This window comes from Rattus rattus, chromosome 6 (assembly GCF_011064425.1).
Source record: "Rattus rattus isolate New Zealand chromosome 6, Rrattus_CSIRO_v1, whole genome shotgun sequence".
Taxonomy (NCBI): domain Eukaryota; kingdom Metazoa; phylum Chordata; class Mammalia; order Rodentia; family Muridae; genus Rattus; species Rattus rattus.
The window spans coordinates 90,321,736-90,393,824 of record NC_046159.1 but is presented as its reverse complement, the minus strand read 5'-3'; the positions used below and the strand labels follow the sequence as shown (position 1 = coordinate 90,393,824).

The 72,089-nt window shown below is 43.7% G+C and overlaps 1 pseudogene; it reads right to left on the bottom strand.

Annotated features, from left to right (window-relative positions):
* Nucleotides 1-31,269: 31,269 nt before the first annotated feature.
* On the bottom strand, nt 31,270-35,033 carry LOC116904377 (annotated as a pseudogene).
* Nucleotides 35,034-72,089: the final 37,056 nt, after the last annotated feature.

Here is a 72,089-nt window from a genome sequence, read left to right as displayed (position 1 = left end):
TTGTCTCTTTTGCTGTCTTTCCTCGGTATGTATGGGAAAACATACTTAAAGGGGCTTAAAGTACTTCTTTCCGCTGGTGGTTTTGGTTCAGGGACAGTATAAAGGTGAGGACGAAACGAAGCTCACACTTACACTAGCCACACTTCCTGTAAGAACGCCCTAGGGTAACTTAGACATTCACTCTGGAAGATTTCATGTTGGACTGGTTCTCAAACTACTGAGTCGGGTGAGAGCGCACCTAAAGATACTTCTGCTTTTTTCAAAGATCATGTGGGTTAAAAAAGTATCTTCTTTAAGTTTTCCACCAAGAGCCTATGATAAAGATTGTATGGTCAGGAAAGTCTCCGATAAATACAATTAAACAGTGGAAACAGCATTCATGGTGCATTACCCATCCTAAAGTTTCTGCTGGTTTCCATGCACACACTCCCAGGACAGACTGCCATCGCAGGCTTGGCCACACTGAGGGATCAGAAAGGAGTCGAACCACCTAAGACTGTCAAGAGTTTACTGTTGTGTTGCGTGTTTGAGGCGCACAGCCATGTCTAGTGCTTTGGACATTTATCATGGCTGTGAACATCTGCCAGTGATGAAAGGTTTATTATGCAGCCTACACGTGTTATTGTTATAAATATGAAAATTTTGCAATAAGCTTTATAAGTGTAAATCACTGCAGAAAAGAGAGCCTTAAAAGTCAGCTCATTGCTGTGTCCCAGGCTTTCCGTCTTCCTCCTTTAGTGGAGATCTCCTGAGTGCTGGGACTTTTGGAGCTCGGAGAGTCTCTGCTTTGTAACTCTGGCTGTGTCAATTTGTCTTGTCTTTCGTTCTAGGGAGAGTTTTAGCACTTTTGCGACAAACAGCAAGCAAGTGGTTCATTAAAAATTCAAAGTACATGTGTGAGGCACATTTTATACTTCATGCAAACCGCTGTCTGAATTTCTGAAGGACTCTTAACACTTTAAATATTCATGCGCATGAAGAAGTTCAGAGCGCTGAAACGTCTTTGAAGTGTGATTTTTTCTGCACTCGATGTCTTTCTTACCTATCCGGCTGTCGCCTTCAGAATACCAAATGACAAGTCTTGCTTTCTACGAAGGGAAGAATTTGCTTGATTGTGTTTTGGCCATGAGGGAATTTGGCATTTACTAATAACTAAGTTTATGTTTCATATGATTTTGGTTGTGAGCCTAACCTTTAACAGCCGAGCCATCTCTCCGGAAGTGAAGTTAATTTTCTATAGATCACGTTAAAAATTTAATACCAATAATTAAAACACGATGCTGGGTAAAAACCATACGAAGTCAGAGCTCTAGGGACTAGCTGGTAGGACTGTACCTCTTCGACCTCTGGTTTTAATAGTCACAGTGTCATAATGACACTTCCACGTGAAGTCCCTGAAGTCTGTGGTCAAAGCTGTTATTAGATTGAGCACCAGCTTCTCCTTAGGACACCTTTCTTGCCTTAGATTAATAAAGCAGAGCAACCAGCCTTCTGAGGCGACTCGCTGTCTGTGTGCAAAGTCTCCGCTTTCATTAGTAAACCAAAGAGCAAGTCTGGACTCCAAGGAGAGCGTACAGGACTGGACCTCAGGGGGAGTTAGGACACCAGGACTTTGTCCTAACCTCAGCAGGACCACAGCTGTTCTTTAGGCAAATAAACTTTCTACAGAAATAAAACTGGTCTCGAGTCATCATCTCTCTCCCCACCTTCTAGTTATGAGCTGTTTAAATTTATTCCTTTCGATTCATTTTTACAAGAGCGAAGGGTTCAAAGCGAGCAGCATTATTTCCCAAACGAGGCACCCAGCCACCCCAGAAGAAATTAATCAATGCAGAAACAATCGGGCAGCTCTGAGACTACCGAGTGACAGTGACGGCAAGGAAGCAGCAGCATAAAGCGAATCAGAGAGTTTGCCGACAGATTGTACATCAAGACCAAAGGAAGCGCTTTATATAAAAAATTGCTAGAAGACCCTTAGACTTTAAAAAGTATATCGAAGCAGTTGACGTATGCTCCACATGTCACCCCCACCCCTTGATTTTTGGCATTGCCGTGTCCTTTTAAAATTCTTGGTATCCAAAAAGGAAAAACAAGACAACAACAACCCCCCCAAACAACAACAACAACAACAATACCTATAAACAGAATAGATTTATGGTAATGAGAAGCCCACTGTAAATTATGCTTTTTAACTTGCTTACATATTTATTCAGGTGGTCAACTTCTGGTCAAACCCATTTGTAACATATCTATCTACCTAAAAACATTATCTGTCTGTCTGTCTGTCTGTCTATCTATCTATCTATCTGTCTATCTATCTATCTATCTATCTACCATTTCTCTATTGTCCTGTAAGAGAATTGTTTGGTTGAATAAATCAACTTTTTTATTTGCATGTATATAGGCTGGCCTGGGTAAGAGTCTGCTCTAATAATATCAAACACATTGACTCTTTGATTCACCAGTTGTGACACAGGCCACCAACTCTGAGCAGCAGATCTCTTGTGGGAAGAGGAGCACACCAGAACCACTTCTGTGGCTTCTTAGTTTCCTGCCTCTATTCCCCTCTTTCCAGAGAAAACCATACAATATCTCAAAAGGGGCCCAGAACGTCTGGAAGGTAAGGTGGGGATGGGTCAGGAGAGGCAGTGGAAATGCTCATCTATATAAAATGCACACTGACTACAGAGCTCAGTTTTTAAACCACAAGCTTAACTATAAAACGACCATTTCCTTTCCCATCCCCTCTCTTATTTCCATTAGTACCAAATTATACAAATAGGTTTAGTAATGAAAAGTTAATCTAATTAATTGAGAAACTACTATTTCAAGAACATCCTAAAATTAAGGCCATGAAATAGGAAAACCTTTTATGTTTTCTATGAACACCTAGGTACACAAAACAGAACTTTCCAGAAACATTATTTTTATTATCACGGACTAATAAATCCAATTGGGTATTTTATTCGCTGTCTGTTTTCATAGCTGCTGTAGTGACTCTCATCTGTTACAAAGTGAACCTGTCCAGCATTCAGAGTGAGATAAATCTTTGGAACTTCACACCAGCTTGGTGTCAAAAGCTTTTGAAGATAATCCCCAAATATCTTTTGATCTTTTTCTATAGCTACAGAGCTACAGATGGATTTTGTTTTACTTAGATTCTTTCTTCTTTGTAAAGAAATAAAACCTTTTATTTATGTCTAGGCGTCCATTTGTCAGTGCATTACCACATGTATCTGGTGTCCATGAAGGCCGGAAGATAGTTTTGGGACTTTTGGAGCGAGAGTTACAGGCAGTTGTGAGCCACTTGACATGGGTGCTGGGAACCAAATCCAGGTCTACTGCAAGAGCAGCCAGTGTCTCAATCCTGAGCAATTTGTCCAGTTCTTTACTTACATTTAATTCACGAAGAATTGTTCATAAGCTTGAATTTGTTTATTCTTTTATAGCTTCACCATAGGAATAAGAAAGAAATTCATATAACAATATATCATGCGGTCTTATAGATTCATGCTTATAGTTTTTTTTGTTTTTTGTTTTTGTTTAGTTTTGGTTTTTTTTTTGTTTTTGTTTTTGTTTTTTTGAGACAGGGTCTCTCTGTGTAGCTCTGGCTGTCCTGGAACTCACTCTGTAGATCAGGTTGGCCTCAAACCCAGAGATCAGCCTGCCTCTGCCTCCTGACTGCTGGGATGAAAGGTGTGTGCCACCAAGCTCAGCTCATGATGACGGCTTCTACTTCAGCACTTCCTGCGTTGTGCTAATAGTTTATTATTCAACTTGCTTTGTAAGTGCAAAACACAACATGTTTTATTATCCGTTGTTTCTAATTATAAATTTGATCTTTACTAAGGTTTAACATTCAGTTTAAGTTTTCAGGCACGGTCGTGGAGTTTGGAATAGTAAAATATGTATTCGATGGTAAGACGACACTTGGTAGTTCCATACAGCCTTCTATCTGAAGAGAACATAACATCATTTGGCTATATAAATTGTCAGAACTGTACTGAGCCCTGAGTGTATACCTGACTTGTTATATGGCTTTTGCCTGTCCACGTGGATCTCATTAATAAACCTATGAGATATCGTGTCTGGCTTTTGAATGAACAAACTGAGAATCAGAGAGGTGAAGGTACTCCTTCAAGCTTACAGGGCTTCTAAAGTGGAAATTCTCGACCTACCGTTCTCTTCATTAAGGAGCATTGGCATAGCCACCGTTTACTGAGTGCTTTCTAGATGTCAATGACTCAAGCTTTCTTGCACACAGGCATCTGAGGGAATAGTATCCATATTTTCCCCAAAAGGACATGGACGATCCCCAAGGTTAAGTAAGCTTTTCAGAGTTGAACATCTGGTTATTGACTGCAGAGGCTTTGAGCATTCCAGCATTCTAATGCAACACATTTTTCTTTGTTTGTCTCACAAGGGAGAGCCCAGTGCATTCCCCCAGGGCAAAACTTTTAGAACAACCTAGGAGTTTTCATTACACTCTTGAAGAATAGCATTTTTTTCCTCCCTCTTTCTTCGGTTTTCTCCCTGAACTTGTTAAATTACAATAAATACCAAGGCAAAGTATCTTAAATAGAAACACCTTTTTATGAATGCTGAAATATTGCGTGGGAGGCATGCTTGGTCTGAAGCACCGGGTCTGAAAATGAAATACAGTTCTATATGAGTCTCTGTAAATGATGTTATTTAATGTTCCCTGAGCATTAGGTGTGGAGTTGCATTGTAGACATATTATTTGGGGGTGAGCTCCCCATAGTTAGTTGTTCTCTGCATTTGGGCCAATTGTTCTGTGAAGGTCTTTTCTGAAAAAACAAAAACAAAAAACAAACTTTGGTAAAGGATGGACAATAACTTTATCTATAGGTATGGGCAGGCACGGGTACTTCAATTAGAGGTCACACTGGTTTAGGGAAGAGCAATAGTGTGTCCCTCTCTAGGGTCTGTGGCCTCAGCAGCCAGAAGTAGTTGGTTAGGTCTACACTGCCAGGCATGGATTTCCTTCTGTGGAGAGAGCCTCAAGTCTAATTAGACAGCCGATGGCTACCTCCAGGACCTAAGGCTACCATTGCGTCTTTGGGGATATCTTGCTGTGCTGGCTATCGTGGTTTGTCGGTATCATAGCTGAATAGGACTATCGATGGCTCTTCTTCCTTGGCAGCTTTCGTAGCTCCTTTATGGTACTAGGAGAGCTAGTCCTTGGGGGGAGGATTCCAGGATGGTCCCAGCTCAATTCCTCCAAGCCCTGTGCCTGATAAGGAGTCTGGAGCAATAGAGTCTTACCTTAAGTTTCTGAGAGGTAACCAAAGGGAGAGGTGATAGTCTATAATGTTTTTGGAGGTCTCCTGGAGTCCCCAGACTGGAAGAATTTTCTGAAATTGGGGCCTTTGTTAGATAGTCTGTTTTTTGAGGAGGAACATTCTCTCTTCAAGTGGGGTAACTATAATTTCATATATGTATATGTGTATATATATACACACACATATGTAATTTTAAGTTAAAATAGTATGATTACCTATGGTTTGTTTAAACATCCAACGATTAGCATATCTATAGAAACTCTCATTGCTACAGAACCTTCCTCAGGCTTCTGTAGAAATCTGTATTAATTGGTGACTCAGCAGTGACTGCTTTTCACGGTGATTAAGCATGTGTCTAAGTGAATTTAAAATGAAGGGTTGGCTTTGTTTATCTGCTTTCTTTCCAGTCTAAATACGGAGCCAAAATCAAGACATTGGACATAGGAGTTTATTGAAGTCTGATCCTTCTGTCCAAGCTTTGCTTGGCCAGCCCTTGAAAGCTTGATGCATTTAATATGCATCAGTCAAAACACACCCCGGGAACCCTGGGAAAGGTGGCGCTCTGCCTGCACAGCTGCTCTGCAGAAGCGGGTGGGGTTTGTGTCACATGGCAGGGTTCTCATCCTAGCTGAATGCTGGTTGAGCATGGCCATCCTTCTTCAGGGAGGTTCTTCTGGCCTATGGCAGATATGGGATGTGGGAATACCACATTACTTACATTCCTCTGACTTTTGTTCTGACTTTAATTTTGCTCTGGCTTTGTCCAGGACAAGAGCTGTCAACAGCATCCTTTTTATGTTCATCTTCTTCCCTCGCCAAGGATGAATCATGATGGGTTGAAACTCCCAAGTGCTTATGCTTGGCTGGGAAATAGCGGTAGGCTACGGTTTAGCTACCCCACAGCCTCATTTTAGGGATGCAAGGCAAAACATTCTCTGGGTCCTTCTCTCAGAATTTCCTGGCTCCTAGTGGTTTTGGGTCATGGCCAGAGACTGGCGTCCCATTCAGGCTGTTTTTCTGAATTGGGAAGTGGATGATTTTGCTATCAACACTGTCAGTAATGTAGCATTCTGGATACTCTCCCACTTAAACTTGAAAACATTGAGTTCTCGTCTCTCATGATCTGAATGCTTCTGAGGCGTTGGCTAATACCACATCATCTAAAGACTCGGGGGGAAGGGTCATCTGAATTGGGGAAAGAACCCAGTGGTCTGGACGGAGTCTGTACTTAGCACAGTAATGACACAGCACTTCTGCTTCACAGATCCCAGTGAGCGACACCAGCGTGTGGGAGCTTTATGTTCATCGAATACGGAGCCCACTGCTGACTTGGCAAAGGAGGTCTTTTCATTGTGGAAGAATTAAATATTATACAAGTTCATATAGGGTTTCAGTTAATAGGATTTCCATTAAAATACTTTGTAAGACATCCACTCAGATATACAGACCCTGAGGCAGGTGAACAGCCGTGGTTTCGGAAACAAACTCCAGAAGCATACATCCCGGCTTCACGCCCTGGTCATTCTACTTGCAGCCCTTCAATCTGTGATAAATTTCCTGCTTTAATTTGTCCACTCATGATATGAAAATGAGATGTGTGTTACAAGATCATTTTGAGGAAAAAATAGGAACCTCTTGGCACTCAGAATTCCCTTAGCAACTATTGTCCTTATCCATGGATGCACCACGCCTGTTTGTGAGTTACCAACGCCTAAGGATAGTCCCTCCCTTGCAATAATTAATTAAACACCGAAACAGCAAAAACGCAGACACAAAGGAGCGCATATCAAAGAGATTCCGTGCACAGTGGTGTGGAATCCGTCAGATGTGCTGAGCTTCAGTGACTTTGAGATGCCAATGGGAGTCTTGGGCCATCCTTGGCTCTTTGCTTCTGTAGTCAGGGAGCTTCAGGGAGCAGTGTCTCCTCCCCAACAAATGCTGATTTAACCCCTCCTGCCTCTTCCCCCCCACTGTTCCCCCTAAGTCACATCCTGATCTCCCCTCCCACTGCCCAGGTCCCGGTGAGCTCCTCCTTAAACCACACTCTCTTGCTGGTCTCTGTTTTTGTGCGTATATATCCTTCATCTGTTATTATGTTTAATGTCTCAGTTGGGTAAAAATAGGGTTTTACTTTTCTTCTTCTTCTGAAAGGTGGATCATTTCCCACTAGAATCAGGACCCTCTCACAAGCTTGGTCTAACCTCCTCTTCCTATCTCCTCCTTCACCTCACTTCTGGCCTCTGACTTCATGTCTCATCCCTGCCCTTCATTGTGACTCTTAACTCTGAGAGAGGAGGTTGGTGATACCCAGAGTCTGAGAGTTTGTACTGCGAAATTTAGATTCACAGAATACTATAAATAGACTTGAAACCTAACCCATGGCATTGCATATGGACCTAGCCAAACAAGCTGGGAACAATCAGCATAAACCCCAACAGTGCTTGGCATACATGAAAAAACACTCATGGGGTTAACATATGGAGAAAAAGATAAACACGGTCCACTTTTAGGATGAAATGTGCTGTATCTATCAAATGGAAAAATGCTTATTTTCCCAAACTGTGGGGTTAAAATTGTTTGGGGTATCAGGAAAAAAAAATGTCTGCAAAAGAATAGCACATTCGAATGCCAGAACCTGTGTCATTGCTCCTTGAATAAAATGACCAACAATACTGGTGCTGTTTCTGATGGTACCAGATCCTCCACAGGAGGCACAGAAAGCCAGCTACATCCCATCCATGCAGGCAGCGCTGCTCCAGCCACATGGTAACATTAGGAGGTAAGATGAGGGGGAGGATCTCACACTGCTGTCGGCCATTGTTCCCTGTCTAAAGGCCACCAGTATTATGAGCCATTCGGGTGGTCTCCAACCTTCCCTAGACCCTAAGAGACAGCCCAGATGCTGAGCTTCTCTTGAAAAATGGCCACAGTCTGTGATGCCCGGATAACCCCATTTAACATCTCAGCTTCTCATCTTGTATGGGACGCAGGGAGGCACTAATTAACAGAGTGACCTTGGGGAAGTCACAGTCGCTGGACTGAATGATAGCCAGGCCTCTTTCCAACTCTAGACTGCCTGGGATTTCCCTTCACAAATATTTTCTTGTTACCCCCAAACTCTGCCCTCATTGGCTCTTCTCAGAAAATTCTTCATAGTGTGCCTAACAGACTGTTAAATTACCTTAATTAAAGTGTCAAGGGATAAGAATTGAGGATTACTGAGAGCTGCCACCCAACCCTCCCCCACCCAGCTGGGAGGGCTTCGGTCAGGGAGGGTTAGATATGCAGCACAAGTCCATCGTGGTGTAATAGAGAGCTGATAGATCACAGCGTCCTTAGAGACAGAAAGAGGTTAAAACCAGATGGGCAGTTTTTGACAGACTGTCCAGAAATCTTCATCAAATTCAGAGCTTCATATAGAAGTCTTAACTGTTTTGGGGGAAAACATGGGAGGGGGAGAGTTCTGTCCTGTTCTTCGCCTTCTCCCATATGAGCCATAGGAACTTAGCTCAAAAGTTGGCCTTTGGTCCTGATGTTGGTTCAGAGATGCTTATGCTCCTATTTCTGGGTTACTTCCAGGTTTGGGGGAAAGTATCTTGGATGTGCTTTGTGTGTGTGTGTGTTTGTTTTTGTTTTTGATTTGGATGACATTTTGTGTAAAAAAGCAAATCCTTCAAACATAATTGGGTCTGGGCTTTTATTTTCCTTAGTCAGATGCCTATGGGAATAGCGGGGAAGAAGATCAGTATGAAGATCATGTCTCAGCACATTTGCAAGAATGCATAACACGTCAGGTTGGAATACACAGTGTAGGTGCTGAGATCTACCAAGTGTGGGGTGGATCACTCCCCAAGGTTTTCTGCTCCCCACATCCTTCTAACCTAGGGGAATCCTGTCTGAAAGTATTTGATTTGAGAGGATGCATAGCAGTGCAAATGACCCACTTTGTTAGGCCAACACTGGGCTTAGAACCACATTGTAGTTTTGTTAGTCTTCTCATCAGGAAGTAGCATAGCATAGCAAGTTCCTATTTCACGTAATTCTTACTAATATCGAGCCAGTGAATAGGGCTTTGAATGGGACATGACCTTGGGAAGCCAACTTCAGCTCAGACACTTGGAGCTCTGTTTAAAATGCAAATGACCCTAAGAGAAGTGGGAACAAACATGGTCACTCATTTACATCTTTGCACAGACCAAGTCCCTGTTTTGTTCCGAGGTGCTCTGAACCTACAGATTGTCTAAGGAATGGACACTGGGGTGGGAAAGGGGTAATACAAGCATTTGCTCCCCTCGAGATTTGGCTTCGGGGAAGTTCTGGCTCCTAGTGTATCCATTCTGGCTTCCTTAAAGATTCTGTTTCAGATTCTCAAGCCATCTTTCCTCACACGTTCCTCATCATCCAACCAGTTCTGGCTTTTACGATGACGGTTCATAGAGACTGTTACTTTTCTCATTGATGAGTTGACACCTGACCACAAACAACTTGAGGAAGGAAGGCTTGATTTCCATTTATAATCCAAAGGGACACAACCTACAATGGAAGGAAGGGACAGTGGCTGGTCACATTGTATCCACAGTCAGGATACAGAGACTGGAGGGGAAAAGGGACCAGACAAAGTTTTCCTCTTCCTAATAATCCATTCCTCTAATTGGTCACTATGACCTACTTCCTCTAGCTAAGTCTCATCTCAAAGTCCACCTCTAGCTTGTAACCAACTGCCCAAACACAGAAGGCTATGGGGATTATTTCACATTCCCATCACAACAGAGGCCTTTTTTCTTTGTGAGGTAAAAAAGCACACTTGGTGACCCATGGCCATACAGGGGACTGTGCACCATTAATTCTAATCTGAACACTTCTTGTCCCATCTCCTTCATCTCTACATCCAATTATCAGGCACTCTCGATTATCAAGCTTGTTCTTTAATCATAGCTAACTAGCTTCTCTGATCCAGGGAGTTGGTTGTAAACATTGACACAGTTTTTAGGATGATCCCTTATAGTGAGGGCTCTCACGGCTGAACACACTTGTATATGTGCCCAGAGCGCTGTCAAGGCAGAGGTCTTCTAGCACAGAGCTGGTTTCTGATGATGATTATGGGTCAGAGGCTTGGAATATGAAGTTCTAACAAGTTCCCAGATAGGGTCAAAAGCTGCTGGTTTAGGGACCACACTTGGAGAACGACAGCCTTACAGGGGAGTGTGCACCATTAATTGCACATTGAAGTCACTGGCTCACTTAAACATAGGGTGATTAGTCCCTAGTACTAGGGAGTTTACATGACTTGATGGGGGGGGGGGATAGCTTATTCATTGGTGTGCGGTATACCTCTGTCTCTCACTGTCTCTCTCTGTCTCTCTCTCTCCCTCCCTCTCCCTCTCTCCCTCTCTGCTCTCTGTCATACACACACACACACACACACACACACACACACACACACACACACACACACACAGATATCCTTTTTAGGCATAGAGGGTTATGATTCTGTTTTAATACATGCAAAGAAGGAACATTTCTTGTATGTGTCCAAGATGTTATCTCAAGGGAAGATTGTAAAAAGGAAGGTAAAAATAGGCGCTTTATTTCTTGCCCTCACAACTCCCCACACTATATTCTGGTGAGGATGACTACATCGACTTAATAAGCAAAAAAAAAAAAATTTTTTTTTCTGGGCACCTTTGGGACACCAGGAAGAAAATTGCTGCTGTAGGCGTGAGAGTTCTTTTGCTCACTTAGTCACCGGGTGGTGGGATGGAAAAGTACTCCTCCTGGAGTATAACCCCCATGGCTTTTCCTCTGGCCTTTCAGCATGAGGTGGCAGTGCTCCCATATTTGTAAGACAGAAGTGGGGATGGGGTTCATGCCAGGCTGCTTGTCACAGTAACTACCTGGCAAGAGTTGAGGGTTTTGTCCACACAGGGCAAGGGGCTCTGTCAGGGGGAGGTTGAATCATAAAACTGTGAGCTTATTCTGGGGAAGGTGGGCAACTGTACCTTTTGCCAGACCTTCCCACAGAGGCTATGTGGAGAAGGAAGTTTAACTAGCAGCGGCCTTCACTTTATTTGATAAAGTGTAGTTTGCTTTCTGCTTGAGATTTTTATTGACCATAATAATTCTAATTGAAATAAACATTTTGATTACAGCTCTGTTCCACAACTGCTTAATAGGGAACTAAAATAACTTTCAATAATCATTTTGTCCAAATGGGATTCATTTAGCCTGACAGTTATTCCAGGCATTTATTGGCACGCGGCAGGCTGGGAGTGTTTCCGAGCATAATTACGGGAACATTTTACACTGGGGTTAACCTTACCAAAATGACAGACTGAAAAGTTGTGTAAAGCAGCAAATGAAACCCATAATCTGGCATGCGAACCTCGTAAACGAATCCCCTCTCTCTGCTGCTTCTGATGCCCACGGCTCCAGTTAAAATTAAAAGGAGTTTTCTGTTGAAACCGACAGTCTGGCTAGAGGAGCCCACTTTAATGAGGGTACACTGCAAACCTGGGGCTTGTGAGCGAAGGGGAACTTTATAGCCACTTGGTGTATTTGAAGCCAACTCAAGGAACCTGGGTTCTGGGTGGCCTGATGCCTTGCCAGAGGTTAAGGTCCCATCTGCAGCCACAAGGAGGACCTGTTCTTTTTCCCCTTTAGATTAGTAGTCAGGGGGTTGAGGAGCTCGGCTGCTTGGGGTCTTGATTCTTCTCACTATCCATCTAAAGAAGCATTACCTACTGTCAGAGAAGCGTTCCCTACTGTCGATTGTATCTTCTTCCCTGGAAGCTTTCTCCAACAAGTTGTAAATGTGGAAGGCATTTTGTTAAGGGGTTGGGGTAGGAGAGGTGCATGGAAGGATGTCTCTCAGTTCTTGTTGTCCTAAGGTCAAGAGACAGCAGAAGCAGAAGTCATTTAGCAAAGATAAGTAGGGTAGACTGTCTATAGAGGGCCTGGAATGGGCCATGGAGCAGCCCAAGAAGGCTGTGTGTGTGTGATAAAGGAACTTTTATGAATTTTTATTAAGTGGGTGGCCTACCATGAAGTCTAAGTACTCTTTTTCCCTCTCAAATCACAGTGAAACAGATCTCTCTTTAAATACTCTTCCCATGATTCCCACGCATGAGGGGTGGTGTCAAACCACAGTGCAAGTGACATTATGACAGCATCGGGTCTTTTGAGGATACTCACCGGTCATTAGGACACAGATATAGGAAAACTCCCTGATGTGTTAGTGTCTGATATAGTAGGAAACACACAACTGCAGCTTTGAGGATGTTTAACCACAAAGGACATTTTGACTATTCAGATCCCCAGCTGTAAGACACAGCTGTTGGCTTTCTTGGTTACATCAAAGCTAAGTCCTGGCCTGTCCAGTGCTACTTTGACACCCGAAATTGGAAACCAGCATGTTCATGGATGTGATTCATAGAAACAATATTGAGCATCCCTGTCATGTTCATAAAGAAGTCTCTTTGTGGCCAGCAGAGGTGTGTTCACTTTGGTGCACTTAAGATGCTTCCTCCGGATGAATGTTGACTGGGAGACATCCTGCTAGAAGATGAAGGATAACCTTAAATCCACCACAATTTAAGCAAGTTTTTGCTTAAGACTCGTGCCGCCTTTTCTTACCAAATGTTATCACTGGAATTTGTTTTGAAGCTGGAAACCTTGGCTACCAGGACATGGTTGATTGATTTCAGTGACTTACTAGGGTAGTGATAAAGCTACAGTAGTTTGCTGCAGTTCTGTGTTGGGTTGCTGTTCACGAGCATGCTGGTTTCCAATGTCAGGTATTAGAGTAATACTGACTGGGCGGGACTTAGGTACGAGGTAACCAAGGAAGCCAACAGCTGTGTCTTGCAGACAGCCTCCTGATTGTCAGAGTGTCAGGTTAATCCTTGAAGCTGAAGTTAGGTCACTCCAGCTTCCATTCTCGGCATATCCTGTGCTGTTCTTGCCAAGATGGGGGTTGGGAGTAACATTTTGATAGATATTGGGGCAACAGCTATCACTGTAGCAGTGATTCCCCCCTAATTGATTAAATAATAAAGACTACAAGAAGCCAATCACTAGGCGAGGGGGAGGCGGGCCTTCCGGGTCGAGAGAGGAAGAGGGAAGGCAGGAGGAGAGCACTTCCTTTAGGACGGAGAGGTGGGAGCAAAGTGGAGAAGATGTGGAACGGGTACTGATAATTCTGGTGGATTCGAATTCCGCCACCGGAAGATCTCTAACATAGAATACTTGTTGAATTTCAGATGACAGATTCCGTGCCCAGCGATTGTTTTTCATTTCTTAGAAATTTGGGATTGCTGAGTGGGCTTGGCAGCAGCCAACCACAGGGGATGGAGGACTGGGAACAGCGGTTTCGGGGCAAGTGAACCACGAGAGGTTGGGCAGATGTTGCATGGGGTTAGCGGTGGAGGCGGCGAGACCGCTGGGCCGGAGAGTAACCAGCCATAGCATGGATGGATTGATGTTTTTAGTAATTACTGCAACAACCACTTCCAAGTTGTCCCCACAATCACACACTCCAGGGTAATGCTCTGTCCTGAAGTGCTTGATATTCCTCTGGCACAGGAATCCACATCTATAGACATTTTTCTTCTCAGGACTTTCTATTCACCCAAGCCTCTGTCTGCACTTCTTTGGTCTTTGAGAAGATTTGTCTGGGTTTTTAGCTACTTAAAAGCAACTCAACTAATAATTGGACACTTTTACACTAATGCCCAGGGAAGGGTGAGAAGGAAAATTATCGACCTGGATTGGGAGACTAGAAGGACGTTGTAGCTTGCCTTGCAAGTGATTCCTGTCATCTGGAGCAGGAGCCACTGCAGTCTTGGGGAATACAATGGGTCCCAGTCTTGTTGACAATGTCCTGTATGCAGGTGTTGTTTCCCACACCCACCCAGTGAGAAGTAGGCAAAGAAATGGATCTTCCTGTTGAGTTAGAGCCCTACAGATTTTTTGAAGGCTACAAGTTACTCTGAATCTAATTTCATGTCTGATATAGGCAAGTCAGCTTCACTGTGGTAGGAAATATCTCATTGATCTGTATTATAACTTTTATTTTGCCAAGTATAAGATTTTGCCCAAGGAAAAGATTGATTTAAATGTTATTTATCTCGACCCCCATGTCAATAAAACATGTTGGTGGACATTGCTGAGTTACATATGCATATAAAGGAAGTATTTCCATAGGCACTAGGTCCCCCATTCAAATCAGTCAGAGTTTGCTTGTGATACGCTATAGGTCATCACTCCCCTGCTCAGTGTTAAATTGTCTATCAACGTTCTTGCTTGTGTAAGGGGTATCAACTCTTCTTGTATTACTGCCTTCCCAAGCTGTATTAAAAGCCAACAGGCAGTATATACTAATCTTTTTACAAAAGTCTTCTAAGACTACTTTCAATAACCCTTCTGTATACTCTGGACACCCAGAGCAGGACATCCAGCCCCTCCCTATACTATAGCTGAGGAAGTCAAATAGCAAGTCTCTCCAGGGGAATGGTCAGAGCAGGATTGACGACATTACTTACCATCTGCAAAATCAATGTTCTTTTGCTTGTTCTGTTCTAGTTAGAAATCCTGGGGTTTTGTTGTTGTTGTTGTTTTGTTTTGGAACAATTTTCTTGTTGATGTCTTCGTGAGCATAAGTTTGACAGAATTAGAGCAAACAGAAAATGGAGGAACTTATTACAATTTATATTTATAGGAACATATACATCTCTTACAGGAAGAATGAGCCATCCAAAATTTCCAGATGGCAAAAGTGGCAGGAAAATCTTCTTTCTGTCCTGGAAGGAAAATCTTCTGTTCGTCCTGGGGGATATGAGCCCCTGCGATGAGCCCTGTAGAAGATAATGGGGATCAAAGTTCTCTGGCAAGTGTCCAACTCTCAAGTTTTGGACTGAAGTGACTACTGATGGTTTTGGAAAATGATTGTATAGCGGCCCTTGTTACAATGTTAGTATAGTGGCCCTCTTTACAATGTTAGTATAGCAGCCCTCATTACAATGTTAGTATAGCCACCCTCGTTACATTAGTATAGCAGCTCTTGTTGGTTGCAGGATATGGAACACCTTGACTGTGATTGGTGCAGACAATGACTCCTTTTGCTCAGACCAGGAAGCCAAGGACTCCCCCTGAGTCTCAGACTGCACTCTGAAGGAGGCTGTTTATTAGCTCTGTAGTGTTGCAGTCCGGTGTTTCCTGATTCTTCCTTTCGTTCCTATGCCTCCTCCCTTCCAGGCACTTACTAGGCCGACTCTATCTAACCTCAGATCAGAGCTGGCGTGCCTCAGTGTGGTGTGACCGTAGACTGTTTACCTGCCTTTACTCCTAGAGGTAAGCATCAGTTTCTTTTCCAGATATTTATGCTCTATTCTGCATATCCTTTGCTTTCTCAGAAGGCGTGATGAATGGCAGTCCATTTTTAGTAGCAATGCAGCTACAAAATAAATGGCCACATTACTGTAGCATTCTCACTGAGTGTCTGTGAACCACTTGTGACCTCAGTGTGAATGGCTCTCCTTCCAGAGGTGGCTTTTGGCTTTGACTTGGTTGAACACCATGGCTCTCTTCTTCCTCATGGTCTGCCGGTGCTTTTCCTTATATAGACTCTTCCTGCTTCCTATCCCTGATGTCACAATTATGCATGATTGTGTCCTTTAAATTCATATGTTGAAGTCTGAACACCCACTTCTTCGAGTGTAACTTGACTTTGAGATGGGCTTGCTGCAGACACAGTTAAGATGAGATCATAATGGGATGTGGCAGGTTTACTGGTGTCTTATGAAAAGGAGGGGGTGCTCAGACCTAGGGACAGACTGGGAAGCAGATAGCTAGGTAAAAATTGGAGTTATGCTGCCACAGATGAGGAGGTGTTAAAGTTAGGAGAGTGACCTGGAAAATATTCTTTCCTGGGACCTTGAGAGAAAATGTGGCCCCGTGAACCCTTGGGTTTGAGCTTAAAGATGATAAACTGTGATCCTTTGTTGTGGTGCGCTAAGACAGTCTCATCATTTTTCTCCCTCCTAAAACACACACACACACACACACACACACACATTTACACATGTACACACACATGCACACATACACACCCATACACACATGTACACACACTCACACATGCACACACACTAACTCACACACATGCACACGTACTCACACTAATTCACACACATATGTGCTTGAGCTGGCACACACACACACACACTTACACATGTACACACACATGCACACATACTCACACATCCATACACACATGTACACACACTCACACACACATTTACACATGTACACACACATGCACACATACTCACACACCCATACACACATGCACACACACACATGCACATACACTAACTCACACACATGCACACGTACTCACACTAATTCACACACATATGTGCTTGAGCTGGCGCACACACACACACACACACACACACACACACACACATCCCTTTAGCTTTCCTGCGTTCCACTGTAGGAAGACCTTCATTCATAACAACTTAGTTCAGTGTCAGATGTCTAGGCTGTAAGTGGTCTACCACAAGTGCAGGGTCCTGTATTATATTCCACTTAGTCCACAGCTAGGATATAAACCAAGTGAGCTCTCCCACAGGGCAGCTGCCTCCACCCTGGGCAGTCTGAACTTTGTGGGAGTCAGAGTCCTAGCAAGCAGCCTTGTATTTCTCTTTCTCAAACACATTTGTGTGTCAGCAGGGCCATCAGTGTCCCTACAATGTAGATATTTCTGGTCTGTGACAGGTCAGGGAGCAGGCAGAGAGGAATTTAAGATGGCGTTGGGATGTGGGAGAAAGACAGTTGGCCCTCACGTGTTCAGGAGGAGGCTCACTCTGCTGACATCTTGCCCAGTCTACACTGCTGGCATTGAACTCCAGCCTACTCAGAAAATGATTGGCAGCAGGTACAGCTCTTTATAGCTTCCTGTCCTTTTGTTCTAATGCATTTCCTCAAAATCTGTCTTTTTCTGGAAAAGAACCTCAAACCATTTATGACTGTTTTCACGTTATTCAAACCCAAGAGACGTTGCAGGCCCCTCTGGATGTTCTAGGGGGAAGGATCTCTGCTTAGAGGGCATGCATTTTGTGCACAACAGCACTTTGAAGGACTCGTGCCCAGAGAACGACATTTGTCCCTGAGAGTAAACTCTAAATTACATCACAAATTAACATTTTAAAATTAAAGCTGGCATTTCTGACCTGCCTCCTGGCAGCCATGATCATGCTGAAAAGTGACATCATTTATGACACTAGCAGTTAAGAAGCCCAGTGTTTGAGGTCGTAAAACACTTTCCAGGCCTGATTTAATATCGATTTTGCTGTCAGGCTAACTTTACTTTAATATTTAAACAAATGTTTAATGTTTAAACAGTTTGATTTTCCTCTTTTCATTTTTCTGTGGCTTTAACCCACTGTTATCTATGTTGTAACAATCTCCCCGTGGGCCAACTTCCACACTCTGCTGACCTATGTGAAGCAATATTCTCTGAGTTATTATCTCAATGTATACCCTGTAGCTAAGCCTTTCTCTTTCTTTGAGGTGGGATGAGCGTCACACTGCATGCTGCAACCCCCACTGTACTGTTGTGATATTATGCTGTTACAGTGTGGGTCTGCTGTTAGACTCAAGGGACGAGAGGCTATCCTGTAGGCAACTGTTTTCTCACATGAAGACTTAAACTGATCAGTGCATATGGCCAGTAACTTTGGAGAAATGACATTGAACCAGAAGAAGTGGGAAGGCACATTCACAGTTCTCTGCAGTTTTGAACTAAGGCAGCCTATTTGTTTATAAATAAATTTATCTATTTTCCTCTTCCTTCTTCCTTCCTTCCTTCCCTTCCTTCCTTCCTTCCTTCTTCCTCCTTCTTCCCTTCCTTCCTCCTCCTCCTTCCTTCCTTCCTTCCTTCCTTCCTTTATAGACAGAACCTCATCTAGCCACGGGTAGGCTTCAGCTTTTTATTTTTTTTGGTCTTTATTTATTCATTGAGTATTCCACACAAATATATATATATATATATATATATATATATATATATATATCACATTCTTCCCCTCTTCTACCTCCCCTCATATCCTCCCCCAACTCCCTGCCCACTCAACTTCATGTTCTTCCTCTCTTTTAAAAAAAAGATCCAAAACAAAACAAAGCACAGAAAACAAGCCAACACCCATGGAGTGTGATCCTGTTGACCACTCCTCCTCCTCAGCGTGGAGCTTGCCCTGGAGGGTAGCATTAAACTCTGTCCTCCTCCTTCCACCTCTCAACCGCCTGATTACAGGCGTGTGCCTCCACGCCTGGAATTCTCTTGCTTGCACATGGCGGGGGTGGGGTGGGGTTGTGCTTAATCAGAAGAAGGTGTCCTGGTCAGAGATTGATTTCTATATCTAGGATGGAAGCAGCTCATATTTGGAGACAAAAATGGCGGTGCTAACAGGAATCAAAAACGTAAACGCCAGAAGGAACATCCAATCCAGAGTGTGTTTGAAGCCACTTTCCAGGTGCTCTTTAAACACCCAATTCAGATGAGTAAATCACCACTTCCCACAACCGTCTCACAGGGAGTGAAACACTCAGCAGGCGGGGCAGTGCTTTGTTTGACTAGGGAGCCCCTCCCAGCTTAGGAAGCCCACCACCATCTTTGGAGGTTTGTGGACTTCCTCATCCTCCATCAGTAGTGAAGGAAGGGCAGCCTGGTTGTGCTCTGTATACCATGGGGTTGCAGCATCTCTGGCTAGTGTAGCTTTATTTCCAGCTGGTTGGTTTTCCACAGTATTTTACACACACACACACACACACACACACACACACACACACACACACACACACACACCTACTGCAGTGGATCTTCATTTCCAGCTGCTTGGTTTTCCAAAATAATAGTCTGAATTGCCATTTAAAAATAATACCTGGATGGCCAGCGAGCTTGGAGTTCAGAGGCTCAAATGGTCTTTCTGCTGTCAGGATTCCCAGTCTCCTTCATCTGGTGTTCTCATTCAGGGCCATTGGAAACAGCTAGGCAAACCCTGAATTGCAATTATCTTTCTTTCCGAGAGTTCCACACAGAACCACCAAATCCCAAACCACCAAAGCCAGGGAGGCTCTGTTAGAAAGGCAGAGGATTGCTTTGTGGAGCTAGGTTTGATCTACAGTTCGATTTCTTTTTTTAATGCTACCCTCTAGGGATCCTACAGGTCCCGCTTCTGACGTCGGGGAGTAATTTCTACATGTTTGTGGAAGCAAAAGCAACATGTTTAGCCTAGTATGACAGTCTTCTTAAAAATGTTTCATTTCCTAAGACAATGATGAAGCAATAGCCTTGCTTCTTTAGGCACAGCTGTGGCTACAAGAAGGGAGAGGGGGAGGGGTGAGGAGGGGGAGGGGGACAGAGCTGATTATTCTAACTAGACAAACAGCAGCATACCTTTTTTCATGTCACTCTTAGAAAGTCATTTCACAGAGAGGAGTTCCAAACAACCCAGAGTACTGCCTTGTGGGAGTGGTTGGGAGGTCTCAGTAAACTGCAGACCCTTAGATCCTTCTCTTCCCAGGACTGATGGGTGAAATTCCTGGGTGTGAGGTCTTCGGTTCTTAAAGGTCAAACCACTGCAGTAGGGGTGTGTGTGTGTGTGTGTGTGTGTGTGTGTGTGTGTGTGTGTGTGTGTGTGTGTGTGTGTACAAGTGTACTTGCTTCTGTACTATACCCATGTCTGCATGTTTGAGGACCAGATATCAATGTCACATGCCTTTTTGATGGGAGGACTGGGGAGGTTCAAGACAGAGTTCTCTGTGTGGCCTTGGCTGTCCTGGAACTCTCTCTGAGGGTAGACCAGGCTGGCCTTGAACCCAGAGATCCACCTGCTTCTGCTTCCCAAGTGCTGGGATTAAAGGTCCCTGCTACCACTGCAGGATAGATGTCGTTCTCTAATACTGTTTTATTGTCCACCTTATTTTCGGGTCACTGTCCCTTGCTTTGGCTAGACTCTCAGACTGAGGGGCCCTTGGATCTCACACCTCCAACCAGCACTGTGACCACAGGTGCATGCACCAAGCCTGGCTTGGGGTTCAGGATCCAAGTTCAGGTCCTCATTCTTGCACAGCAAGAACTTTACCCTCTGAATTATCTCCCTGTCTTATCCCAACCACCAAAGGTACGAGGAGCAGTGGCTTCTGATGAGAGGCTCCCCCCCACCCCCACAGAGAAACAGAGAAGGGCACTTTTGACTGATGGTGTCATCGTACCTCAGAGATTATCAGTGGCAAACCGAGTAGCAGTGAGCAGTGTGTTTCAAATGGGATTCCAGGCTAATGAGGTTCACTGCCTGTGCTGGTTCTCTTTGTTCGCCACACCCAAGAACAGGGCATTGTTTGTGTCTTTGTTTGACCTTCCTCCCGCTTAAGTCCTTTACCCGTCTCTCTTGTTGGTTTCCATCATAGAAAACCAATGGTTCCCAGTTCTCCCCAAATTGCTAAGCTGAAGGGGAGCTATATGTAATGCCAGTATCAGGACACAAAGCACAACATAGACACTGTGTCCACTATGAAATCCTGATGAGAATAATCCCCTGGACCCAGGTTGAGTGTGCAGGGTAGGCAAAGAGGTGGGAGAAGGGAGAATTAGAAAGTACATCGAAAAGTCTGGCGTTGAAAGTGGGTGTTGCTTTGCAATGCCTTGGCTGCTAGGTTTGGTTTGCATCCAGCCATCCTTTGAGAATTTGCTTGCTGAGGACAAATGGCTTATAAATGGGTGTTGGCCATGAGGGAATCATTTTCTGTCCCTTTTTGATGGCCAAATGTCACCCCGTTCTTAAATTAAAAATGATACCTGGGGCTGGTGCCCTGTCCAGGGTAGTCCCGGAGCAGAGTGCTGATTGATGGCTGACTGGGGTTTACGGGCACTATTAAAGCACCCTGAGATGGCCGAGCGAGTGAAAATAAAGGTGTAATGATTGAATTATATATTCTCTTTCTATGATTGAAAATAATATCAGACAACTGACTCCAGAGCCAGACAGATTACATAAGCACGAGTTAAGTGGTAGAATAAAAATGAGTGATTTTCCTCCTTGACTTAAACGAAGCTCTAAGTAGTCTGCCCTTGAATCCAGCAGAAAGCAATTTCCTCCTTCCCAGTAACAGCTAGGGGGCATCGCAAATGCAAATTGAGTTAGCTTTGCATTTTTAATATTCCACACCCTCATAACTCATGGCCGAGATCTTAGAGATGTTATTTCTACCACTTGGGCACATTTGAATTATTTTGCACCTCTGAACTTTTGCATTAACTTTAACGTTGGTGCTTAAGATATATGCTTTAATCTATCAAGAGGCCTTCGCTCATAGAAACTGTGGTCGTTGTGACTGGGGCCCCCAACCGTTCAGGACAGACTGCCATTTACGGTGTCATGTTCTCTTTCAAAGGCGAGCTTGTTGAAATAACTCCTGCTAATCCAAAGAGTCATGAACTTCAACCACCGCTGCGTGGAGACATCTTATGAACAAGTATGGGCAGGGCATCCTCTGGGGCTGGGGAAGTGGGTAAAAAGCTCCTCCAGGTTCCACAGCGTGTGAAGAATCTCACCACCTGTTGATCATTTCTTCTTTTTGAAACTTTGCTTTTGTAATTCATAATAGGATTAAGTTTACTTTATTGTTAGTAGATGAGACTGGGGAATGGCAGGAAATAAGGACTCAGCATGTTTCTTGTTGTCACACACACACAGAGAGAGAGAGAGAGAGAGAGAGAGAGAGAGAGACACGCACGGGCACCGGCACGCATTTCACATCCCCCCCCATACTTGGAAAGCTGTTTGACTCCAGGGAAGCTGTAACCAGTGGACTCAGTGAATTTTACTAAATGCTACTGATAACTGTTTTCCCTACCAGATTAGGTATGTTATTCCATTATGAAGCTTTTGCTTGGGGCAGAGGCTGCATTCATACTCACAGCTGTGTGTGTGTGTGTGTGTGTGTGTGTGTATGAGAGAGAGGGAGAGAGAGACAGAGAGACAGAGAGAGACAGAGAGAGACAGAGAGAGACACACAGAGAGAGAGACAGAGAGACAGACAGAGAGAGAGATCAGGTTCACATTATGGATCTTACCAAACCAAAGCATTGTTGCAAACACTGCCTGGCCTGCAGTTCTTGCCTCATCCTCTCTCCTCCATTCATTCTGGGTTGGGTGTGGAAGGCCTCTTGGGCCTCTTCTCTTCTGGAATGAATGCTGGTACCGACGGTTTGATATGGCTTGTGAGTTCCTTCTGAGGGTTCATGGCTAGAGCTTGGGCCTCAGACTGGCGATCTTGGGAAGTGATAGGGCCCAGTAGGAGGTAATTCTGTTACCGCGAGTGCTGTACACAAGGGGTTGATGCAGGCTTTTGGTGTTGTTCTTGGATCGGCGAGTTGTACAAAGTTGAGGCTGCTTACACACTCGGTTCTTCTGTGTGTGGCTGTTTCCTCCTCTGCTTCTGCACCATGTTGTGATGCATCCAAAGGAGCCCTCACCAGGGGTCACAGATGAACCTGCCTGACCTTGGACTTCTACTCTTCAAACCATTTTCTTTATAAAATGCCCAGCTTCATATATTTTTTTTTATAGTGGCAGAAAGTTAACGAATACAGTGTTGTTGAGGGAATTTCCTCGTATTAGTGTCTCCTGCTTGGGCTATCTTGGGCTCTTGCTCATTTTGCTCCTCTCCCTGACTTCATAACTGTAGGTCATTACAAAGTCTTTAGAGCATTGCAGCTATACCCTCACTTCCTGGCTACCAGCCTAAAAAGCAAAAAGTAAAAAAAGACCAGCCTTGACCTTGGTCCTGATTGGCTGTACAGAGAGAACTTTTTTGGTGCCATGAAAGGAAAGGGATTCCATGTTTCTTTTCCCTTAGCTCTACCTACATTCTTCTCCATAACTGTTTCTCACTTGTTCATTCTGAGATATATGTATCACATATATCATATTTTTCATATACATCATAGATCATATTTATCACCTACATACCATATATATACTATACATATACATACATCATATATATGCATATATAAATATATATGTAGGCATGTACACACAGACACACACACACACACACACACACACACACACACACACACACACACGGCTCCCAGATTTTCAGTGACAAAGGGGAATTGGCAGGAGACACAGACCTCTCCTAAAATGGAACCAGGTCTCTTGACTTTGTCACAGAAGAGAATTTCAAGATAAGCCAGTGTGAAGAAGAGACGGATAGTTTTATAAGGAGGAGGGGATTGTTTAACACAGATTTGACCACTGGGGTGATCAGAAAGAGAGGCACTCAGGGAAGGGACACCTCACACCCAAATGTTGGATGTGAACTTCTCGTGGATATTGCTCTACGCAGTATGTATAACTTTGATGGTTCTCAGACTGCACCTCAAAGGTGACTGGAGAGCTTTCCTGTGACTTTTTTGATGGAATGATCTTGGAGGAGTCGTGATGGGTTTGAAACATAAGAGAAAACCAGGAGCCACAAAGGGTCACTTGAAGGTCAAAGTCATTGAAGGACAGACTGTAAGTAAGGTTTCCATGAGACCCCAGGGAAGCTGCAGGTTTACAGCTGAGAAAGGAGAAAGGCTATGTACAATTATGTTTAAGTATGGTTCCCTATTATCTAAATTCCCGTTTCAAGTATTTTCATGTAAAAGGAAAATTGTCTCTATGTAGGCAACCTGCAGAACAAATTATGTAATTATATTAACTATGCTGTAATTCCTGACTCTCAGGTGATGCGGACCTTCAACCAGGCTCCAGAGCAGGGGTCCATTTCCTTCCCCTGCCCCCCTTCATCTCCCCTTTCTGGTCTGCCTCATTTCCAGGTGCTCTCTGCAGTTTCTCTGGTAACCTCTTTCCAGATCTGAAGTCGAGTACCACTTTACACACAGTGCAGCATTCGCATCTTTTTTGTTTTTTTTTTTTGGTGTGTGTTTCTTTATTTGCTTTGTCTTTTGAGACAGGGTCCCACTATGTAGCCCTGGCTATACCGCATCTCCTCATGTAGACCAGGATGACTTTCCTACCACCCCAGTGAATCTGCATGCCTGACACATTCCTTTGTTCAAACCAGTGTGTTGAGTGTCTCTATGCCAGTCGCTGTTCTGAATGCCATAGGTACACTAGTAAATTGTCGGGCGTGTGGACCATGCCGCCAGAGGACCTAGCCGGGAACAGGTGAGGTGGAGCACATCCAAACCCTGGAAATCTCAGAAATTGAGATTAGAATCTCATTTTAGCAGTGCTAACTCCCTCCCTGTTTCCATGCCTGCGTCGGATCTCATAACCGGGCGACCTCCAACCAGGTGGTCACGGTAGGCAGTCACTTCCCAGTACCTGGAGCACCTCTTTACCTTAGCTTTCAGCCAATGACCATCTCCTTCCCTGTCTAACACCCCTGAGGGAAGAGACACTGTGGACCCCACCGGATCCGGACTCCACCTTCCCTGAGCTGGTGGTCCCCAAGAGGAGAGGCAGAACCCGCACTACAATAATGACAACTAATCGGGAGGTGTATAATGCAGTGGGTTAAAAGGTAATAAGTACCACAACCAGAGCGGGGACTATGGGGGAAGGAGAAGTGTGGACAAAGACTTGAAGGAAGGGAGGCTGCTAGCCACACAGGAGTTTACCTCTAGTGATCTCCAAGCAGAGGGAACAGCCATGCCAAGGCCTCCACATGGGTCATTCGAGAAACACCAAGGAAGCCAGAGTGACTGAAACAGAGGCAAGGGCAAAAAGTGCAGAGAGTATTGGGTAGACCGTAGGCTCCTGAGATCAGAGCAGTCTTCGGCTTCTGTAATATTTTTCCTCATCAAAGGCAAATTATACCAAATACTAAGTTCTTGGGTGACCTGTGCTATTTTGATATGCTATAACTAGTACAAAGTTATAATTATAATTTGTATACTAATTACATAATTAGTATAATTATATACTAATATATATAGTATACTAATTATATACTTATATATAGTATAATTTGTATACTAATTATTATTATATTTTGTACACTAATTATAACTGTAGTTATAATTAGTATACAAATTTTATATAAAGCACTAGTTGAGGGGTCAGAGCAGTTGCTCTTCTTAACAGAATAAACCCTTTGAGCAACATTCCTTTCATTCTACTTTCTGCAGCCTTTGCCTTCTTTAACCCCATAGGCAATGTACTCATCCTGACCCATGTCCACGTTTATCAGTTCCACATTAGAAGTTTTTTTCCTGTGTATAATGTCATAAATAAGTGTCTTAGAGCTTTACTGCTGTGAACAGACACCATGACCAAGGCAACTCTTATAAGGACAACATTTAATTGGGGCTGGTTTACAGGTTCAGAGGTTTAGTTTATTATCATCAAGGCAGGAACATGGCAGGGTCCAGGCAGGCATGGTTCAGGGGGAGCTGAGAGTTCTACATCTTCCTCTGAAGGCTGCTAGTGGATGACTGCTTCTAGGCAGCACAGAGAAGGTGGAGTATGGATCAGGTGGGGTCCAAAGACTGCCACTTTACCAAGGAGTGTTAGACATTGCTGTTTTAAAATGTGTTGCCCAGGCTAGCCTTGAACTTATGGTTCTCCTTCTCCTCCTTCTCCTCCTTCTCCTTCTTCAGTCTATCCTATTGGCATGTACCACCATGACTGGTGGTGATGTTTTAAAAAGGTCTATCATTTAAATATTTATGTCCTACAGAGAGAGATGAAGGAATTAAACAAGACAATCTAAAAAGGAGTTTGGAAGTATACAAAATTATTTATTTAAATCTTTATTATTGACAATTATGACAATTGGAAGACCAAAGACCTGTATTCTTGAGACAATAAAATTTAAAAGAGTAATTGCTGATATGCATTACAATATAAGTTCAATGCCTTGTATCATCAGAGACATAACTCTGTGAAGGGGTTGAGACATACTGTTGTCACCATACCTCAGAGGTTGCAAGACTTACCAAGGTTAAGGGTAGTGAGCAGAGGTAGGATTTGAACGAAAGTCTTCTTTAAAAAGCACTTCCCGTGTTGAGTCATGGATACTCATTTAGAATGAAGGGTTGAGACCTTTGGTTCTGAATTAAATCCAAATGCTGTGCTTCATGGCACACATTGTGAGTGTACTCTAGAAAGAAAGAGCAGGGGACAGTCCTAGAGCCAGGATTCATGGTAGACTCCTGGAAGACCTTGTAGGATGGGTTACATGGAAGACTCCTGGAAGACGTTGTAGGATGGGTTACATGGAGAGCAGGCAGGGTAAAGACAGGGAAAAGCCCAACCTCATTTAGCACCAGAAAGGCCACATGGTGAAATGCCCTTGGCAGCCTGCCGGGGTTGCCTTTGTCACTGGCTTCAGGACTTCCTGGCCAGGACCTTATTATTCAAGTGTCACTGTGGCTATGCCACCTTCAAGTCCGTTCTCCTGTCAGCGCAGAGACGAAACAGAGTTCTGGGTGCCAGAGAACAGCAATCTCTTCTTTTCCTCCCAAGTTCCTGCGCCCTTTGGAAACTGGCAGCCTGCTTTCCTGACTCCAGATGGAAATTACTTGTTTGTGCTGATTTTCAGGAGCTGGGTTCAACCAGCATGAGCTTTAAGAAAAAAAAGCAGTCCCTGGGGCTCCTCTGTGATGGGAAAGAACAATGAAGGTGTGGAGGCTAGAATGAGAGTTGTGTTTTCCTCAGAGAAATTAAAAGTCTGTGTCCCGACAATGCAGTTTTGCTTAACAGAGTAGAGAACCTGGGGAGTGTTTCAGGAGCAAATTATTTTGGACCCCAGGGAAGGCTTAAGGGATGCTATCTTTCCTCTAGCAAAGTGCTCTGGAGAGCAGACTCCTCGGTGAACTCTTTGGCAGATTTGATCCGGAGTCAACCAGCACTGAATCCTGGGGTAAGGAAAGATGCTATCCAATAGCCCTGTGCTGAGACTGTTGTCCCTGTCACACAGATGGCCATGCTGCTGACATAGGCAGAATTCAGATAGCTTTCCCAAGTTTACTATCCATCCAGGACCTCACAAACACAAAAGCCACTGTCAGTCTCTGATATTACTACTGCTTTCTCCAAGCAATGACGTCTGCTTCCCAGGGCACAGAAGTTGTCAACTGGACTGGAGACCATGTGTCAACTCCCATAACTCCCTAAGTTTGGTACTTTGAATTACAAACAGCATCCCCACCCCTGTTCATTTGGCAGCTTTGCAAGTAAAGACATGCTATATTAAAGGTAAAACTTGACGTAGTAGTCCCTTATTCTATATAACCTGCATTTTTAGTGATGAGAATACGTTGTTGATTAAATAAACAATGGTAGGGATCCAGACAACACCTACAGAATCAAAGCCATCTAATCTACAAAGTACTCGGTGACTCGGCGACCATTCGAAGACCGTCAGAGTCTTTTGTCTTGAGGTGTCACGATTACCCACCATGTTAAAGGTTGTCATTCTAATGAATTGTTTAGGATGGGATAAAACAACTTTTGCCTTCTGTTCTCATCTGAGAACCACATGTGAACGACTCGGAAGCCCTGCTTTGCTGACCATTAAGGATCCAGATGTATCTGGCGAGGAGAGGTTTAAGTGCAGGGCATAATGCACGGTGACATCATTATACCTTGACAAATAGAAATTATATCGGGCCTTCCTCCTCCCTTTTCATTACCAAGGATGATTTATTTTAGTGGCTTTCGATTCATAAACCTATGGATTGTCTGCAAAGTTAAAACCCTTTTAAATTTGCAACCTGCAGTCGGGGTGGTTAATAGCATTCATGAGCCTTGCTATGTAGTGTTATTGGCACCGCTCTCTCCGTAAAGGTGCATTATAAACAGGAGCTGGAGATTTATAGCAAGGGAATTTGTGAGCCGCATATGCCCGGTCTTGTTTCCCAACCAGCCATAATGCTAAGTTATCGTAAGTGACATGACACGTGACCCTGCTCCATTTCATCTTCATCAAATGTGGAATGATATTGGAAGGTCTTGGAATGAAAACTTACAGAGTCGATAGAATTGTTTGTATCATGAAAATCAAGCACAGCCCCTCCGTCACCTTTGTTCTTAGAGAAAATGCTCTGTGTGTGCCTCCAGGAGTTGATTATTTTTAGTATATATGTGCCCGGCAGTGCCTGGGATTTCCATGAAATTTTCTGTTATTACCCAAGATTCCATCTCCCTCGCCCACCATGCACTGGCACTTAAGAGTTGGGATGTGTAAAGAGAGGAGAATGTGTGTGCTTACACAATCTACTCCCCAGGTTCGATTACAATTACAAAATAAGTCCCTAGAGTCTGGGGCTGAGATCTGAGTCAATTACCAGTGGAGATTAAAAATATGGTCTATTTTGTTTGTTTAGGACCCAAATTGGGAGCTTAAATGATTGAATGAAGAGTGGTATGTGTGTCTCTGTGTGCATGTGTGTGTGTGCATGTGTGCGTATGTGTGTGTATATGTATGTATGTTTGTGTATATGTGTGTATGTGTGCATATACATGTTATGTGTATATGCATATGTGTGTTATGTGTATGTGTGTTTGTGTGTGTATGTGTGTGTATCTGTGTGTGTATAGGAATACCTGCTTATGAGGAGTGTGAGGAGATGAGATGGGGGTAGGAGAGAAGATTGAATTTGGAGAATAAATTAGTGGTTACCTAAATACAAAAGTAGGCTGAAGAGGAAATCAGTCCGTTTGTGTTGAAGAAAGGAGGGCATGAGATTAAGGCAGCTGACAGAAAAGACAAGCTTGGAAGTGAGGGGTCAGTGACACTGAGCGGCATCAGCAGGTCTTGTGGGACGAGCACTGGCAATGAGAGCTAAGATGCTGGAATAGAGGGTGTGGGGCTCAGGGTGGGAGGGTGTGGCTGAAGGAGGCTCGCCAGTGCAGTGAGAAAAGCCAGGTCCTTCCCAGGCATGGAGTTGACAGGCAGGGTGAGCCTGCATCAGTGAGCCTCCTAGCACACGCAGCATGTAGGAAGTCGTATGGTGTCAGATGGATCGTAATTTAAAGCTAGGGTAGAGCCCAGAGCTGAGGGTGTTTGTGGCACGACATCATCAGGGCATCTCATTCTTACCATTTCTGTTTTCAAGTGGCTTGTTAGAGAACCCTCAAGAAAACCAGCTGGCAACCCCAAGCCCCGACCGATTTACTCTGTAGTTGAATTTCTATCTTAAGGTAAAGTGTTTTAATGTTGTAACTAGAGACCCGTTATCAAGCCAGTTATACCAGAACGTCCTCTGGTGAGATGCCTAACCCCCTGTGGCACAGGATTTCCTAAGCCACCTCCCATATTCCCTGTGCCTTATTAATGTGCCCTGTTCTGGGAAGATCACCATCCAGTCAGTGCCGGTGCTGTTTGACTTTTATAGAGTACATCTTATAAGCACTGTATAATCCTACACTACTGCATCCAGTGTAAGATCTTTCCCCATCCTCCTGCCCTTGACCTCGGTACCTCCCAGACCACCATGGTATTGCTCTTTGGAGCATCCTACATGTGTGTTCAGCGTGTGCTCCACCGTAGCATGTAGTGTTTGAATAGATGTTATTTTAGTTTTGTTTGTTTTTCTCCTTGCATCTGACGGTTAAGAAAGTAGACAGTTGTAGAGCAGTACGAGAAGTTGGCAGATTATGTAATAAAAGTTAAGCTCTAGAAGAAATCACTGTGAAGGACCAAGGCCTGGGAGAGCAGCACAAATATCAGGCACTCATAAGGGCAGGGGAAAGGGTTAAAGAAACTGAGACCATGTAGTTTTGAAAGGGGAATAATGACCCGTGATGTCACAGGGCTTAAGGTGGTTTCTGAGACCTGATGTCTAATGAGTAGACTATTATAAGACAAGCCAAAGCCACTAACTTCTCCTAAAGCACCCATCTGATCCAAACTGTGTGGCTTTTTTCATGGAGAAAGATTTTGGATATTTTTCTTTCATTTATTTACTTCTTTTTGGGTTGAGGAGAATGGGACATGGAGAGGACCAGGCAGAGATAGGCAGGTTCTAAGCCGCAGAGCTCCATGAGCAGACCTGAATCACGGGACAGGAAATGCGGGCATGCAGTTGGGGGATTTCGGGGTCCTCAAAGAAAATTCACTTAAAAAAATAGAATATTCTACTCAAAAGTTCTGGAGTTGTGGAACACTCCATCTTGCTCTCTCGGGCAGCTGGGTCTGGAACAATTGTTTGTTTGGGCCTTGCCCTGTGGTGGTGTATTGATGGCGAGATCCTGACGTTTGACTCTGTGCTCCCAGGACAGCATTTGGCCCAGGGAGGTTTCTGGAGAAAGAGTAGTTGAACTAGGTTGAGGACTCAGACTTTTCCAATTGTTTTAGTTATACATATAGTTCTATATGTAACAACTTTGCATACATTGCAGAACTCCAACATAAGAAACATCCAGAAACACTTGAGTCAGGTCCCAAGACAGACGTCAAGAACAGGCTCCATTACAGTGCTTGATGATCCACATGGGCTTCGGAAGGCTGAAAACAGGAGGACCCTGAATGGATGTCACTTAAGAAAACAAAGTCTATACAAATCTTTATTAACACTTAAAAGATTGCATATCCGTTCCAGCAGCTTTCCCAGGCCTTGCAACCCAATAAGGTACACAGGTACTCAGGCACTTGGAGACTATGATGCAGGTGATCACTGGTAACTTTCCCACCTGAGACCCCCTACAAGGACACCTTGGGGCCTAGGCCGGGGAGGGGAGTGGCACAGCTGCAGTGAAATCTTCCCTCCAGATTACTAAATCAGGAAAAGCAGCATGGTTCTTGGGGGCTGGGCAACAGGCGGGGTTTCCCAGATGGAAGGCCAAGGACTAATTGCTCAGAGAGGTACCCTGAGGACAGTGATGATGGTTCAGGCAGCTTCAATGGGGCATCTCCCTAAGATGATTTGCTAATTGTTTCTCTGTTACTGTGGCCAGTTGGAGATTTTGAGGATCCAGGGGTGTTCCAGGACTTCCTCCTTTGGCTCAAGCTATACTTTCACAGTCTTGAAATGAGGTCCCTGGCTCCCTCTGTCATAAACAAGGATTGTGAATATGTGTAGGTCTCCTGCTGTGTGCCTCAAAGGGAGGCATCTGTACTAGGAACTCGTAGCAGAACAGCGAGGCTCCACTGGTCCACCTTCTCATCATGCATCTGGCCTTCTATCATCTCCGGGGGCCGGTAGTCCAGGGTGCCGCCGCGTGGTTCTTCTGGAAGATGGAGGATGAACAGACCATTGGAAGACTGCGATCTTCAACTCTCCGTTTGACCTAAGAAGCAGGTTCTCTGGCCTAATGTCTCGGTGGATGACTCTCTTTGAAGAACAGTAAAACAGAGCGTTTGGCAATTCAGTGATGTAAGTAGCTGTTCTCTGCTCATCAAACTTGGAGAGTTTTCGAAGCTCTCTATAGACTGTTCTGAGGGGCTCATATTCTAGAGTGAGATGAACTCTGATGGTGAAAGACCCCCGGAGTGGGGAGACCCTCACTCAAGTCTCGGGATGACGCGACCCTCCAAGAACTCACGAGAGACCCTCCTTGCTGTAATCACACGAGGTTTATTGATAGGAACCAGTGCACTGGGGTCGAGACTGGTATCCCACGCAGGGGTAGAGGAGTTCAACCCCGAGTAGCTGGGAGAAGGGGTATTTAAAGGAAGAAACCACAACCCAAGGGGGTAGGGATGGCGTCATTGGAAAATGTTGAGAATACCAGTGAAAAATCACAAGGAGAAGCTTGTTTCTCAAGATTGTTTTCAAGATTGTAATCTAACTTTATAGTCAGCTAGTTCCTGGGAGAAGCTTCCTGTTACCTTACTAGGTCAGGATCCCGTAATTAAGGGCCTATCTTATACCCTTTCACCTAGTTCCTGGGAGAGCAGGCTCAAGAAATGTGACCTTTTACCTACTTACTGGCAGAGAGCAGGGTCTGGAATTTGAGGTATTTAGGGCTTCTTAGGGGTGAGATAGCATTTTAGCATTTCTAAACTTCTGACTTCTTGGCTGCATTTTTAATTCTTTCAATGGCACCACAGAAGTACCCATACAGCCTGAGGATGTCCGGGTGCTGCAGGTGGGGCAGGATCTCCACTTCTCTTCATAGCTGGTACTCCACACCTGCCTTCTCCATCTGCATTTTAAACAGCACCTCCAGAGCCAGGATGAACTTGCTTTGCTTCTTCCTTGCCAAACAGACATTTCCAAACTTCCCTTTTCTTAGTGGGTGACCAATGTCAAAATCTTCCAAAGTCCACTGCCTTTTTTTTTCCCGAGTCTTCAGTTTTCTGTATGGATGCCTGTTCCTTTTCAGAATTATTTGCCGAGGCTGCGGGCTGGGGCTGCTCACTCTTCTGGGGGTTACTGAGCAGGGAGACAGGTCGAGGGACGATGGTAGCTGCTTCTGTGCTTGTAGAGGGAGTTGGAAGGACACAAGACCCGCTGGGCCTGGCCACGGCAAGCCAGTCCTCAGTTCTGAGGAGTCTGCTCAGTCACTGAGACTCATTTCAGACGGAAGAGAACTGGGGTCATAACAGACCTGGCAACCGCGTTCTTTCCATCTGTCCATGTCACAAGCATAACCTGCTTTTGACCAAAGCCTCCAAGTGATCCCGGTAGCTCAACTTTCTGATCTCTGAGTTCTGAGAAGATCTTAGAGTTTTGAATCCCTACATTTTTCAGGAACAGAGTCTAAGCCCAAGGCCTTGGCTGTGTGGTGGTAAAGGTGTGGAGGGAGGGAATGCTGTGGGTCAGATGGGAAGAGCTTGCTTCAAGTTTATGAAAAAGCAACAAACGTAGCTTGCAAACATCCAAAAAAAAAAAAAAAAGGTAGCAGTTGGTCTTTATGTGCCACTAATTTTAAAAGAAACTAAACTGATTCCTAGCATATCTGGTGTGATGGGTTTCCTTGCAACTTCCAAAGACACTGAGATCCTAAACCCTTGTACCTGTGAAGGTGGCCCTGCTTAGAAATGGAGTCTTTATAGATGTAAAAGTATAGTTGGAGCCATCAGGATTGGTGTTAATCAAATGCCTGGTTGTCTTTATGAAAATGGAACATTCGGGCACCTAGAGAAACTGAGAGAATGCCATGGGAAGATTGAAATCAGGCAGCCAAAGAAATGCAGTGGATGATCAGCCTATAAAGTGCCAGAATCCAGGAAATACAATGGTCCTTCCCAGCCACCAGACTCAACCAGCTGTGTCCACATCAGGCCCACAACGTGGCCCTCCAGCCTCCAGAATTGTGGGATAGTCCGTTCCACTGTCTAAGGCACCCAGTCAGTATGTGTGGCGCTCTATGGCAGCTCTACTAACCGATGACATGGAGAACTGAACTATGCTTTGCCCTCTTCAGCTGTCTAATGCGTGGTGTAAGCCTCAGAGGTGGGCACTTCTTTTCACCAAGTGTCAGAGGTTTGCGGCACACATCCCACAGGAGCCCTCCCCACCCTGCACCCACACGGAGCCGAGTGTTTCCCAAGAAAGTGACAGATTTTTATCTTCCAAACGATTTTTGACATCTCTTTGTCATCTTCTCATTTAGAGACAGCCACCAGCATGAGCGCTGACACAGGGTATCAGTTTGATGTTCCATCCTTGGGCAACTTTTTGGAGACACGAGGGCATCTGTAAGCAATGAGTGGCTACATGCCATTATTAATTTACTTCATGGAAAATGACTTCAGGGTACCAGATCCTTCTCTTCATCTCCTAATGAATAAGGAACTCAGTTATCCTTTTATCCATTCAGGAGTAAAAACAAGCATTGTGTTAAAACTGGAGTCAGGCAAAGAAGCCGTGGCCATAAGGGAGTGGCTGTGAGCTAGGTTCCTTCTTTATATTCTTATGTACAATTACTGTGTTTTCCCCTGTAGAACTTCCCAGAGACAAAATGTCAGAGCAAAGTTTATTTGCAATTTCTCAGCTACACCCCCTCCCCTTGATCCCATTCTCGTGAGACGCTCTCATTGTGCATCTTCGGGCTGCCAGATGTTTGTTACCTCCTGCTCAAACTCTAATTCATTGCTGTCAGGGTTTGGGCTTCAGCAGCTGGAGCCCTGAAAGCGTTGAGAAATCTCTTTGGTTCATTAGGCAAATCTTCAAGGCCACATACAGCTCTGGCCCAGTCAAAACGTTCATCTCTTTAAGAAGGCGCTTCATCACGCTAACCCTGGCCACATAGAGAGACGAATGCTCGCCCCTTGGCTGTTGATTAAGCTTCCACTGGCTGCCCAGCCCACATGGGTGGCTCAGTGGGCAGACCACAGGCTGCCTTTCCCCATGTGTGGCCCCTCCCTTTGCTCATGGCAGTCGATTGCCTAGCTGGGGAGGGCCCCGGGACCTCCAGAATGAGGCCCTTTACAGACAAGCCTGGATACTCGTATCTTCTTTCTCTAATTATTTCCCTGCTTTGTTGCTAGATCACTCCAGAGCAGAATGACCATGGCCTGAGTTATTCATGCACTGCCTTGGTGTGCCCTGGTTCTGCATGTGACCATGACAGGTGCTCAGTATCAGGGTCTTCCATTCTGTTTTGGTAAACCTGACCATAAGTTAAACCAGAGATCATATGTGATTTTAAACCCGAGGAGACCATTAGTGCTAGCTGATTAGCAGATATCATGCCTTCTGTCTTACCTTACCAGGGGCCCAGCGTGGAGTGGCAACTCTCGGGAACCAGGTGTGCCCATTTCTAATAACACTGTAACATGCCCTAATTAAAAACTTTAATAGACATATCAATTATGACTATTTATGGGGTATGATGTGATTTATTGATACATATATACCGTGTAATGGTTAAGGAAAGATAATGCCTAAGGGTCACCCCCAAATGATGAGATAATAAGCATGCACACATCACTTTTCACTTGTGGGTGGTTGTCCGTCCGTGCACAAATGTTTCCTGGAAGGTGAACAGTTTGAATCCAAGCTCTGCCGATAACGTCTTGCTGTGTGGTCAGTTCTTCTGCACCTCCCCTTTTCATTCTCTTTCTCTCTAAGGTAAGAATGGCAGGACAGCTGTGAGGACTACACATTCAGTGAGAGACCAGCCCAGGTTGCCAGCGTTTGTTACTTTGTTTCCTGTTGCTATGACAAGCATCATGGCCAAAAGTGACTTGGGGAGGAAAAGGTTTGTTTCTCCACAACCACCATCGGTCTCAGAGAGAAGTCAAGGCAGGAACCTGGAGGCAGGAACTGAAGCAGAGGCCAAGGATGAACACTGTTTCCTGGGATCCTCGGCTTGCTTTCTTACACAGCGCAAAGCCATCTGCCCAGGGATGACTCTGCTCACAGTGAGTGGCCTCCCACATCAATCTTCATTCAGGACATTGCCCGGCAGACTGCTCACAGGCCAATCTGATGGAGGCACTTTCTTTAGATGGGTTCATCCTTCCAAAGTGTCTTTAGTTCATGTCATGTTGACAAAAACTAACCAGTGCATAGTATCAGTTCCTTTCTGTCCTCCCTCCTAGTTCTAGAGATGGAACCCAGAATCTTTTACATGCTGGACAAATGCTATACCCATAACCTGCACCTCCAGCCTCTAGATAGTCCTTACGGGAGAAACATCTTGGTACCTGTTACTTTTGGCTGGATAAGGATGACAGGGCTTTTGTTTTTGTTTTGTTTTGTTTTGTTTTGTTTTGTTTTGTTTTGATTTTGTTGTTTAGCTATTTTAATGTTTAAAGTATTTAAGCAGGATAGGTAGATCATTGAAGAACGGGGCTGATAATGATCTTGTGAGATCATCCTGTTAACCCTTTCAATGCCGGGGACTCTGGACCTTAAAGCTTTAAGAGGCTGAGCAGTTACCCAACACAACTTGGCTCAGTGATTCTATAGAATGTACCAGGGTACCAAATTCTCATCTTAAAAGATTCCTCTTTCTCAAAGATACTTATCTATACTCTGGATATTCAGAAGTATATGGAAGTCAAGAGCACTGGTGTGATCTTTGAGAACTCTTAAGGAATAAAGGGAAGCGAAAGAAGCATGTTTGGATGAGAAATGTCCCCCATAGGCTTGCGTATTTGAACACTTGATCCCCGGTTGGTGGTGCTGCTTGGAGCGGTTTAGAAGGCGTGGCTGTGCTAGAGGAGGCATGTCTCCAAGGGTTGGTTTTGAGCTTTTGTAGTATTGCTCTAATTCTAGTTCCCTTTCTCTGTTTCACCTGTGTTGAAGGTGTGAGCTCTCAGTTCCCTGCTCCTGCTGCCCTCTGCTTTTCTTACTTCCTGTGATGGATGTATCCCTTTGAAATGATAAACCAAAACAAATTCTTTCTTTTACAATTTGCCTTGGCCCTGTTGGTTTATCACAGGCACAGACACAAAGTAACTAATACGTGAAGGCTCTTCATCTGGTGGAAAGGCCACTATCTTCCATGAAGGGACAGCCGCAAGCTGCAGGCCCACCACTCACTATGCTTGTTACAATGTGGCTTTGGTTAAGTTACTTAATATCCTCCCATCTTGTGTTGATTTCAAGGTGAGAGGTTCTCAGGGCTGATTTCAAATCTGGGCAGGGCCCAAGTATTAGATGAGATCATCCACATTGAAACACTAACACGCATTGTTCTAAACACTAACACACATTGTTCTAACTGGCAATTTTTCTCATGTTTCTAATAAATATGAATTAAACTTAAGTCTCTGGTGAATTTAGACCTGTCCAAAATGCTGTTCCTGGAAACAGGTCAGACTGTTAGTGGACTCTGAAGAGTCCCTCTTCCATGTACACTTTTGGCCTCTCAACTGTAGGAATTGCTATTATAATCTTGGATTTACCTTCATCTGTAGAAATACTGTGTCCGAACTTTAGTACAAATTGCACATTTCTTTGTATTTTGAGTTTTAAGTCATAACTACTTGGTCTCTCAAGGGAACTCTGATGCTGAGGAATGCTCTTTTGGGAACTTGCTAACGATGGGGTCTGGCTGAAGCATACGAAGAGCTGGTGATTTAGACGGTATGAGAGGGGACGCTTTCTTAGAAACATTGGGTCACATCAGAGCTTCAGCACCAAGGGCTCTGGCTGCCACGTTGCTCAGAGTCCTCTCATGTGTGTTTAGTCACAAGTGTGACAATGACATCATCAAATAATCTCTTCCAATTAGCTGGCTAAAGGCAACCGTAATTGAATTCAAGTGTATCCAGACCTTGGAGGGTGTGAACTTTTGTGTCTGCACAAATGTGTTGGGAAAATGAGATCTGAAGACAATAGATCATTTCTGTGCCTGGTTCACATCTTTGCTGCAAGTCACCTCGTATGACTTTGGTTACGCTTCAGAATAGGATCAATGCAAGACTGTACTCATAAGTCCAAGATGCAGACAAATGCGACACACGATGCAAGCTTAAATGGTGTTTCCAGCTATAGTAAATTCACGATTGTGTGTGAGAGACAAATGTATAATTAGAACCAAGCTATCTGTTACGTTTAAGGCCTGCATTTGTTGTAGGTGAATAATTGGGTCCCAAACTGCATTTAGGATGAAAACTCTTCCTTTCTCTGTGATCAATGCCTATTTTAACCGAGGAATAAAAATAATAGACAATGTTATGAGTTACCAGAGTCAACTGGGAAATGTAAGTAACACTGAGATCCAGACGCTTTTCCACATGCTTCTACAGCTTCCTGAGCCCAAAGAGAATACTTGAGTAGTTTTCTCAAACTCTTCAGTTAGCATCTGAGAAAAATCATTAATCTGCTCAGTAAGAAATGATGCTGTAGCAATGTGGTATTAATCTTTTCTTCCTTCCTTCCTTCCTTTCATTCTTTTTACATTTTCTCTATCTTTGTAGGGCTGACCATTCAATCAAGCAGGATTTTTAGTGGCAAACTGGCCTCTAAAGACAAGATCTTAAAAATCTTCTCTCTTGTATTAACATAATGATTACAACTGGTCCAGTATTTTTGTGATACTCTAGAAATATATTATTTTCAAGCTAACTCTGTGTCAACCTACTCAGTCAGCATCCTGTAGTTTATTGAAACCAGGTTTTCTTAAAAGCAGTGGTTCTTAACCTTCCTAGTCCTACAACCCTTTAATACAGTTCCCCATGTTGTGGTGACCTCCCCCACCATAAAATTATTTTTGTTGCTACTTCATAACTGTAATTTTGCTACTGTTATGAATCACAGTGTAAACATCTGTATTTTCTGATGGTGTTAGGTGACCCCTAGGGTATGATTTCCACAACCATAGTTTCTTGGCCAGGTTTACAGGAGTAGGTGTGCATTTCGTCTTTTGTAGTAGGCTTTAAGCCTATCAGAAAGGGGTTGGTTACTTCATAACACTCCTACCATGACCAGTGGAATATCTTGCTACACTAGAAATTATTAGAGCTAACAGTGTTTACAATTTGAAAAGACTGTTGCTGATTTCCTCTCTCCTTCCCCAGCAGTCTGAATAGCACCTTCTGGTACTGAGAAAGCTAACTATCTGAAAATTTCCTGGTTAGAACCCATTTGACCTCTCCATGTCCTGCGACCAAGGTGTCTGTGTATTCAGTAATAGATTAGTATCATCAAAATCTGGGAGGCAGGGTTGGGGATTTAGCTCAGTGGTAGAGCGCTTGCCTAGCAAGCACAAGGCCCTGGGTTTGGTCCCCAGCTCCGAAAAAAAAAAAAAAAAAGAAAAAAAAAATCTGGGAGGCAGCCAAAGCAATGGCAGTGGCCTGCATTCTTTTGTGGGTCCCCAGAATGACCTCCCCAACAACCTGAGGGGAGGTATCCCACACCTGGCCCTGGGCTTTTGATTTTACAGCCCTTGGTGTTAGTATTGGTCTATCTACTCCGTCTTTGCTTGCTAATCACCATAAGAACACTTTACTAGATGTGTCAAAAAGGGTTTTAATGAAGAGAGGAGACTCATTCTGAATGTGGGAAGTACCACGGATGGGCTGAGAGATTAGTCTGGGTGATAAGGTGGAAGAGAGCAGAACCCTAGCCTTTATCTTGCTCTGCTTCCTGACCATGGATGCTGTTTGATGAACTGCCTTGCACCTCCACACCATGATTTCTCTGCTAGAATAGCCTGTCCCAACTGTAGGATGCCTACCCCCCTTACGTTGCTTCTTCTCAGGCATTTGGTCACAATAGTGAGGACAAAGATGGGTTTATCTTCCTTATTCCCCAAATGGCTAGTTTTACAAGATGCTTTTGACTTGGGTTGTTCAGGGAATGTGGTTCTGAAATCCAGTGTACAGAGGAGGAATACTCCACATTATTTGCCATTTTGGAGCTCCGGTGTCCCAAGTTACTCAGGTCGTGCAGTGAGTGTAGAGTGAAGGCAGGAAGCCTGATGACCATGGCTGTTAGCTGCCTTGTTTCTTGTTGCAAATGTCCTCAAGGACATTTTACAACCAAGGGCTGTAAAATTTTCTACACTATGGGAAACAGGTTTTTTTTTTTTTTTTTAAATTGAGATTTGTTCTGACAGTGCTAAGCCTGCAATTTGAAAAATTTGTAAAATAAGCACATGCAAAATTATTTTTAAAATTCTGGAAGTATTTTTCCACTCGAATAAATCTCAAGAACCTTCAAAAGACATATTCTATAGGATACCAAATGTGCTTTATAATTCAGACCAAAGGCAACAAACACTCTAGGATATATTTCCTTTGTATTCTGTTTGGTTGGCTCAAGGTTATTTTTCAATAAGTACATGGTTCTGTGTTGTTAGTGGACAGTTCAGTTCAATTTACTTCTTTAATTATTAGGAATATTTTACATGTAAACCAGAATATTATATGCTGGAAAGAATTAGTCCACATTCAAAGAAATGAACAGTGACTTTGGGAGACCTGGGTAGCTCATGTGTAGGAGAACCTCGACCTCAAAAAGCAAAGATTCTGTGCAGCTAGACGGCCTTTTCTGGGTGTCTTGACTGTAACAGAGCCATGGAAGTGAATGGGATTACATACATTGGATTTTTAGGCCCCAGTAGATTAGCCCTACTGGAGTCAACAAAACTGGCAGAATTATCCAAGTCAGAAAGTTTTAACCTTTTCTATCTCCTGGTTAGCAGTAAGACTGGCTTTTCCCAAAAGTTAAATAGGTAGATATGGAACCTCAGTGTTTGAAGCTCCCGAAGAATTCTCTGACCCTGGTAAGCTGCATTAAGCCTGGTTTGAGGGCTCTGCTCTGGTCCTAGCCTCCTTTCAGTCACTTGTGTGAGCAAGGGTGAGCGAGATGCAGGCTGAGCAGCAGCCGGGGGATTGGAATGGGAGAGGGGAGAGATCGAGTCCACATGGGGCAAGGCAGTGAGTTGGTGGTGAGGAGACAAGAGTCTTTTGACTGGGTATTTTTCGAAAATAATGCAAAATCCTATTGCTTTCCCAAAACCTTTCTGCTGTCAAATCTACTGTTTACAGCTGGGAACTTTTCCTGACATTTCTCAGAACACCCCCCAACCCCACCAACACAAATCACCCCCCAAAATAGAAACAAGGGGACGAAAAGTAAATTCTCCTGTGAGAATTAGAGCCTAATAACCAGAGCAGTCACGAGACTGATTAGAAGGATCCCCTGGCATCAAATGGTGTGAAAGAGAAGGAAGTGCTAACGCCTGGACTCTGGGGTGACACTGTGGCTTTAGGAACGGCTTAGGAGCACAGAGGGAAAATGGCCTCACCTCTGAGCTAACTTTGCACGTGACCGAGACCACTATGAGCATGCGCTCTTGGTCCTGTCTGATGCTAGTGGTGGCTCATTCTTGAAAACCCAATGTTTAGAGCTCTATGCATCGCATCCTTCCTACAGGTCCCATGAGTAGCGTTTCAGGAAACAATGGGTTTGGAGAGCAAGATAAAGCTTTCAGTTGACAGTTACACTTTAGGACTATGTGGTGTTCCTAACTTTGCCGAGTGGTCTGACTGACTACAGTCGGGTTGCTCTGTAGCACATTCCGGAGTTTATCAGTGGTCCTGCATTTTCTACAGACGACAGTTCTTCGTGAGTCTTGTTAACACCGACTTTCTACTCACTAAACAGTCCTTCAGATATCTGTCATGAGTGATGTACCTACATATTTGAAATGTTGAAATCATCTTAAGAATGGTTTATGGCTTGGAGAATTCCTGGGAGTTTCCCGCAATTCTGGGCTCACAGCAGAAATCCTCACTAGTTTCTTTCAGGAACCTGGAAGCACTGATCCGTCCAGTTTCTGGTCTCCTGTAAATGACCTGCAGCCCTCAAGGTGGAGACCAACACATTTCATACCGTGGTCCTGATTCAACAAATGTTTTTCTCCTGAATGAACCTGAAACCTGTTTGAACAGCCGTGTGCTTCAGACATGAGTGTCTTAGCCATTAAATAGAGAGAGGAGGGATTATTTGATTCATTGTTCTAAGCTTTAGTTTGAAATCTGTTCCCAGGATAAGCTTGAGTGTGTACTTATCTCTGTCCGAGTGTGTGCTCACGGACACCCATGTCCTGTGTGGGCAGAGTCAGCCAGCATTCTGTCCATACGAATGGTGCTTCCTTTGTGTTTGTGTATTGATTTCCCTGTGGCTCTAGCCACAACGTGGAGTTTCGCCATGTAAATTTTAAACATTAAAACCGTGGGGGATTGTGTTGGCTCATCTCTATGATCTGATTATAATGCTCCCACGAGAAGCAGGGCATTTATCATATGTCATTGCTTTGGACTGGGTTTAGACCACAGCTTTATTAAAGGATTTTTATTAAATAGACTTTAGTTTGGACATAAAACAATTTTGTTTGCGCAAATCTCATTTGTTCAGAAGGAGCATCACGTATTTCTACTTAACATTTTGGGGTCAAATCTCGTGCAAGAAAGTGAAAGCTTGAGTCACCACACATTTATAACCAGTGGTTGACTTTCCCTCAGGAGCTTCAAAAAATATATCGATTTCTTTGTGTATTTTAGAGCCGGGAGGCAGGCAGGGTTAACTTTTGCCTCCTATGGAACAGGAAGACACTCCCGTGTTTAAGTTGGTTATTTGGCTCAGCTGTTGTGTTACTTTATAATTACTGTAACAAATACCGGAGATAAGACCTTAGCAACCGAAAACATTTTGACTCACGGTTTTAGAAATTTCAGCTGATGGTGGCTGGCTGCCCTGGTTTGAAGCCTGTTCAGATACCTCTAATAGTGGGGAGTACACAGTGAAAGGGGGCATTTATTTCATGAAGGACTGGGAAGGAATACGTTAATCGGGTCTAGGGGAATAGCACTCTCAGTAAAATGCTTCGTTAGGACCTGAGTTTCATCCTTGGCATCCGTGTGAAAGCTGGGTTTGGCGGTGCAAACCTGTCTTCTAGCCCTGGGAAGGCAGACACAGGAGGATCCTGGGGACTTACTGGCTAACCAGTTTAGCTGAATCCATGAATTCCAGGTTCAGAGAGAAACACCGTCTCCAAAAATAAGATGAAGAGCAATTGAGGAAGATACCCAATGTCAACCTCTGACCTCTGTATGCATGCACACATACTGTGCACATACACATCTCCTGCGGGCATGAACCTTCAGACTTTCACACACATATGAACACACACATTAAATACAATGGACATCTGTATCTACATGCCTTTTGATATCATCAAGTCAATGTGCCATTAAAAGCTGTAGCCTGCTTATTTATTCAGGGCTTACAATAATTTACTGTGATGTGAGATTTCAGTATTATTCCATCTTTATGTTGTGTAAGAGCCAATAATTAAAATTTTAGAGGCTAATCATCATGGTTAAAGCTAGTCAAAGTGTCTCTAAGTAGGGAAGGACTTTAGAACAGAAGTGACAGTAAAGAACTTTCCCACAACTTTGTGCTATTACAAAGCAATTACACTATTACAGCCTCAATGAATGTCTTCCTTTTGCATGTGCATGTAGTATGTGTATGTGTGCACATCTGTGTGTACAGTGTGGAAGCACACACTGCCACAAACAACTTTTCATGTTGAGAAACATGCTCCCTGGCTTACCTGTATTCTCTTAAACACTGGCATTACATCATTTAGGATATGAATGGCTAGAGATTCAAACCCATGTCTTCATGCTTACGTAGTAAACACCTGACCTACTGAACCATCTCCCTTAAAAGTCATGCTTTTATGTTAATATGAACAAATTTTTAACAAACAATTTATTTTAAATAATTAAATAGTAATTAAAGTATATGATTACATATTGTACAACACACCAAAAATAGTATATAAATATGTTTATATATAAATAAAATATTATGTATTCATTGCTTTTTATGACATAGCTTTAAGAAATTATGATGGCTTATGTCCATAAAACCAAAATAGTAATTACTGGTAGATCTCAAGCTAAGACTGGTGGTTGGCAAAGTTATTTTTGGTGAAGGACTTTAAATTCCTTAGGCAGTAGATGACAAAGCTCAGACCATCTTTGGTTTTAAGTGGAGAGAGGCTGAACAAGTGTGTGGCACTGTCTACAGTTCTATATTTCAGGCAGAGCTGGACTGAACCGGTTTGAGCTACTCACATATCAGAGTCAGTGACCTTAAATTGTTTCTAAGGACACTATTTGTCCTACTACACGTCCTTTGTTTAGAAAAGTTAATATATGTCATCTAAGTCATTGTCATCTTTTGAATTTTGTTGAACAATATGAAAAAATACCATAAAGAGGCATGAACAACCATTTTCATAGAAAGAATAGTAGGTGTGGAAATACATGGTATTAAGACACACTTGAAATATGTATGCTGATATATAAAAAAACAAAAGTTATATTTACATATCTATGCCCATAAATAACTCATTCCAACTATGTGAAAATCAAAAAAACATTTATTGGAGTTTTATCTATTGTAACAATTTTTTGAAGACAGAAAATGATATGGATTTCAATTAACTGGCTACCCATTAGAAAAGGGACGTTCTCTGGTCTGTATGGGTAGATATGAACAAAAAACATGCACTCTGCATCGAGGGGGACAGTTGGCCATGCTCAACTCCTCTGAGAATTATTAAAGTTGTAAATCAACAGAGAAAGAAACAACGGTTCAGCTGCCATAAGAGACGGGGGTGGGGGGGTACTTGGTTTTCTCGTTGCAGGGAAGGAATAACACAATTATATGTAATGGAATTTGTTAAACCAGAAAGATACAGGAACCCCCCCCCCTTAATCCTTGATTCTATAGAGGTGCCCTGGGAGGGATGGGAAGAAGACGTGGTGCTTTTAGGACTGGGTAGCTGTGTGGGGGCAAAAATGAAGAGAAGAGCCTGTCCCTTCTCTGTCTTTCTGAGCTTCAGTTCCCACCAGCAGTGTGGGAAGTCCTCCACTTGGCCAGTGGGAGCACTGATGGGTGCCTATGAGGAGTTTTCAAGGCGAGCACTGTTTCTCCGGAGTAAGGCTGAGTCCTTTCCTGAGTCCACCCAGGCTTACAGTCCTTTCCCTCTCAATTCACTGCTCCTGACTATAACTGCAAGGGTAACTTTGGGTTGGGAGCTCAAGTAGAGCACAGTAAAAAGGGAAAAGAACTTTGAATTCAGCTAATGGGAGAGAATGGGACTGCAGAGCACCAATCACACTCCTTCTAGCAGGTAAGACAGCTATTGGATAGTTGCTTCCGTTATTCTGCTAGTACTTGGTTTCTCGCTTCAAACAAAGGTGGAAATATAGACTCCAAGGCACCCCATAACCAAGAGGTGCGAACAGACAAACTCATTCAACTTTGGAGTCCTTGTCCCAAACAAGAAGTGCCTTAGAAAGATAAGCCACACTGCACTGTTTCTGTAATAGCACGGCAGTTAAGTCAGGTGTCTTAAGAGTTATTCTCTGAAGGCCTGAGGGTTTTTATTTTTTCATCTTCTCTAGGCTGTTTGGATTTAAGACAACACTGATCGTAACAACAAACAACCCAATCCAACAGTCTCAAACAAGTTTGTTTAAAGCCATGGGACCACGTTCAAATCGGCTTTCCTTAGATATGAGTCTAGTAGAAAGAGCCCTTGACTTGTGAGCAGGAATAAGAATGTTCGAGCCTGCATTGCTCTTAGGTCAATAAGTAAACCTGGGAGTGGCTTCACTTTCCTGTTCACTGGGTGTGAAGTGCAAACAGCAGACTTGTCCATTTTGCCTTGGACAAGGCATTTAATCCTAAAACAACTTCATTTCATCCCACTGCATGGCTATAATTGGGATTTTTAAATCTCTGTATTTGAAGGAGGCCCCAGAATGAGAAAACACTATTGATCATTCAGTAGCACCAACAAGAGTGTTTTATTTTTATTTTATATTATTTGTGCTATTTATATTATTTATTTACTCTGCAGATAGCTCTAGCTGGGCATTGGTTTCACAGTTCCATGACTCTTCATTGAGAACAACGGTAATAGATATTTTCCAAGGTTCGCTGCTTTCATGCAAAGGCTTAGGTGTGGTACAGAAAAAGGTGCAGGAGAACTGTGCACAGTGAGGGGATGATGCTCTGGTTGGCCCTGCCTTTGGGATGGCCTGCGACTCAGCCTTACTGTGAGCCTATGGATGAGCGCTGGGTATGGTTTGATTGTCTCACTCCATGTAGAGCTTGAATAGGAAGAGGAAAAGAAGAGTCAGGTTCAGCACACTCATTCAGAGGGAAGAAGTACTTTATCCTCTGCTTCGTGAAGAATCTGATGAGAAGTTGGTTCTTTTTTCTTAATACGTTTTCATAGAATAGTTCAAAAGATTTCATTTTCTCCATTTTTATTTCTCTGAAATGATAATTATTATCATTTTATTTGTTACCTATTATTTTAATAATATTTAATAAGCATTTTATTTCTTATTTTAATGTTTCTTATTTCATGTTAATATAGTTATTTAATATTAATCCTATTTATTGTATATTAAAATTATTTTATATATAATATATACAATAAAGATGTATATATTCATTATATAATATAATAATAATAGTTATTATCATTTAGGTTTTTGAGACAGGATTTCTCTGTGTTGCCCTGCTATCCTGAAACTTGCTCTGTAGACCAGGCTGGCCTTGAACTCAACGATTTGCCTGCCTCTGCCTTTCAAGTGCAGGGATTAAGGGCATGGACTACCACTGCCTGGATGAAATTATTTTAAAATAAATACTTAAGGCACTGTTGAGTTTCTTTTAATGCTCTGCCCATCATTTTGACCCATAAGAAAATGTACAAGTTCTATTCTTTACCACTGAATTAGCTGTTAGAGATCTTTCTTTTTTCCAAGTCTCATTTATTGACTAAAATTTTGCAGATTCTAACTCATGGGGGAAATTTGTCTAAATTATAAACTTGATTTTCCTTCAATTTGTTATTGGTTAAGGTTCATAAGGCGTTGTCCTGTTATTTTCGTCTGTCTCACTGTTTAGCTTTGGCTTCGTCGCCTTTATTGTATTTATTATGAATAGAATAATTTTCACACCCAAAACAGAAAGCATGGGTAGAGCAGAGAGACATAGGTTCCAGCACCCGGAATAACACCCGGAGAACAAATGGTGTGGTCCTTATATCAGCGGGGCGGACCGTCATTTGTATAGGCAACACATTAAAACCTCTGTCTTGGACAATATCCAAGATCTTACTAAATGCACTACTCAGAGGGCAGTCCGGATAAATCAGGAGCAGGGGTGTGATGCACACAATTAGCTGCAACATTTACTCTTTTTCTGAAGTAAGGTATAGTAAGCACAGGATGGGTGCAGACACAGTGTTTCCGCCGGACATCGGCATGGGAGGCTCCAACCGGAAGTCTAGGATGCATATCTTCCACCCTAAAAATGGAGCCCGAAACAAAGGTAACGGGAACTCTGTTTTGTCTTGTCACTCTTGTTTTGTTTTTGAGACAGAGTCATTGCCATCCAGCCTAGACTGGAATCAATCAAACTTACTATGTAGCCCAGGTTAGTTGTCATTCCTGATCCTCCTGCCTCAGGATTCTGAGCGATCGGGCTGTGGATGAGGATAGACTCACTGTTTCGATGTGGCAAGAGAAGTCCTGGGTGTAGATGAGCTTAGAGTGACGAGAGAAAGGGAAGCCTCAGGAACTGCAGCATCAATGATCACACAGAGGAGGAGAGGTCCCGGAGGAGCTGCAAAGCAGATAAGGAAGAAGGGGTTGGGAAAATTGGGCACCACAGAGTGCAGGAAATAGGGTTGGGGAAGGCCTAGCGGTTGGCAGCATCAGAACTTGCTGAGATGGTCAGAAAAAAGGGGGTTCAACAGTATCCAATGAGTTTGATGGAAAAACACTGTAATTGGGTCATGCCTCTTGACCCAGAAATCCCGATTTCACAAATCTTTCCTGAAAGAAACCAACGAGTGAAACGCTTACATCAAAGTGTTTTTTTCTTAACTTTCTCATTGCAAAATGTATGATCATTGTAAAGTGTATCAATAATAATTAATAATAATCATACAGAAACCAAATGCTCAAACTTCAGACGTATTTTAAAGTCATTGTATCACAGCAACTTTGATTATATTTTGGAAAACTATTTAATGGCACATAAAATAAAAATATTAAAACATTAATAGTATTCTGAGAGTTGGGATTAGGAACGATTTCTCCCTCATGCTTGTCTGTGTCTTCTAAATTTTTCTATAATGAGCACATTTAATTTTATAGTTCAGAGAAAACAATGTTATCTTCCCCCCAGCCCCCGAAATGGAAGGGTACTGCCTTGCTGACCAGGCATGATAGGTGTTCATTGGGTTCTTTATGACAGGATAAGAATAGAACCCAAGCCAGGGAAAGAAGGACGGGTTCCAAGAACCGAGTGACAGTTTACATAGTATGTGATTTGTAATGTTTGCTGAAACAGAATGCCAGCTGGATCTTCTGGAGTCTTTCTGTATGTCCCTGTGCCTTCTGTCTACTTGAGGACTGCTTTGTTAACTGTTCTGAAGGGTGAGGGCCAGTTCTCCCAAACCCCTTCCAGCTCTCACCGATGACTGAAATCTTCCTTGTTTGCTTTGCTTCAAGACATAAACAAGAGAGCTCCCTAGGCATCAGAAATGCAGCGACGTGTGGAAACCGAGTCTTATCGGTCAAAGTTGGTGTTCAGGAAGTAGGACCCAGGCGGTCAGCACTGGGGGGAGGCATGCGGGAGATGAGAAATGGTCTCTTGTATTGTTACAGCATAATGATGAATTGGCTTTGCTTTTCCAAAACCGGGCTCCCGCTCCTCTGTTCACCTCTATTATCTGCTGTGGTCTCCAAAGGCACATTACCATATTAATTCATTGTGTTATACAATTTGGTCAACTAAATGAGCTTACCTTATGCCCTCTTAATGGCATTGCTTTTAATGTTGGCTTCATGGGATACATTTAACAAAACAGATGTGTCAAGGAAATGTATTTAAACTCAATTTGGTTTTTAAAGTGTCTAGTGGTTTCTCTAATGATCCAGGTACCAAAAAAAAAAAAAAAAAAAAAAAAAAAAAAAAAGGCAAAACACACTGTGATAAATGTAGAGCGTAAATGTTGAAGCAGCCCCAATGCCCAGGGTGATCAGATATGTTTTGTAGAAAACGTCAGCACTACAAACGTACCATTCCCAGAGCTGAAACCTAATCCATCCTTTGTACCAAAAGGTATCACATGCTATTTAGAAGAGATGGCTTGGATGTGAGACCAAGATTTAATTGCATGTCATAAACACCGCCGTCCACTGACTTAGTGAGACAGCTTGGAGAAGGGAATTCGTGCTAATGGCGCGAGTGCTGAGTGAACCGTGTCATTCACTCCCGTGTGTAATCTGAGCCTCTCAGATCAGCAGGGAGAGGGGTTGAGAGCCTTATGTGCTTGGGCCAGGATTTTATTTCATCAGTTTATTAGCTGACTAATTGCGACAGAATTTGTGAATGTTGGCGTCAATCTCTTGTTTTTAAAATGGAGTCAGTAGTTCTGGAATTGTGAGGTCTTATGACGGGGACAGTAAGGTGCAAGTCGTGGTGTTTCATTAAGTAAATGCGCTCATTATGTTACTTAGTAGTATATGCTGTACTAATATATATAAGTTTATTTAAGTATATGGGCTATAAACATTTCCCTGCCTCTTAATAATTATCTGATTTCCTTGGGCTATTAAACTAATAACTGAATCTAAATATTCTGTGCCTAGTGTGGCTTTGGGTTAGCTTCGGACATTCAGAGTAGACTGGCCGCAGAAGCACCATCTGATCAGCTCTCCCCGTGTGGTGGTCAGATGGACTGCTGGCCAGGAAGGCAGTCTCAGCCATCAGCCTGTTCTCAAGACCAGCCAAGAACATTGGTCTGGGCTTGATAGTTTGATCCAGTGGCTACATACTCACAAAAGAACTGCCCTGCTTCGCAAAACAACAGAAGTCAACAGAAGTCAATGTGGTGGGTTTTTTTAGGGCAAAATTGGCATCTTCACATGGAAGCCACTGCTGCCCAGGAGACAATGATCCACAGTTTCCAGCTTCCCCGTGTCAACAGTGGATAGGCTGTGTGCCAAAGATGGGCAATTTACATTCTCAATTTTATATTTGCCACAACCCCCTCCATGCCTACTACCCCAGGTTGCTGGCTCTATGCTTTGCCTTGTAGTCAAGGGTTATTTCCTAATTCTGCACTAAACTATACCATTTACCTATCTACTAGTGTCTACGTAATTGCGTTTTCTGGGCCTTCTTCCTGGGGCTGACCTCAAGGGGTTAGAACACCAGGAACAAGCCTTTACAGGATTCTACTAGCCCCTCTGTGCCATTCACTTCTTCCTAGCCCTTAAGTGATAGATAAATTCTAAAAATTCCATCATGTGGTTGGGAGGCTAAGTATAGAAGGTAATCGAGCAATTCGATGTATAGGATATTTAATCCAAGAGCCCTATATGCACATTGCACAAGTATAGAATGCTTCATTCACAAGTACATTCATTAAAATATTGTTGTAATATGACTCCCCTGGCTAGACATTGAATGTGTGTTAGTGGTTGAATTCAGATGGCCTATATATGTGTGCAAAAATGTGGGGTCGGGTAAGCAACTGTTTGTGTTTATTGCTGAAGAACAATCTCAAAATACATTGCTACATGTCCAAAAAGGAGAGCCAAAATAGAGTAGAATCTATAGAGTGGGCAAAGCTTCCTAAGGAAAAGAATATATTATCGTCTGTAAACCATGACAATCTCCGAGGTGACCCAAGAGAGCTCAGTGACTATGGTCACCTGTAGGGAGGTGGGCTGTAGGGAATGCCTTCTAAGTAGTAGCATTGAGCCAAGTTTGTCTACATATTCATATTAGATTATTTAAAACTGGATGTTATTACAGTATATGCAGTATGAGATGTAAGTATATGGTCTTTACATCATCATTTTGCCTAGTTATTAATAGCAACACATTTAACCAAACTATAAAATGCTGTGGATTAAAAGAATGACCACAGTCAAACAGACCTTTAACCTTTCTGGTGTCTTCACTACGCATCTCTCCCTTGCTTTATAGCGGTGCAACTGCCCTGGCCATACCCCGCCCTTTGACTGTGTGACTGCCCAAACAATGAACCCATGAGACTGAATTTCTTCAGGAATCTCAAGTTCCTTTCCCCAGGAGACACTGAACCTGAGGCTATGATGTGTCAGTGATGGGTGGGATCACACCTTGGCTAGGGCTGCTTCATCGTGCGTCCTTGTTGCCCTTTATTTAAGCCTAAGCCTCATGTCAACACTTGAAGTGTCACTATCCCCTTTATTTTTCCTCTTTCCAATGTAGCCCTATTGAACAAGTTTCCCTTTCCCACCTTTTGGTTATTAATTTTCTCTCTAACTGGCCTACTGAAGATGTGTAGCAGAACCTAGTTTGCTAGGGCTGCAAGAGCCCATGCCCCAACAATAGTCAGTGTGGGAATTTGTATTGAAACTGCTTTTGGCCTGCCACGAAGTAACTCTCGTAGTGTTGAAACATTTAAAATCGCACGTGTGTGCATGCTATAAGGAGGAGCTACATGTTTAGTGTGGGTGGTGTCATTTCTCTGGATCACCAAAGATAACACGGTGCAAGTCCTCACTACTGTGAATTAAACTGCACAGGACACTATCAATTTAGGCTGAGCTTCTACAGTAGGCCCCAGCAGAGCAACCCAAAATAGAGTTATTCAAACTGAGACTCCATGTTAGCACACTGCTAACTATGCTGTCGGAGAGCCGGGAAGGGGATTTGATGCTGCAAACATGGCGGTGGGAACCTTACCATGGTTTTGTGAAACTTTCAAAGGAGAGGGTGCTCTTCACTATACATGCTGCCGGGTGGAAAAGGGAAGGGAATTTTGTCACCTTGATGCTCACTGAGACCTGTGAGTACAAAGACAGCAGGCAATGCCCACAGTCCAACCCTAGTAGGGACCAACCTGGAGCTCCGCCACTGTCTCTGGCTAGATTTGTACTTCATCTGAGAGAGAACATTTTGACATTCTCCATTGACATGAGGTTATTACACAGCCACAGTGGAGAATCAGACTATGTTCCTTCTGAATTGGTTGGGTATTCGTGTCATAGACTACAATGGCATGTAATAATGTATGTTACTTTGTAGAACTTTGCATCTGCCTACATGTTCTGCTGAATTAAGTATTTGGGCTGCTGAATGTAGTTTTTTTTTTTTTAAGATTAACAAAAGACCACAGTCAATAAGGAAGACGTGCCTTGGGTTCTTCCACTTTGCTCTCTCCATATTTCCCCAGAGTCTGTTACAAGCCTTGATGTAACCACATTCTGTAAATGCCAGCCCTGCCCCCACTTTCAGCATCGCCATTCATCCAAGAATCCCAAAGCGTTTTTTAATAACGGACTCATTAATCCTCATAACACTCCTTCATTTGACATGTGTAACTCTCACTACATGATATGTTGCTACTTACTCTGGATTTAATTTAGCAGCTCTCCCCCCGTCGTGTCTAGTCATTTACATTGACCTCATTTTGGTTGAGTTATCACCCAGATTTGAGCAAGTTTGAATGGTCTTATTCCAAAATGACAACTCCTGGCAAATAGAAGGGAACTATCTGAAGAAGCAATTGTTGGTTTTTTTTTTTTTAAAGAAGAGATTTCAGCAATAGATAGCCCTATAAACAAAAAAACTGGATTTTAATCATGGGTAAAGAGAGTGTCACCGTTAGCCATTTTACAAAAAAAAAAAAAAAAAGAAAAGAAATTGAGTGAGTTTCAAAATTCATGGGCAGCAGGAAACAATGACTTTAGGAGAGACTAGGAGAGACCAAGAATGACAGAAGCTCAACTTCAAGTGCGTGTTCCTACACTTTCTCGCCTTTATCCTTTTAACACCTGTCTTTTCTGGGTTCAGAGGCTTAGGCAGAAGTAACAGAGATTAAGCTGAAGTGCAATGAGACCCCGTGTTCAGGAAAGCCCAGCCAGTTAAGTGTGGTTTAGAGATGGGTTGAAGGTTTTGTTGTTTTGTTTTGTTTTTTATTTTATTTATTTATTTATTTATTTATTTTTTGATTTGAGAAAGCAGGTAAGACACACCAGAGAGGGAAAGGATGCACGGCTGTGAGGGTGAGCAAACAGGAGTGAGTGCTAAAGAAGCATTGGCCGCTAGCTGAAGAGCAAGTAGAGGATACGAATTCATGGGATGCACTCACCTGTGGACTTTGCCTCTACCCCATGGTGGGTATTCATGCTGCCTCCTTGTTGATATATGCCATGACAAACCAGACGTCTTACAAGCTGAGTCTTCCTATGGCTTCAGGTACCACCTCTCTATGAGTTAACCTCAGAACTCTTGTTGCAGCCCCCACTTCCTGCTAAAACAGCGCTTCTCAGACCTAATGACCATTTCGTAAGTATCACGAGGCTTTTGATATAAATGATCTAGGTACATAATTAAAACATCACAATGACTTAATCGTAAAAAGGAAAATAATACAGTGTGTGTTTTAGTCTGCAAACCCTTGCACACAACCATAGTAGAAGGCTAAGTGGAGTGTGGAATGCTTACACTGTATCCATTGAACCTGAGTGCTGAGACAGTGGGATGCTTACACTGTATCCATTGAACCTCAGTGCTGAGACCGGTGCAGGAAGGACGGGTGAGCATTGCATGGCTACCACCGTGGCCTGTACTATCACAGCTGGGGTTGGTGTGTGTTCGTGGAGTGATCACTGGCACTTGGCCACGTTTTAAACTGAGAAACCTACCATCTACCATCACTTCACCCTCCATTGCATTTCTGGAAGTCCACATACAGTAGGACATGCTAATGTTCTCTGTAAAATAGAGTTAGGTTTCCCTGTTAGAACATTAGATGTTTTTTCTTATATCAGGAAAAATTTCTCATGCCTTTTGGTCTCAGAATCTCTTTATGCTCTTAGGAAGTATTGTGGGTCTCTAATAACATCAGCATGTGCAGCTTATACCTATTGATCTGAAGTTAAAACTAAACATAATACTTTTTTTTTTACTTAAAAACGACTCCATAAGTCCATAACATCTTAAGTTACCATAAAATTTGTATTAAAAATAATTACATCATCTAAAAAGTGGCGATTTGATGGAGGCACAATTCAAGACCACTAGATTCTCAGAGCTTTTGTATTTAATCTGTTGTCATTGGTATTTTGCCAGAAGGACTTGAAGAAAATCAAGCCGCATACAGAGCAGAATAGTTGGAACAGGCTGGAGGGTGTGATTATTCGGTTTTTAGGTAATTATGGATATTTTTCTTTGACAAGACAGAAAACTCAACAACTCATGGTGTATTGTCTCCAGTGGGCACTGTGCTGAGACACGGAAGTCCGTTGGTTGATCTTGCCTACGTGTGGCAGGATTCTGTCGTATGCAGTAGTTACTTATAAACTGGCTCACTGCGGCACACAGGGCTTCTCAATGTTGACATATCACACTCTATATCAATATGCCATTTGTCAATACTGCTACTGATTTCGTCAAAAAGGACTTTCAGTGCTTCAGATGCTATCAGCTCATGGCTATACTTAAAGTTTTTCTCCATTTTTTTTTTTGTTTTTGTTTTTGGTTTTTTGGTTTTTGTTAGAATGCTTGAGTTTCATTATTGCCAGTACAATCAGTCACTTCCTTGGAAATGGAAAAAACATGCTTTTGAAGAAATGATTTGCAAGATGTTCATCGGAATAAATTGAGTAATTGTGGCCAATCTGCCAGTGGCTCTGGGTGTGTGCCACAGAGCTGGGACTTAATGTAGTTGGTATTTTGTTGCTTCCTGTGGGATGTTTTCAGGTGAAGCTGGAATTGTGTGTCTGTCTGTGCAGTTGAGATGCAGTGCAGTAAAAGCGCCCGTCTGGGCAGTGGCTGCCACACCGATGTCACTGCAATCCTCTCACCCAACAGTTCCCTTGGCCTTTCCTTTTCAGCTGAGAAGGAAAATAACACCAGGGAGCTGTTGTGAAAGTGCCATTGACCCTGACTCACCCTGAGAGGGCCTGGTGAACCTCTGGAGGCCTTCACTCACTCTCGGAGAGAGTGTTCTCCTTGAATATTCGGAGGCACATTTGCTCTACAAGTTCTTGCAGTGTTTGCCCTCTACCGACTGCACACACAGACACACACACACACACAGACACACACACACATGCACACACAGACACACATACACACAGACACATACACACAGACACATACACACATGCACACATAGAGGCACATACAGAAATATACACACAGATACACACAGACACACAGACACACACACATGCACACACAGACACACATTCAGAGACACAGAGAAATATACATACACACACAGTTACACACACATGCACATATACACACACATACACAGACACATGCACACACACAGACACACACACATGTACACACAGACACACATTCAGAGACACATACAGAGAAATATACATACACACACAGATACACACACATGCACATATACACACACATACACAGACACATGTACACACACAGACACACACACATGCACACACAGACACACATTCAGAGACACATACAGAGAAATATACATACACACACAGATACACACACATGCACATATACACACACATGCACATACACAGACACATACACACACACATTCACAGACACATGCACACACACAGACACATATAGAGACATATACACACATACACACACACAGACATACACAAACAGACACACATGTAGAGACACATACAGAGAAATACACATACACACAGACACATGCACACACACACACACACACACACACACACACACACACACGCCCCTCTGGTTCCCATCCTCTAATGTCAATACTACTATCTAACCATTTTGTATGTTTTAATCAATGATAGGTATTTATCCTTGTGGCTACAGTGTGATTTTTTTGGTATGGTTTTACATTGAGGAATAATCATTTTTGGATATTTATATTTAGGATATTTAGGTTATCCAGCATCTTAATCATTTATCATTTCTTTGTCATGAGAGCATTCAAATCCTCTTCCAGCTATTTTTAATTATGTAATAAATAATGTTGACAATAGTGATCCCTCTGTGTAATAGTACATTACCCCTACTCATCGGGACGACAAAAATGTCTTTTAGTCCTTTCCATGCCTTTGGGGATTGGTGAGACCATTTGAGATCTACTTCTTTAGAGGTCCTAACCATGTAGCAGGAAGTCTTTCCTAGGTGACTGCTCTCCTCCTGTAGCTCATTCTGGCTTTCTATCTAAAAATTAAACAAAACAAAATCAAAACAAAACCAAAATGGCCACCGCAATGACTTCATGGCTATAGTAGTGATTTAAGTGTTACAGAACAATGGTCCATCCTGTTACTATCTAGATTTTATAATTGTTTTTAATTTAATTAGACTATATTATCAACCCCATTTTATAAGGGATGAGAGAGGGGGCCGAGAGAGAAGAGAAGAGAAGAGAAGAGAGAGAAGAGAAGAGAAGAGAGGAGAGGAGAGAGAGGAGGGGAGGGGAGGGAGAGAGAAGAAGAGGAGAGAGAGAGAAGAGGAGAGAGGGGGGGGGGGGGGGGGGGGGAGAGAAGAGAAGAGAAGAGAGGGGAGGGGAGAGAAGAGAAGAGAAGAGAAGAGAAGAGAAGAGAGGGGAGGGGAGAGAAGAGAAGAGAAGAGAAGAGAAGAGAAGAGAAGAGAAGAGAAGAGAAGAGAAGAGGAGAGAAGAGAAGAGAAGAGAAGAGAAGAGAAGAGGAGAGAAGAGAAGAGAAGAGAGGGGAGGGGAGAGAAGAGAAGAGAGAGAAGGGGAGGGGAGAGAAGAGAAGAGGAGAGAAGAGAAGAGAGGGGAGGGGAGAGAAGAGAAGAGAAGAGAAGAGAGACTGACTTATGAACAAAATGACTTCCCAATGTTCTAAAAACTAGGACATGACAAGGTAAGTCCAGGCATCTCAGCTCCTTCCTTTCCTGTCATGATTGGGCCTCCATTCTCCAGTTCTATTTGTGTCAAGAGCTTCAGACTCCACATTAATACCGTGGTTGGTTTTTTCTTCCAATCTCTAGTTTGAGCTATTTCATCTCATTTTGAGTTGCTGCCTCTTCCCCAGGTGTCCTAACTACTGGGTTTTCTTCCAGTCACCCCTGAACACTTTCTTCATGGTAAAGTTGTGGACTCTGTCTGTCCACTCCAGGCCACTCCAGGAAGAGAGAGTCAGGATACAAATACATGCTGAGGGGACGGAAGCATGGCTGCCTGGGGTGGAGCTGGGGGAGGTAGAGAGACTTTTGTGTTCCGCTGACTCAGAGAAGAGGCTGTTCTATGTGGTTTGTGTCTTTTTATCTGGTCACGCAGCTCATGAAATTGACATGGTCACCTGCTTTTAGCAGGAAGACATTGAGGTTCAGGGACGGTAACTAGTTTGTGCAAAGCCACCTAGCTGGTCAGTGACAACTGAAAAAAAATTAACTCAGACCTCCTGTCTGCAAAGTCACTCTGCATTCACATACCTCTCCAGGAAGTCTTCTGGAAGGATGTTTGGGAAGATTGACATTCCAACCAGGCCTGAAAGTGGGGTGAATTCCACTTGACTCCTGGCTAAGAGATGGAGCATGTATTAGGCAGCCAATCCAGATGGGAGAGTCTGATGAGGTTCCAGGTTGGTTCCAGGACCAGTGCCAAGCAAATCACACTCAGAAGTGAGGCAAGGTTAGCTGAGGACATCTGGACTTAAAGGTTTCCCATGCTTTGATAGAAATTGGCTCTGTTTTTTCTTAGTTTGCTAGGGAAACTTCTAGAGAAATGAAACTCGGGCCTTGCACAGAGAGGCGATAGGGATGTTTGCATACCTGGCTGGCCCCAGAGAATTCATAACCAATCCCTGGAGGCCTGCATGATAGCGGCAACCAAGGTGGCTTCAGTGTGGATCCCAAAGCAGGCCCAGATAAAAGATGAGTCAGGAGGATGGTGAGTTACTCCAGACTGCCTGGCTGGTGCCGCTGTGATGTCCCTCACATCTCAACACTCCATTTCACTTCGCCTACTACTTTCTGCTCATATGAAATGTGTGAGGATGAGATATATGGAATGAAGTAGCATCTTAGGCTGTTTAAATCCCCCTTTCCACAGTGTCTGAAAAGAGAGCAACAGCGCAGGGATGCACATGACATTTGAGGGAAATGTGGGGAGGGAAACCGTGCAGCCATGCCAGCCCCTTGACGGTCTGTTCTTGCTCCCTCAAAGCTGCCTCTCTTTCTTGCCTTTCTTACCCTGAGGTCTCCTGTGGAACCAGACCGCTTATACTGTGCCTTGTAAAGGGATGTGGAGGCATCGGTGGCCAAGACTCTGCCATATTTGTATCTAATTGATTTTAAGTCAATGTACAAAACCGTGATTTTGTTACGATGTGTTCATATGTGCACATCAGTGTCGTTTATTTATACTTACGTCACTCTCATTGTCCACATTTAAATTTTATTTATTACAACCTCACACAGGAGTGTCAGGAGTTGGTTCTCTCCTACAGCTGTGGGTTCTAAGCATTAAATGTAGGTCACTGGGTTCCCCTTGGCAGCAAGCACTTTTATCTGCTGAGCCATTACACCAGCCCTCACCAGGCATGTTTTAAATCATAGGAAACTTGATTAGGTCAGGGCGAAAATGCAACCTGGAACCAAATATGCTAGAATCCGACCACCTCTCCCTTTTATGTTCTGTGACCGCTGTAAAGGTTTCTTAACCATCCAAGAGCATGTACCAGTTCTTCCTCAGTCCATGGCGAGCCAGCATTAGAGGAACCAGGAGGTTGACCCTATGCGACACATTGTGTCAAATATTCCAACTGCGAAGAAGCTAGTGCTCAGAGGTATAGAAGGAGGTGAAGTCAAGGCCCTGGGGGGTGGGGGTGGGGCAGAATCTGAGTGCCAATCCCGAGCTCCAACCATGATGTTGTGACATCATGACATCTTGTATCTCTAGGAGAAGGTGGATGGCACACTCCATAGAGCTCTCAAGAGAAAAGAAAAAGCTCTCTTCAAACCAGCTCCCAGAAGGGAGAGCACTGCCAAGCAAGGGACAAATGTGACTGAGATGTAAATTCTAAAACATAGGACAATGACAATGGGAACGGTTATTTTTCTCTGGGAACACACATAACAAGTGGTACATCCACGTCAGTGCAGCAAACGTTAACTGGTCTCTGCTCATGCTTGGCTCTGTGGCTACACAGAACACATTCCTGGGCTCCGCTTTCAGACACGAGGAATGGTTTCCCCAGATTCCCTATTGGGAAACATCTCCCCAGGGATTTCTGGTTCAGGATGGCTGAAACCCAGCGGGTCTTGTGACTCTGGCTTTCTGATGCAAGGGGTATCTGAGTTCATTTTAAGAAGCTGAGACCAGCCCCGATCTATTCAGAAGCCATTTGGTGTCCTTTCTTCAATAACTTCTTTATCATGGGCTATTGTAAGCATCGTGAGTATTCGGAGATAAATTAATAAGGTCTGGAAAAATCCAGAGATAGTTCCATGCATGAAAAGGGCCAATTAGAATATCGCAATAAATAAAATCTTCCCTTCACCCATTTCAGGAGACTTAATGGAACATCTCAAAGTGTTCAGAAGGAATCGTTCTGGGGTCTGAGGGAGGCAGACACCACTGTCCTTGTCTGACACTTGGAACGGCGGCTGCTGCAATCCGTTCAGGCCCTCAGCTCTGAGAGGGGTCGGTATGATGTTAGGATGTATGAGTGTGGGGTGTCATTAGAAAAATGCCAGGAAATCTGGAATTCAAATCGCTCTGATTTATGCCCAGCTTGGCAACCCCCGTGGGCTTTAATGCTGACTATTTTGAGTGCTGCTTGCTTTCGGATGTGAGGTGGGGTTAATTCCCAGTTGATTGTTAACAATGGAGACCCTGACACTACAGGGATGTTCAGTTGGAACCTTTAAACTCATCCATTCCTGATTTGTGACAGGCTAGGAATTCCATGAATTAAGAAGAAAACAAATTGCATAGGAACATCATGTGACTTTACGGAGCGATATTTCTGAGAGCTTGGGGGGATGGAGCCTGAAGTATCCTTTATCTTTGTCCACACATCCAAGCTGCTCTCTGATTGAGCGTTGGGAATGCACATCAAGTCTATACTCATGAAAAATTCTTTACTGAAGAAGAGACAATGCCAGCCCGCTCATCTACCGCCTGGATTGTGGCTGCTTGTTATGTATCTAAGAGCGTCCCATGCTGAGCAGAAAACCTGGTCCCTCCTGCCCACGCGGTTACTATAAATGCTTCAATCAATCCCTTTATGCAGCACAGAGCACAGGAAGCACAATGTGCAGTGACTAAACAAGCCATTTAAATTCTTCTCAGGCAGAGAGGTTAAGAGAGAGGTGGGGGGAGGAGCGGCGGGAGCAGAGATGGCCAAGGTACCGCATTCAAATGTGTTTGATAGGTTTCTAAGATACATGTCTCTTTCTCCGAAGCCAATGCATTCATGTCCCAGGAAGGAAGCCGGGCGGGAAAATGCTAGCTGGTGAGCTCATGAGAAATGCCAAAGGAGTTGTTTGTGTCGAGCTTCAAATATCAGGGTTTCTTTATTGTTGAGCTTTGAGGCTCAGAATCAGGAGGAATGTTTCCATGACAACTAATAGACGTTATGTTTATTTACTGAGCAGCGGGTGAATGACGTGTCAGCAACTGACATTTTAGTTTCTTTCTCCCTTGTCCCCCCTTCTCCGGTAAAGATTTGTTCTAGTGGATGAAAACGGCACCATCTTCCGTTTTATTTATCAGAGCTTCTGTGGTGAAAATAAACAGCAGTTTAAGCATTTCAGTTATTCCATGAAACTCACTTTAAAGTCCCATCCCTTTATGGGCCTCAGAGAGCCTTTGCAGTGGGTAGTTGCTGGCGAGAAGATAGTTTGCAAAGCCAAAAGCAAATTTTGGGTTTTACTCCCTTGAAAATGATCTAACGACTGCATTCTGAGTGGTGTTAGTTTGCACAGGTCTCCAGATTCCACAGGGCCTTTCGTAAAAGGGGGTCTATTAAGACTTGTAACAGACCGCAGCCTCAGCAGGGACGGCAGCCAGGCGGCAGGGTAGGCTGGGACAATTGACCCCTGGCTATAAATAATACTACATCCCACCATGTTATCTGCCTGTGGCTTGTGGCTCGGGCTGCCCTCTAACTATTAGTGGTCAATTTTTAATGCTGAACTGGCTTCCTCCTACTAGACTGGCGTGTGCTCAGGGGATGAAAACCAATGCTGGCATTTGCTTTGAGAAAACACAACCAGGCAAGCCCCTCTTGGGTGTGGGATGCGAATATTCACGAGCACAGAGTTGGCTTTTCCCCTAGTTCTTTCTATAGGATCTGGGTTGCGGCTCTGTTGAAATCTGAGCTACTTCTGTGTTTAGAGAAAAAGGAACACAGTCCACTGGTGGCTATTCAGAAGAACTCACATTATCATTGCTTGAAAACGTGCTTTCCCCTCTCCGATGGTCTCAGGTAGACATTCGTTTCTTTCAACATCCTCCATCACTTTCCAGAACCTCTCTGCTGTAGATCTGCTTCTCTCACTGCTGCACAAGCAGCTAGAAGATGGGGTGACCTCTGATTCATCTTCGTGTCTGTAGCACCCAACACAGTTCCCAGAACAGTAGACATTTGGGGAGTAATGTATGGGTGAATTGTCTCAACCCAGCTCCTGAGTCTCACTCCTGGTGGTGAGCAATGCCTAGCTCTGTGAATTGAATGTTTAAATGATCGACTTATTGACTGTTAGGAGTGAGGGACAGTATACATCAATGGAATGTTCTTCTGTTACGTAGGGTACACACACACACACACACACACACACACACACACACACACAGGAGGGGAAGGGAGGAAAGGAGGGAGTATGACAGAGACAGAGAGAGAGACAGAGAGGGACAGAGAAAGACAGAGACAAAGAGACGTGGAGGGTATGGGAAAAGAGCAGAACAGAGACATCAGTTCTGGGAATATCTGTGCTTGCCCACATGTGTGCCTTGGGAGAGGAGGACACAGGCTACTTGGGAAACTTGGATTTTGTTTCTAGTCACATCTTTTAGTCTCACACAGCATGAAGAGTTTAGGCCTGCTCAATGCTTCTCACTTTGTATTCTTTTTTTTTTAAAGATTTATTCATTTATTATATATAAGTACACTGTAGCTGTCTTCAGACACACCAGAAGAGGGCATCGATCTCTTTACAGATGGTTGTGAGCCACCATGTGGTTGCTGGGAATTGAACTCAGGACCTCTGGAAGAGTAGTCGGGTGCTCTTAACCACTGAGCCATCTCTCCAGCCTCTCACTTTGTATTCTAAATGTCAACAATGTATAGAGGGTGTTAATAACTTGTCTGAATCATTCAAACAAAAGTAACCAAGGTTTTAGGGAATAGGTTCTATTCTCCAAAGTCATCTGTGAGCATTGTACCAGGACTTAAATCTGTACTGCTATGACAAAAGACCCGAGGCTGGACAATGTGTCAGTAATAGAAGGGTATTCCTCACAGTTCTGGAGACTGGAAGTCCAAGAGCAAAGTCTGGTGAGGGCCTTCTTGCTGTGCCCTCACATGGCAGAAGGCAGAAAGAAGAGCTAGGACAAACCACCTTTTTCTATATGGGGTTTGATCCCTTTAACTTTAACTTTAGAGGGACCTTACTGGCCCGGTCACCTGCCACAGGTCTCATTTCTCACTGACAACTCTAGACTAGGGAACGACACATTCAAACCACAGCAATGCCTCTGGGCAAAAGTCCTACTTTTCCTAGATTCTTTGATAATTAGAGTCTTGCAGAGGGAAATCTCTGAGCTTCCTGGACCTGAACTGAGGGCTCTCTCCCTAGAGGACCCCAAACTGAGATTATGGAAATTCTGAGTTGGAGTCTTATTTCCCAAACATTGCTCATAGGATTTTGTTTAGAAACCTTGTGTTTTACCAATCCAGTATTCCACCAGAAAAGGAGGAGAGACTTAGACAACCACTTATTGTTAGTCTTCACTCACCATAATCACTAATAGTATCGGATTACCAGCCCTCCATAAACATAGACCAACTTAGGTTTGGAAGCTAGATGGCTTCAGCAGCATTTTCAGTGGTCAACAGAAAGTCTTTCAAGCATAAACCCCTGGCATCTTGCAGAGTGCAGATCTTAGAACAGGAGGAGAGAAGTGAGCATATACTTACCTTCCAAGGCAGTAAGCTTTCTTCTCTCTACTTCAGGTACTGTTATTAAATTTGTCATCAGAGCAACAATAGCTAATGACTGTCTATGAGATACAAGCTCATGGAATGTACCAGGGAAAGAGCAGGAGGAGAGCAGTGTTTATATACAAGACGGTCTACTATAGGCCAAACTCAAGGCCAAAGGTTTTGTATCTGCACTAGGACTTTCCAGGATAAGGAGCCCCCTTTATGTACACCCTAAAGTTTATCATCACATAAGGGCCATTGTTGGCAAGAATCAGAACCCAAATTCTGAAGCTTATAATATCCAAGTGTATGAATATATATATGACTATTTTATATATTATATTATATATTAATTAATGATTGATAGAGGAGGGTCATCTCATTGTGGGTGGAATCATGCTGGGCCGGTTGTCCTGTGTTCTATAAGAAAAATGTCTGCGTTAAGTCATTGGGGAGCAAGTTAGTAAGCAGCACCCTTCCATGGCCTCTGCATCAGCCCCTACCTCTGGGTTCCTGCCCAGTTTGAATTCCTGCCTTGGCTTTCCTTAATAAACTGTAATTTGGGATACGTGAGGCAAATAAACATTCCAAGTTTCTTTTGGTCATGAGGCTTCATCATAGAAATAACAACCCCAAGTAAGATTCCAAAGCTTCAGGTAGGGCACGCCAAAACTGTAGACATCCCTGACCTACTTGCTGTCATCTCGATGGGCCATTTCACTCAGGTTTCATGGTCTGCCTTGATGTAACCCAAATAATAAAGCCATTATAATGTGGAAAGGGAAGCATGGGACCTCAATGGGAGCCCAGGCAACAAGATGGTTGTAAAGAAAGTTGTAGCAATAATGCATCTTGTTCTCTCTGCTTTCTTGCACTATCTGCCTCTTACATTATGCCAAATGGTCCCCAACCATAGCTGGCTTTCTACTTAGTGGAGCCAGGTCTGGTAAATGCTATGACATTCTCTCCCTCTTTGGAAATAAAATTGGTTTTATGTCCCCCTACGACCATGTCAACAGGTTCTGGTTAAGTCTAATTGCTGTCCCCATGGAGACACCTGTTCACTTTGCGTTTTACTGTGCTTGTGGGCATTCTTCTGCGGCACCAGTCCAGCTAGCAGAGTGCCATTGGAGTAAAGACATATTGGAGCATTAAGTCATTTGCAGAGTAAGTTTTAAGTCAAAGATTAGAGTGCTCTCAAAACGTCGAAGCTGTCTCACTTTTAACAGACCCCGTCACTTTTTCATTAGCTGTGTCTGCAACCATTAATTGTCCCCAGAGCACTGAGTTTTCTTTTCTTTCTTAAAAGATGAGCATTTGGCATTCCCTCGGGCAGAGTCAAAGCCTGAAAAACGATTAGAGTCATGTGACTTTAGGAGTGGAGGGGATATTTTACAGACAGTTTCAGGCGGTTTTGAACTGTGCCTCATAGACCCAGGAGCTGCTATGACGCGTGCTGACTCCCTCTGTGCTTCGGGCAAGAGGCTCCTCCAGCCTTTCAGTTAAGAAATGGCCGCACAGCGCCAAGTAAGTTTCAAAGCCACAGGACTCATGTAGTCCCTCTGTTCCTGATGTTAGGAGAAGTGAGGTCTAGGGAAGATCTATAATCCTTGAGGGTGGACTCTAGTGTCAAACTTGGGAGAAGACCCTGTTCTGCCCCCTCTGCACAGGGCAAGATGGGTGAGCGCTGCCGGAACATTCATTTTATTTTGAATTGAGTTTTGGGTTTTGAGAGTTTGAAAATGTTTTCCTGTTGCCGAGTGTTTTGCACCTCAACCCCTCCAGTTACAAATTCCACATGTAGGTTGATACCCACAGTTTGAGAAGCTGGGGTTTACTGTCTCTTCCACTTCCGGACTGGAGACAGCCAAGGGTTAAGAGATGAATGGCAAGTGTAACATCTCAGCTGCAGCACGGGTGCCCTGAGGACCGAGTGTTCACGCTGCAGAAGCTGAGAGACACCCATGACCTCAGGTTTCTTACGCTCGGCCTTCCCAGTCTGAGTCTTCTTCACCTTCCAGGAGCTTCAGGTCCTCTGTTAAACACCTTGCTACTGAAAAATGCTAAAGCAGAACTGCTTTGCTGGACTCTACCCTTGTAGTTCCACGAGTTGGTTCCCCTGAGAGGATTGGCATCAAGGAAGGGCAGGCAGGTAGTGAAGAAATTGCCCTAAGAAGCTGGAAGGAGAAAATTAGTGTTGTCACCTGATACATGGAAGGTAGGCGTGAATGTATCTCTCTACTTAGCCTGTGTGTGGGGAAGATGGTATAAATTAATTCTCATGGGCTATGCATGATTGATTATATTACAAGGAGAGAGCTCAGGAAATCACTGTCAGGATGACAAACCAAACTGAAAAAGCAAAACAAACATCCAATGGGCCACACCATCTTCATTTGAGGGACTCCAGTTCAAGACGTCTCTGCTGGACATGGTCCCCTGTCAGAGAGAAGAGAGTCTAGTCTGGCAACAGGACACACGGCATGCCATTTCTGTGTATAGTCTATGGCCAAGTCTAATGTCAAGGCATGAGATGACTCAGTTCTTTGGGAAGGACAACAGCTATCTCGGCTAATCTTTAAAATGGCCTAACTAGATCAATGTATTAAACTCTTCCGTAAAGTACTGAAGCCGTTATAAATGAGGCTCAGAAGCATCCTTTATGTCCTCTCAGGCCTTTTGCAGATACAGTCACATCCATAAAGCGCGGTGGCACCTCCTCATGTCGCCTCTGTGCTTGCTTTTCTGAGTGGCGTGCTGAACGCACGGGTGGCAGTGGTTGTCTCCATTTACATTCATTTCTTGGGTAAGAGAGCAATTGTTCTCAGACGATGAGAAATCGTGCTCTCCTGTATCTCGGAAGCGTGCTTTACTTTCCCTGGCTTGGGAGCCAGCTGTCACTTCTGGCACTGCGCTCTGGTTTGTCTTCTGTGAGCTCTCAAACTCCCCGTCCCTGCCACCCCCTTCCTCCTGTGTTTGGGGAGTTGTTTCCTCCCATGTATTATTCTGTAAAGAACGCACACATTTTGCATTTCAAAAGCCGCTGAGTAGCTTACTGGGCCCAAACCTGGGTTGGTGCCAGGCTGGACTGACCTCTCCAGTGACCAAAGTGAACGTTTCTGTCTCTCACGACCTCTTCTGGATGTCTCCCAAATGAATACAGACCAAAACCCACAACGCTGTTCTTTATCATTTTGTCTTCCGTCTTTGTCTCCTAAGAGGCAAATTGCAGCGTCTCTCTAATGTTTGGATGCAGCAGAAGCTGACAAGAGAGTGGCCCAGCCGTCTAATGCCTTCACGGGAGCACAGGTATCAGAAACAGACAGAATTTCTGCCTCCAGACCCACACATCCGCTTCTCTTCATTTCAAATAAAATTCCTCATGCCTCTAGTGAATGGCTTAGAAAGTGATTCTAGTAACACTGCCTTCAATTACGCTGCTTCGTAGGGGAGACAGTAACTTTGGGGCCAATCACGAGAGTAAGGAGAGCTGGGATGGTGTGAACAAAAGATGAAATGGGAGAGAACGATGGAATTGAGCATCCCATAAGCCTTTTCAGCCCAGGACCCGAGGAGTCCACATGCACCATGTTACCTAGTCAAAGGAGCTCTGATGGAGACGGCAAGCAGAGGCCATTTCTAAGCTCCATCTTTCCAGTCTCTCAGTCAATGCTCTATTCAGATGTCTGGCCTTCTTGGTACTTGCAGTTTATCTTTGGATGAAAGACAAGCAAACTCTGGGCCAGGCATCAGAGGACAAGGAGGGGAAAGAGCAGCAAAAAGGCTCCATTGCCAAGAGCGCAGAGGAGGCTCCAAGCCCTCGACTGGCACCGCGGGGCGGGGCTCTGAAGCCCGTGACATCTGTGGAGCTGGTCGCAGTGGGAGGGAGGGAGGGAGGGAGGGAGGGAGGGAAGACTTTTCTGTTTTGGCTCCTGCCTTTCTCGCACAGGGCCTCCTGCTGAGTTTGTTCTTGGCTGATTCTCACTTATGGCAAGCCAGGTGCTGGGGCCAGGGGGAGCCAGGTTAGAAGTGGGAAGTTCGTCCACCATTGTGAAAAGAAAGCGAAGGAGAATGTGTGAGGTGGACCGGACCCAATACGAGAATTTTGATTCCATCTCGAGGGTGAGCGGGAGGAGCAGCCTCTGTGACCCTGCAAGGGTTGAGTGCTGGAACTTTCCACGTCTGCTGAAGATGCACAGTCTGTGGACTGGTGAACGCTTGTTGTGGGCGCCTCCTCAGCCGTATGTAGGAAGTTACAAAATGGATTTTGTTGTCTGTGGAAGATTTACTAAGCTCTCTGGCTGTCCAGTTGCACGAGGGCTGTCCTCAGGGTTTTGTGTGGATGGCTCTGAAGGAATATGCTTGATCTCTTCAAGTCTGGCCGTATTAAGTGGGTGGGGAAGAAAGACATGAAATAAGTTATTGTGAAATATTAAAAGCCGGATAGTTTCCTGAGAACTGGAGGGTAAGGTTATGGAAAGTCTAGACAGCCTGAGGTCCCTCAAAGTTCAGGCCCTTCGTTAACTCCAGCCTAATCAGGTCTGGCCTTCACTGAGCACCCACGGCCAGCGCGCCTGTGCTCCCTGATCCCTACAGCTGGGACATCCACAGTTCCAAAACAATACAAGTTCAGGAACCCAGATATGTTTGTGAAGGCTGGCTGAGAGACAGTTTCTTTTCTTTTCTTTCTTTCTTTTTTTTTTTAAAGTATCAATATCTTTTTTCATAGTTATTTTCAAAGAAACAGACATATTGACTTGATAGCATTATCCAGGGATGACTCAAGTGCTGGTGTGTGATTAGTGCCAGTTGTGTAAAACAGCTCCAGTAAGAAAGCTTTTTTAAGGCCTTTACAGGAAACACAGACCTGGTACTGTCATGTCCTGCATGGCCGGGTCCTGGAAACATGACTGGGGCAACTGAGGAAGGAAGAAATTCCAGCTCTGAAGAAACAGCAGATGCACACGGAGCAGAGCTGGGAGTGGGTGGGCTGTGCTTGCTCTGATGTAGGGTACCCACTGTGCAACCCAGAACCTATTGCGTTTATAATGTACAGCACGAGGGGGAGGGGTTATCGAGTCTTGGTGATAGGTTTCTGTAGCGAAGCTCTTTTCATCTGGGAAGAGGAAGGTGCAGGCTGTGCTTCCTGGACACTGTCAAAATCCACACAGAGACCAGTGGAAGGTTTTGCCATTCTCTAAACATGACCAGGGGAAGCCTTCATCATTCTCATGGATCTGGGACAACGGGGACCTTGACACAGCCATGCTCATGCCAACAATACACATTCACTTAGGATTTCATCTGCTCACCAGATAGTTCTGTAAGTCTGGCCCATACCATCTGTGGTTGGGGAGTCCACAAGTCCCACGGGGAGCTTGTTGCTCTTATCCTGCAGATGAACACAGTACAAAGTTCCTGCTAAGTTCATATCTCTACCTGCCACTCTCACCCCTCACCAGATAACTCTGTGTGTATAGATGTGGGTAATGCAGAAACTCAGAGTTGGTCAAAGGGCAGAGAGTGTCTATAGAGTATAGTCAGTCACAAATGGGACATCTATATATGATCCCCTCCCCAAAGCTCAGGGACCATTGTAGAACAGGTGCTAGATAAGAACTAGAGGCCGAGGTGTGGAGAATCAGAGCAAAGTGGTATCTCATGGACATGGTAGGACCTCTGCATTCATGAGCTCATGGGCTGCTAGTCTGCACAAGACCTGTACAACATCAATCCACTCAGCACTCCATCACAGAGGGGAACGTAGAACTTGAGCATCCACTCTTAACTGAGGAGCTGTTGACAGTTGATGGCTTCCAGGGGAGGGAGAGTCAGTTCTCTTAAAGGCTGTGGCTTCTCATAAATGGACCATGCTCCAGTGGCTGGCCCCACATATATCACAGATTGGAGTTAGTAAGTGTTTTAAAAAATAAAAGAGGAGGCAGGGTTGGGGTATGGATTATGGTCAAAATACATTACATGACATTATCAAAATATCCATAAAATACTTTTAAAAAGTCCATTGAGTGTTAATGTATGCAGTAAGCATAAATAAGACAAATTGATACGAGTATGGAAAAGTATATTTTTGATTAAACATAGAGAGATAAATTTGATCCTGGGAATGTTTCAAAATAACACAGGCTACAGATTTAGATCTTTCAAAACCTACTTTAATGATGGCTCTTTAATGCTTTAACCCCTTCTAGCCCACCACCCACCAGAGGTAGGGGAAAGAAAGGTTAATGGGAAATGGGGGTTGTGGTTAGAAATAGTTCTCTGGGGTGATTTCAATCTTCATTGTCAGCAGTCCAGTTCACTAGCGAAACACCAAACATGAATTAGCGACAAACATGAATTAGCATCTGTAGTCCAATCTACTTGGTAAACAACCAAACACAAACCAGTAACAGAAGCTTGATCCAGAAGAAACCCCGAGGCTCCAGCAATTGACACGAGTCTTCGGAAGCGACAAGAAATTCTTCTCAAACCATCTTGTTTATTGCTCTTTCAAATGAGTTTTAGAATCTACTGTCTTACAACAAAAAAGTTCTAGGATTTTAGTAGGGATAGTGAAGCATCTACAGATGAACTGGGGGAGATAGGGCATCAGATCAACTCTGAGTCTTCTGACCCACGAATACAATTTCGTTTTCCATTTAGAGGGGACCTTTCAAATTATTTTCCTAGAAAATTCTAGGCACGTACTCCACCATTAAGCCACAACCCCTGCTCATGTTTCTATTGATTTCCACACCAATATTTCCTGGTTTTTGAGACATAGTCCTACACACCATTTGTTAGATTTATGCTTTATGTTTTTGGATAGCATTGGAAATAGGATTCATATTTACTTTAAAACACCATAAACCCATTTTATTTATTATTACGTGCAGGTGTGTGTGTGCGTGTGTGCGTGTGTGTGTGTGTGTGTGTGTGTGTGTGTGCACACGCGTGCGCGCACTACAGCAGGCATGTGAAGGCCAGAGGACAGTTTGCAGGATTAGCTCCTTCTGTGCTGTGGGTTCTAGGGGTTGGATCTCCAGGCTTGGTGGGAATCACCCTTCCATCTTTAGTCCATTGTTATATTTAATTTTCAATTTCTGCCCTTTGATTGCTAATATAAAGAAACATGACTCAATTTTGTATGTTGGTCTTAGATGCAGTTCCCTTTGGTCATGTTCCTTGAGGACTTTGTAGGATTATCTATGTAGTCAAGAGCGACTTCTACATGGGCTGCAGCGCACTTTATTTTCTAACTTATTGTACCAGCTGGGGCCTCCAGGACAGTGGTAAATAAGCAATAGTTGTCAGGCTTTTCTGTAGTGTAAATCCTTCAGCATCTTGAGGGTATTCCTTTCCAGTCAAGTTTTATGAGTTTTTGAAAATAATGAATGGTAAGTATTCCTCATACATGGTGAGACACTCACACAGGTGTTTATTAGACTAGGAATGTGAAGATTTATATCGATTTGAATGTTACTGGTCAACTTTTTAAAAGTGGGGTGTGTGATACAATACAAATAGAAATTTATAACAGGGAAAGCATTGGGATCAAGGCAGACAAGTAAATTAGTGGAACTGAATGGAGCATTCAAAATAATCCCACATGGCTCCGGACAATGGACTGGAGACAAATGCAGAAGAAGTCAGTGGAGAAAGTAACTGATATGTTGCAGGAACAATTGAGTATCTGTTCAGAACCTTGCAAACCCTTGGAATGAAACCTGCTTGGCCATGTTGTATTACCCCTTTGTTGGATTTGCTTTGCTAAAGCATTCCTAAGACCTTCCATATCTGTGTTTATGGGAGACTTTAGTTTTTCCTGTATGAATCTCAGAAACTAGACTTCTTTTTTACATTTATTTGTTTTTATTTATTTATGTGTCTGTGCTCACATGTGTGCATGCATATGGTAGGGCTACTTCATGGAGGTCAGAGGGCAACATGCAGGACCTGATCATCTCTGTCCACTTTGTGGGTTCTGGGGGGTTGACTGCGAGTCTTCACAACGGGTGCTTTGACCCACTGCCTCAGCTCACCAGCCCCTCAGAATCTGTTTTCTTACAATCAAGAACAATTCCTGGCTTTTTAGCGGCAGCAGGAGAACTATACATGAAGCTGGGGAGAAATGGCATCGATACGGTTTGTTATATTGTTTTTGGCAAGTCTTGGTTTCAGATAGCATTGGTCTCAAAAAACAAGTAGACACTTGTCCTTACTACTTTGATTTTTGGTGGAATTTCTATGATTTCTTCCTTATTGTTTTGTGGTATCATTAGTGAAAACGTCTAAGGCTAGAGTTTAATTCATGGGAAGGTGCTGTCTTACAAATTCCATATCATTACTATAATTAGAGCTGTGAAGAATTTTTTTCTAGAGTGATTTTGGGCAGTGTTGGAATCCATTTGAAAATTCCACGCATTTCCTATGAATTTTCTAACTCCCTTGGCTGGTAGCTGTAGGCTTGTGTTGGTAGCACCTCACCCAGGCCTTAGCCTCCTTCTTTGCATCTTCTCTGATCTTCTCATTTGGTTTCTGTCCCTCCCTCGCCAAGCAGCCTTGGAGAGGGGACCAGTTTTCTCACAATGAGAGGCAAGCACTCTACCAGGGAGACACACCCAGTCCTAGTTTCCATCGTTTTCTGCTCTGATCTTACTTTCCCACCAGCTTTGTTTACAGCAACATTTATTGCTGTCCTCCTCCTCCTCCTCCTCTTCCACCACCACCTCCTCCTCCTCCTCCCCTTCACCTTGTCCTCCTCCTCCTTCACTACTTCTTCCTCCTCCACCTCCTCTTCCTCCTCCTCCCTCTTCTCTTCGCCTTCTTCATCTTCTCTGTCTCTCTCTGTCTCTCTGTCTCTGTCTCTCTCTGTCTCTCTCTGTCTCTCTCTCTCTCTCTCTGTCTCTGTCTCTCTCTCTCTCTCTCTCTCTCTCTGTCTCTCTCTCTCTCTCCTCCCCCCCGCTTCTGACCCCTCTCCTTTCTTTCTTACGGTGGACACTGGGGTCTTTGGTGGTTCTTTCAAGGGTAATATTTTCCTATTCCAGGTGCCTATTCTCTACTACTGTAACTTTCAAAATTCCTCTTTAGACCCTTCCCACAAAGCCTGGCTTTGTTTGTTTTATTTTTTGTGGCGCTGGA